The sequence below is a fragment of the Camellia sinensis genome, chromosome 12 (assembly GCF_055761805.1).
Source record: "Camellia sinensis isolate YWXY chromosome 12, ASM5576180v1, whole genome shotgun sequence".
Classification (NCBI taxonomy): Eukaryota; Viridiplantae; Streptophyta; class Magnoliopsida; order Ericales; family Theaceae; genus Camellia; species Camellia sinensis.
The window spans coordinates 26,001,330-26,073,418 of record NC_138972.1 but is presented as its reverse complement, the minus strand read 5'-3'; the positions used below and the strand labels follow the sequence as shown (position 1 = coordinate 26,073,418).

Sequence of the window (72,089 nt, the reverse complement as noted above, 5' to 3'; positions counted from 1 at the left end):
ACGGCTGTGAGGAGTGGGATGCTTATTGGATTCCATGTTTTATTTGCAATCGAGACTGGGGGCATGTGGGGTTAATCTTTGACTCGGCTTGTGGGTTGTTGTTTTGTCAGTGTGTTTGTTTTGTTTTTGCTTTGTGATGTTATTTGTGTGTATCTTTGCCCATATATCCACCTCAAGTTTCTATCTATTATCTCTGATGGTAGGGGTTACTTGAGGGCAAAAGGATATATGGGCAAAGTTGGGATTTTTTGTGTTTTCTGTTGTTCTTGTTTGTCCCCCCTTTTTAGGGGGGTCCAGTGGTTGTTTATGTTGGTTATACTTGTTTTTATTTGCTGTTGGGCGTGCCTGGGGCGTGCCAGGGTCACCTTCAAAGCCCCGTCCTCGATGCCCAGCATCTCGAACGTCTTCTCCATTTGTTCTAACCACTCGTCAGCTTTAAGTGGCTCCTTCGGATCCCCAACAAACTCGTCTGGGTTAGACCGGAAGAATTCCCTCTTCAAGAAAGAAGGCCCTGCCTCAGCAACTTGATTCTCAGCTCTGAGAATACCCAAAGCTCCCGCTATCTCTCGGGCCAAGGCGCCCATAGCCTGCTGACCCGCTGGCTCGGCCACGTTGGCCTGACCAACTCCCTCCTGCATTGCCGGAACGTCATCCGGTAAAGGCACCTCCTGCCTACCATGCCTGCCACGCCTACCACGCCTTCGTCCTGACATCCTAATAAAGGTAACCAAGACTATTAGCACATCCACAAATGTGCCGAAGCTATAACACCCTCGTCCTAATGCATGGACAACTGTAATTCACTCCACGTAAGCACATAAACACATAAGCACTTACGAATTTCATTTCCGGATAATGATAGTCCCGAGGCGTTACTAGAGTTCCGGTTAGAAACAGCATTGATCAAGTGCCTTTCCAACAAGACTCACAGAAACCCAAGGATCCAATCAACATCCTAGAAACTAAATCCCATACCCACATAGTCACATAAGCATGTTATCAATTAAGCACATAGCATATGACACTACATCTAAGTCTCTATCAAGCGAGACAAACCCATTGTGATCCTAATCACTTCCCACGTAGCCAAAGTATTCGAACCCGATACATTCTGATACCAAGTTGTAACGCCCTCAAAAAAATACATAAAATCCATCATTTTAGACATGCATTGATATAAAAGAAACCGACCATTTCTATTCATCAGAGTAATTCTTACAACTGTATTACATGTTAACAACAAAAGCAAATGCCCTACGGGCTTACAGCTTTCCAAGTTAACACTTGGTTACAAAAGGGAGTACTAACTCAATACACAAAAAGCCCTTGGCTTGAATTTACATGTAATACACCAAAAGAAAATAAGCAAAACAATCCGCCTGCCTCTAGCCTCCCAAGCTATGTCCTTGGAGGTGGCATGCTACCTGTACCTGAAAATGATGTCCCATAAAGGGTGAGCCACAGCCCAGTAGAGATATGCTAAACACAGTATGAGCAATGACTAAGACATTACCAATTGATAAATGTTCAATTTCCATAAACCGATTCATAACCCATTTCCATTCCATTCCACTTTCCATTTCTTATCAATTTCACAATTTACATCAACGGCTCAGAACCTGGCCAACCACTTATATGAGACAATGACTCATATTAAACATTTCCCATTATACAATAGATAAACACACTGGTTATATCAATATCTCAACAGATAAGCATACAAGCTATATCCACATTTCAACAGATATGCATATTAGCTATATCAACACTTCCAATGACAAGCATATGAGCTGTGTCAACACTTCCAAAGATAAGCATATAAGCTATATGAACACATCATCTGACAAGCATATGAGCTGTATCAGTGGAGTCCATCCCCTATCTCCTCCCACACAACATCCGGTTTAGAGGTCCATCCCCTATCTTCCCCTAAACTGTGGAGTACATCCCCTATGAGCTGTGTCAACACTTTCAATGTTTTCAAAAGTGAGCGATTAATAAATCGAACTCCACAATTCAACCATTTAATGAACCAATTTCATTATTTCCAACTCAATTCCATATAGCTACAATTTTTCCAAATTAATTATACCAATTAATTTATTCCACAAATTAGGGTTTTCTACCCCATTTCCCAATATTGACCCAATGGCCTATATATCCATAACTAACAACAATATCATTATTTTGGAACCCAAAATACATATTTTTGAATCAAAATAACAAAACCCCTTTTTAACATTTTCAAACCCTAACTTCCCAAAATCAACCATTTAACAAAATACCCAAATATCTAGGTCAAAACCCATAGTTGTGAGTAGGAATCCCTACCTCAAAAGATGACACCCAACGAAGAAGATGGTGAAAACAAAATTGCTCCAAACCACGAGTTTCGCGGATCAAAAGATAGCCCTCGACGATCAACAACTCTTTTGTAAAGGCCAAAGGTGAGGAAAACACCCTAGCTAGATCAATACTTAGAGAGAAGTTAAGGTTTTAGAGAGAGGAGCTCTCAAATGGCTTTTTCGGAAAAGTAAGAGAGAGAAAGAATGAGAAAAAGTGATTTAAAACTACCCACAGCCAACTGATGTACGACATTCTCGCTCGAGCAGAAAACACAATGCTCGAGCGTCAAGAACAAAAACTAGGTCCGCTCGAGCGCAAAAAGGTCCGCTCGAGCGCCAAGACACAAGAATAAAGCACATCCGCTCGAGCGCGAAAACCAGTCCGCTCGAGCATAGATTTCCCCCTCTCAGAACTTACACCGAGAAGGTACTACCCGCTCGAGCGCCACCGCTCGAGCGTAAAGAAACCCGCTCGAGCATAAAAATCACACCTGCAGAAGTTTTGTAGGGACACGAAATACTGGGGGTGTGCAATACCCGCTCGAGCGCAAGAAGACCTGTAACGCCCTCAAATAAATAGCATTAAACCCATCAATAGAGACATACATTTATATACAAAAGATCCACATTCTTCAATTCATCAGAGTACTTCATTACAAAAGTATTACATGTTAACAACAAAAGCAAATGCCCTACGGGCTTACAGCTTTCCAAGTTAACACTTGGTTACAAAATAGAGTACTAACTCAGCTACATATTAAGCCCTTGGCTTGAATTTACATGTAATACATCAAAGAAATAAGACAACACAAGTGTGCCCGCCTCTAGCCTCCCAAGCTATGTCCTTGGAGGTGGCATGCTACCTGTACCTGAAAATGATGTTCCCATATAGGGTGAGCCACAGCCCAGTAGAGATATACTAAACCAACTATGAACAATGACTAAAAGATTAGCAATTGATAGATGGCCAACACCGATACATCCACATATATCACATCGCAGTTTCATAACATACAAGTCTATGTCACTTTTCATTCTCCACCTTTATTTAATAGATAAGCATATTAGCTATATCAACGTCTCAACAGATAAGCATATTACACATCATCAGATAAGCATATTAGCTATATCCACACTTCACTAGACAAGCATATGAGCTGTATCTACACTTCTCAAAGATAAGCCTATGAGCTGTATCTTCACTTCTCTAGACAAGCATATGAGCTGTATCTACGGAGTTCATCCCCCATCTCCTCCCAACACTATCCGGTTTAGAGGTACATCCCCCATCTTCCCCTAAACCGCGAAGTACATCCCCCATCTCCTCCTCTACACACAATGCATATAAACACAAAGGTTCTATACACAACCAATCAATACATAAAATTAATGTATTCAATCCACCGTCATACTCTATGACACATTCAATCGATTAGTTTTAGTTTGCCTAATCATCATGCATTGTCTACAACAATCAAGACTATCCTCCACCGAGAGCCCAAAGTAGTTATTTCTAAATAGAAAATAAATGCACAAAATGGATATTAAATCAACATTTCAATTCGGTGAGCGATAAGTGATCCAACTACACCCTTTAATCCCTTCCCTTTCCAATTCCCAACAATTAATTGTACAAATTAATCCATCAATGTAATTAGGGCATTTTCCATAATTAACATTTCAACCCTACACGATTTCATTTTCATCAATGTTTCAACATTTACTTCATTCATTCATGCCAAACACGCATTTAGGTTTTATAGAATTAAAACCCTAACTTTTGTAAAATTACACAAAGGCCCAAACTCTCTCAAAATTACCCAACAACTCCCAACATATCAAAAAGCCAAAATTTAAAGACAAAACTCATAGAGAGGAGTAGGATATCCCTACCTCAAAGGATGACTCCCAACCAAGAAGGTGAAGAAGACGAAAATGCTCCAACCCAAGAATTTCTCGGATCAAAAGATAGCCCTCGACGATCAACAACCTTTTTGTAAAGGCCAAAGGTGAGGAAATCACTCCTACTAGATCAATACCTAGAGAGAAGTCAAGGTTTTAGAGAGAGGAGCTCTCAAAATGGGTTTTAGAAAAAGTATGAGAGAGAAAGGAAAGTAAAAAGTGATTTAAAATCACCTAGCGGATAACTCATATACGCATGACCCGCTCGAGCGGAGAACACAACGCTCGAGCGCCAAGAACAAAAATCTGGACACGCTCGAGCGCAATAAGGCCCGCTCGAGCGCCAAGACACGAGAATAAAGCACTTCCGCTCGAGCGCGAAAACCAGTCTGCTCGAGCATAGATTTCCCCCTCCCAGAACTTATACCCAGAAAGTACTACCCGTTCGAGCGCCAACAGATCCGCTAGAGCGTTACCGCTCGAGCGTAAACAAACCTGCTCGAGCGTAAAAATCACATCTGCAGAAGTTTTACAGGAACACGAAATACTGGTTTTGTGCAATCCCCGCTCGAGCGCAAGAAGACCCACTCGAGCGGAACGCCTAAAAACTGGACAACAAGGAATTGAAACCAAGGCCTAACCAACCTGTAACAACACTGCCCAAAACATCCTAAAACTCAACCAAGTGAAATTAAAGGACGGCAACAAGATAGATAGTACTACCAACTTCACGGAACCGAGTCCGGAATACAACAGAACAGCAAAGGGACAACCGGGATCACTATAAAACCCGCTCGAGCGGACCGCCTAAAAACTGGGCAACAAGGAATTGAAACCAAGGCCTAACCAACCTGTAACAACCCTGCCCAAAAAAACCTAAAATTCAATCAAGCAGAATTAAGGGACGACAACAAGATAGATACAACTACTAACTTCACGGAACCGAGTCCGGAATACAACAGAACAGTAAAGGGACGACCGGGATCGCTATAGCCTCCCCCCTTTAAGAATTTCGTCCCCGAAATTAAACACATGTTTTTCAAAAACAAGTTTTCTCCATTCTCAACAATATTACAACATAATATTAAATAACCCGACCCATTACCGGTCAATCCCATCTCTTTTCAAGATGCATTACTCATTACACGTAACAACCTGCATTATCAACATGCATTCCTTTGAAATCTACCAATTTCAACCTGTTTCTCACAATTTCTTAACACATGCAACATTAATATTATGCTTTAAAAACAAAGTTTAGGCCTGCCCAGTTAATGGGTTAGTGAGAGAAGCTCTGACGTCTCTCTAGAAAACTCTTGTTTTCTAGGGTTCAATATCTCATTGATTGCCGATGTCTGGAGTAAAGGAAAAAGGGTGAGACCTCTAAAAGTTGAGCTCTAAATGGGCATTAAATTGTCTTTTTCCTACCCATGTTTTGTCTTTTACCTTTTTTTTTTTTTTTTTTTTTAAATGGTGCCAGCTCATTAGAGCTGTTTGAGGACAGCTCTAATTAGAGCTCTTTAGCAAAACCCCTGGAGTAAATGCTACCATTAATGATAGAGAGGTGGGGGAAAATGCAAAGAGTAAGTCTGTAAAGATATCTGGTCTAGTCGATCGGAATCTAGGGTTTACTAAGAATCGTTTTACGACATTGTGTGACGATTTGATGGCTTCTGAAGCAGAACTGTCTACACCTAGTGGTGAGGGTATCTCAAGCGTAGATCTCAGTGTTGTTATTCCGATGGTAGATCTGCCAAGTGCGGAGGCTCATAACCAGGAAGTGGTAGTCAACGTTGAGGCAAATTGTTCTGAAGAGATGGGTGTTTCGGCTCCGTTCTCAGAATTAGTGGGTTTAGACCTATCTAAATCCCCAATCGATGACGGATCTAAGGATGTTGTGCAGAGCTTGGATAAAATGAAGGGTCCGATGCTCCCAGGTCTTGGTCAGGAACCATCTACGCCGATTGGTAATGAGATTGGCACGAGTTGGTCTGAAATCGTCGAGGAAGAGAATAATAGCTTCCTGAATCTGCCCGATAGTCTGGAGATCGCGCGTAACAGGGGGGGGGCCAAGCCAAATATGGTTCCTATCTCTGAAACCCAGATTCCTCTTGGAGAATCTACTCAAGGGGGAGGTGGTAGGGGGGGAAGCAGTTATCGGGGTGGGAGAGGAGGTCGCGGGGGCTCCAGTGGTAGCAGAACTGTAGAGCAAATGGATCAAGGAAACCGATCATGGGCCAATGTTACTGCCGCATCTACTCGATCAAACATCAAGCTCAGGTATGTCCCTCCAACTGCTGTAGAAGATAGTATTGTGGTAGAAATGCCAGCAAGACTTGATCCTTTGGAGAAATGGGATTCCTGCCTCGTTGGCTATTTTATTGATAAAGGAGTTGGGTATAATTATCTTCGGAACAGTGCGTTTGGGATGTGGAAGGCTAAGGGCCTTAAGGAAGTTCTTACAAATGGGGATGGTTTCATGTTCTTCATTTTTGATACCCCTGAGTGCTGTAGAGACGTTCTAGAGGGAGGCCCATGGTATATTGGGGGTTACCTCCTCATCTTGAAACAATGGAAGAGAATGATGAAGCTTGCCAAGGAGAAATCCACTAAAATCCCAGTTTGGGTGAAATTTTTTAATGTCCCCCTGGAATACTGGGACCCTGATGGCTTAAGCAGGATTGCTAGTGCAATTGGCAACCCCCTCTTTATGGATCAGCTTACGGCTCGAGGTAGTAGAGTGGCTTTTGCTAGAATCTGTGTGGAGATAGAAGCTACATCAAAGTTGCTCTCTTATTTCCAAATCAGGTGTGGTGATGATGCAGTCTTAATTAAAGCTGAATATCAGGGACTGCCTTCTGTTTGTCAACACTGTCAGATCTTTGGACATAGTACTGAGAAGTGTGTTTCCAAACAAGTGGCCCAGTTGATCTCCTTGCAGAAGGTAACCGAAGAGAATGTTAATCCTCAGGAAGAAGGTTGGACAACTGTTCAAGCTAAGGGTAAAAGGAAGGTGGGGGATCCTGAGTTAGAGACTATCCCTGAAGTGGTGGAGTCCCCTGAAATCCCTTCAGATACGGAGCCCATACCTACCTCAGCTGTAGAGCCTTTGGCTATTTCAGCTCATAATCAAGTGTTACAAGAGGATCCGGCCGAGAAGAGCTCCTCTATGGAAGAAGTAAGTTCTGACAGTAGTGATGTGGATAGATTTCAAAAGAAGATTTTCGAGATTACAAAGCTGGTGATACTTAATGCTGCTGAAATGTTAGAGTCAGCTCTGAAGGAGGTAAAGAAGACCCCTACTGTAGCTCAGGTAAACCAGAATATAACGAACAAGTCCTCTGGCAAGGGAAGCAGCAGCCAGAGGAAGAAGAAGAAGTAACCAGTTTCAGTTGGTTGTGGTTTTTGTCATCTCTCCTTTTTGTATCCCAATGACTGTTAAAATTGCTTCATGGAATGTTAGAGGATTGAATGATCCCTCTAAACAAAAAGAAGTTAAGAATTTTGTGTCTAAAGAAAATTTTCATGTCATGGGAGTTTTGGAAACTAAAATAAAGCAAACCAATGAGAGGAAAATTTGTGAAAAATGCTTTGGTAAATGGTCTATGCTCTCCAATTCACAACCAACTGAAACTGGGAGAGTCTGGGTGTGCTGGAACAATGATTTTTGTGATCTTCAACTGATTTCCATGTCAAATCAGCATATTTTGTGTAAAATCCTTGATTTGGCTACAAATGAATATTTTTTTGCTGTTTTTGTCTATGCTGCAAATAAGCACGTTTTGAGGAAAGTATTTTTTGATACAATGTTTAATATCTCCCGTGCTAAATCCAAAGTTCCTTGTATTTTTTTGGGTGATTTTAATGCTATAAGGTACCAACAGGAAAAAATTGGGGGTTCTCCTACCTGGACCTCTGAAAATGAGGAGTTTAATACTTATATTAACGCATCTGAATTGGCTGATCTATCTTATGGTGGATGCCAATTCACATGGGCTAATAAAAGGAGTGAGGGAGCTTTCATAACGACCAAGATTGACAGAGTCCTGGTTAACGAGGCCTGGCTGGATAAGTTTCCTGAGTCTACGGCTACTTTTCTCCCGGCTGGTATCTCTGATCACTCTTCTGTTGTGGTCAACATTAGTGTTAACAGTAGCTCCTTTAAGAAACCTTTCAAATACTTTGACTTCTGGTCTCAACACCCAGATTTTCTTAGCACTGTTTCTAATACCTGGTTTCAATATATTCGTGGTGTCCCTATGTTCAGAATTTGTCAGAAGCTGAGACAACTCAAAGTCAGTCTTAAGCTTCTTAATAAAAAAGATTTTAGTGATCTATCCACTCATGTCCTTATCTCTAAGGCTAGTTTGGATCTTGCTCAAATTAAGCTTGATAAAGATCCTTTGAACTGTGGGCTTCAATCTGTGGAGAGAGAGGAGTTAAAAAGATACATTGAGCTTAGCAATTTGGAAGAGTGCCTTGCTCTTCAAAAATCCAGAGTCCAATGGCTTGGTCTGGGGGATAGGAATAGCAGCTTCTTTTTTAGGTCTGTTAAGAGTAATATTAATAGAGGTAAAATCATGAGTGTGGTTATGGAGGATGGTTCTAGGTCCACTAAGTATACTGATATTCATGATACTTTTGTCCAGTTCTATACCAAGCTGTTTGGTACCCCTATCTTGGGGGAGTACAATGGTCTTGAGCGTATCAAATCGCTGGTGAATAAAAAGGTTTCTAATTCTCAATCGGCTCTTTTAGCTAAACCTGTTTCGGATGTTGAAATCAAGGAGGTTTTTTGGTCTCTTAAAGCCAATAAAGCTCCTGGCCCTGATGGGTATTTAGCTAGTTTCTTCAAAAGCTCTTGGAATATTGTTGGGAAGGAGGTTACTCTTGCCATTAAGTCATTTTTTGACTCTGGTAAACTCCTCTCGGAGTTCAATAGCACCATCATTGCTTTTATTCCTAAAATTCCTAATCCTATGAATGTTGGTGACTATAGGCCTATTTCTTGCTGTAATACCATCTATAAATGCATTGCCAAGATAATAGCTAACAGAGTCAAATTGGTGCTTCCTGATCTGATTGATCCTGTGTAATCTGCTTTTGTCCAGGGTAGAAGAATCTCGGACAACATCTTTCTGTCCCAAGAGATTATGAGGGGTTACCACCGGAGTTCTAAAACTCCGAAGTGCGCTATGAAGGTGGACATCATGAAAGCCTACGATACTGTGAGATGGGAGTTTATTATTGATATCCTCACTGCTATGGACTTTCCTCCTTGCATGATAAATTGGATTAGAGCTTGTATGACTAGTCCTTCCTTCTCCATTTGCATTAATGGTAGTCTTCATGGGTATTTTAAAGGGGCTAGGGGACTTAGGCAAGGAGACCCTATGTCCCCTTATCTTTTTGTCTTGGCTATGGAGGTCTTGGCTAGAATTCTTGCTGAAAAATCTAGAAACCCTCTTTTTAAGTTCCATTGGAGATGTGAGAAGACTAAAATTGTTAATTTGTGTTTTGCTGATGACCTTATGATCTTCTGTAGAGGGGATCCGGGGACTGTTAGTCTCATCATGCAAGGTTTGGAGGAATTCAGGAAATTGTCCGGTCTCACTCCTAATCCTAATAAGGGTAATATTTATTTTTCCGGGTGTAGTAGTGAGCTTAAAGCTAATATTTTGCACATTGCCAAATTCACTGAGGGCTCCCTCCCTGTGAAATACTTGGGTGTGCCTTTGATCACCACTAAGCTTAGAGCGTCTGATTGCCAAACTTTGGTTGATAGGATGACTAAAAGGATTAAAAGCTAGACCAATAAATTGCTATCTTATGCTGGAAGAGCCCAACTCATCCAGTCTATTCTTTTTTCGATGCAAGTTTATTGGTCCTCCATTTTTATTCTCCCTAAGAGGGTTATCCGCGACATAGAAAATCTTCTCAGATCTTTCCTTTGGTCTGGGACGGAGCTGAAAAAACATAGTGCTAAAATTGCTTGGAAGCAAATTTGCAAAAAAAAAAGATGAGGGTGGGCTTGGTTTTAAGGATATGGAGGTTTGGAATAAAGCGGCTATAGCCAAACATGTTTGGTATTTGTTTTCGGGTGGGGAATGTTCTATGTGGTGTCAATGGGTTAAGTCATACTTACTTAAGGGTAAGAGTTTTTGGGGTATTAAGGTGCCCAGTGATCCCTCCTGGGTTTGGAGGAAACTATTGTCACTTAGGGATTTAATTTTCCCCCTTATCAAATTCAAACTTGGTAATTGAGGAAATGTGTTCCTCTGGTATGATAACTGGCACCCCTTTGGTTCGCTTCTGCTTCGGTATGGTCCTAGGATTTTGTATGATACCAACCTTCCTGATAGTTCTAAGGTTAGTTCTATTATCTCAAATGATTCTTGGAATTGGCCTTTTCCTAACTCTTGGGAGATACAGGAATGGATTGCTGCCACTCCTCCTTCTCTTAAACCTTCCCTTGATTCCCCTGATATTCCTGTGTGGAGCTTGACTGCTGATGGCTCTTTTTCTATCCACTCTGCTTGGGAATGTTGGAGGGACAAGGGCCCAAAGGTTACTTGGTCTAATCTTATTTGGGGTCCTCCTGTTATCCCTAGGGTTAGTTTCATTGTGTGGCTGGCTATTCATGAGAGACTTAACACCGAGGATAGGCTCCAAATCTTTCGTCTCCTTACTAGCCCTAGCTGCCCTTTATGTTGTGCTCCTGAGGAGAACCACTCCCATTTGTTCTTTGGGTGTCTCTATTCCTCTAGGATTTGGGCTGTTATCCAAGCTAAATGTAATTCCCACTGGCCTTCTCTGCCTTGGTTGGAACTTGTTGAGTTTGCTACTAAATCCATCAATGGTAAATCTCTGAAATCTGTGATTTTGAAACTCTCTTTTCTCTGCACTATCTACCACATTTGGATGGAGAGAAATAGTAGAATCTTTAGTAAGGTTTTCAAACCTGAAGAGGTTGTCACTAACTCTATCATCCAAATGGTCAGGGGTAGACTCCTTTTTATGGAAAATGTGAAAGCTTATGCAGGTGACAACTGGTATTTGGAACAATGGAACCTGCCCTCTAAAATCCTGTTGCAGTCCCAAACTGCCGCAGTTGAAAGGAATTTGAGTGGTGTGAGTTATCCTACATTGAGGGTTGAGTGATGGTGAGCAGATATGGCGTGTTTTGTCTAACAAAGGGTGCTGTTTTGCAGATGGTTTTTTATTCTCAGATTCTATCAACTATTATGGACCCCAAATGTTTACAATATCTGGAGCCTATGAAGGGAGGGTTGAGGGATGTGAGCCAGTACAGATACTATTGTAAATGTGGGTTGAGTGGGGGGAGGAAATACATATATTTTCTAACATGTGTCATATATTATATATATATATTTTTTTTGTGCAGGTTTATGGAATTCTCAAGTACATTGTTCAGCTGGCTAGAATGAGTGAGCACGAGATTTGTGGGCCTCGTGATGGGAGATATTACATTGAGTGGAGAGCTCTCCTTTCTTGTGGGTCGAGTGAGGGGAGGTCCTATACTGAGTGCTTGTTGTTTCTTCTTCTTTATGACTCAATATATTGTTATGGCAACTCCTTTCTATTATCTGTTGAACAGGTTAAGCAGCAACTTGTAAGGTGGGATTGCTCCTGGCAGTTTCTTTCGGATTGTTGGTGGGCTTGTTATTGGGCTGTGGCTGCAAGTAGCCTGCTGTTGGTGACTGCTTTTGGGCGTTGGCAGCAATCTATGCCTGGTATTGCCTGGTGGTGTGATGGTGACGGCAACCAGCGTCCCTATTTGACGTTGTACGCTGTGTGGATATGCTCTTTGGTGATGGCTGCAAGTTGCGCCTTGCCTAGGCATCTCAGTGGGTTCAAAAGCTGTTTTCATTTCTGTCTGTACATATACCCGTATAGTGTGTTTGTAATTTTGTATACCATAATTTGTCCCCTGTGTGGGCTGTTTTGTCTTTAGTTCTGGCCTTGTTTGAGACTAAGTACTGGGCTGGTGTTTTGTTGGTCTTCATGTTGGTCCTTGTATTACCCCAGTTCGGTGCAACTGCAGGGCTGGTGTTGTATTTGTGCAAGACCCCTGTCTGTTGTGGGGACATGGGTTTTGAACAATTATTATGTTCTGCTTAGTTGTATTGGCTGCGTGTGTTCCCGGTCTAGTGGGTTGGTAGATTTTTGTTTCCTTTTCAGTTTGGGTGTCTTTGTTGTAGTTTGTGTTAGGGCCTGGGGGATGCCCCTTGTATTTGTGTAAATTTTCCTGTTTATTTATTTCTTATTCACCCCAAAAAAAAAAAATATTATGCTTGCATTTCCACAATATACTTAACAGAAACATTCTTCATGAGAGGTAGAATAGAAAGTTAGATAAAAGAAAGAGTAATAGGAAGGAAATGAAAGAGAATTCAAATTCATCATTTTGGACTTGGGAATTGAACACTTAGGCGATTCAGAATACCTTAAAAGTACCCTACTAAAAAAAAAAAAAACTAAACGAGTTGATTCAGTTTTAAACTAATATCGTTACTAAAAAAATTCTCTTTCTTAGAGGCTAAGCAAGGTTAGTCTGAGTTAAACTTGACCACTTAAGCTAAGGAAACAATTAGTGGCTAGGCTAATTAGTGCCTATATAGAGAAGAAGGGAGAAAGTTTGTGAGGAACATTTTTCTTGAGAGCTAAAAGAGGAAGTTAGAGAAAAGAAAGAGAAACGGGAAGAAAATGAAGGGGAATTCAAATTCATCCTTTTGTACTTCACAACTGAACACTTAGGTCATTTTGAAAACCTTAAATGAGTTAAGTCAAACAACTAGCGTTAAGCTACAATTACTCAGAATTTTTTTTGTTAGAGGCTAAGCAACGTTAGTTTGAGTTAAACTTGCCCACTTAAGCTAACGAAGCAATTAGGGGCCTAAGCCAATTAGTTCTCGAACAAAATAGAGAAGGATGGAGAAAGTTACAGAGAAACATTCTTCTCGAGAGGTAGAAGAGGAAGTCATACAAAAGAAAGTGATATAGGAAGAAAATCAAAGAGAATTCAAATTCATCCTTTTAGACTTGAGAATTGAACACTTATGTGACTTAGAAAACCTTAAATGAGGTGCTTACGTTAAACTAATGTCGGTAAGATACAATTACACAGAAAATTCTATTTCTTGGAGGAGGCAAGGTTAGTTTGAGTTAAACTTGGCCGCTCAAGCTAATGAAACCATTAGTGGCCTAAGCTAATTAGTTCCTAGAACAAAATAGAGAATGATAGAGAAGGACAGAGAAGGTTAGAGAGAAATATTCTTCTTGAGAGCTACAAGAGAAAGTTAGAGAATAGAAAGTGAAGTATGAAGAAAATCAAAGGGAATTAAAATTCATCTTTTTGGATTTGAGAATTGAATACTTAGGTAATTTAGAAAACCTTAAATGAGATGATTAAGCAAAACTAATATCGTTAAACTACTATTACTTAGAAAATTCTATTTCTTAGAGGCTAAGTAAGGTTAATTTGAGTTAAACTAGGCAACTTAAGCTAATGAAAACAATTGGTGGTCTAAGGAAATTAGTTCCTAGAACAAAATAGAGTAGGACGGAGAAAGTTAGACAGAAACATTCTTCTTGAGAGCGAGAAGAGAAAGTTAGAGAAAGAAAGAGAAATAGGAAGAAAATCATAGGGCATTCAAATTCACCAGTTTGGACTTGAGAATTAAACACTCAGGTGATTTAGAAAACCTTAAATGAGGTGCTTGCGTTAGACTAATATCGTTATGCAACAATTACTCTGAAAATTCTCTTTCTTAGAGGCTAAGTGATTAAGGCCGAAATGTAATTAAGGTCGAAATGTACATCATTGAGGCCGTTAATTAGAATCTCTTAATTTCACTTGTTGGTCAAATTGTATATTTTATGTGTGTTGAGTGTTAATCAGGTTGTACATCGTCGGAGCATAAAATGAGCAAAAAGACATAATTTGGGCAGAGTTGACTTTCCCGCACATGTGTTGACTTTTTCCGCACGTGCGTTGACTTTTCTGCACGTGCGTTGACCTTTTCTGGGAAAGTCAAACCGACGTTTTAAACCTGTTTGGACGAGATTGAAAGTATAGAAAGGCAAGTAAAATGCTGGATTAGGGTTCGAAAGTTGTTTTGACCTAAAGAGAGAGGCTAGGGTTTGAAAAAAAGAGGAAGAAACAAGAAGCTTCAAAGATGTCTCCCATGGTGGTTCCTTCTCCATCTACCTCCTCCCACTCCTCCAAGAGTGGCTAGTCTCCTTTTCTAGGGTTTTGAAGAAACCCTAGCCATGTAATAGGTTTTTCTTTTTTGATTTTATATTATGTAAAGGTTTGAACCATTGTATGGTGTTTTAGAAATTCTTTATATATAATTTTTTTGGGTGAATAAGACATAAAATAAAAAAAACAGAGATTACACAAATACAAGGGGCATACCCAGGGCCTAAAAGGAACTATACAAGAAAGAACAAATAAAAGGAAAACTGTGACAAAACCATAACAGAGGAGAATTCCAGCCCAAAATATGTTCATGAGCTGCATACTTTCCGAATGAGGACCATGAACACACCCAAACAACAGAGTCTTTATATATAATTTTCATTATCTTTTCAAATATTTGACTTTCTGTGATTGTTGAATATTATCCATACATGAGTTTTCTATTCCTTCACATTCAAGGTATGGGACGAACCATGCTACGAGGAACAAGTCGTATCACTACCCTAGTTTAGAGTGAACGATTCGTATTACTTGAGATGGTTCGTGCTCGTACATTGAATGTGATGATCTTCTTGTTAAATGTTTTGAGCTTGTAGTTGCGAAGCATTAATCCGTTCAAACCATAGCATAATTAATTTCAATTGGAAACCCTAATTATGTGGTTAGTGGTGAATTCTCTACCCTAGAATTTTTCCCTAATTCAGTAAACCCAATGTCATTTATTATTGATAATTTAATTCCTTAGTTTAATTTATTCATTATTAAATTAGGTTATAAACAACCAATCTTTTTATCAAAATTAATTTAGGAATTTGACAATTAAATTAGTTTAATTTCACAATAGTCCCTGTGGATCGATACCTGGACTTGCCATTATTCTGATAGAATTTGGTATAGTTTAGTATTTAATTTTGGTGTGTTCAACGACCCATCAAATTTTGGCACCGTTGCCGGGGACTTCTGGCAAAATTAGTTAATTTAAAGTTACATTCTTATTTTAATTTTTAGTTTATGATTTTATGCTTTTGGTGTTGCTAAATGTGCAGAGCATTTGAAATTTGAGCTATCACTGAAGTGCAAGCGAAGCGCAGCCGAGCTTTAAAAAAAAAAAAAAAAACCGCAGCGCTAAAGTGAGTAAGTAGAAGCAAACACTCACAAGCAAACCACCAAAGTGCTAAAACGGAAGTCAAAGCTCAAACAGAGGTTGGAGACAACGTCTACACGTCAAGCATCCGTAAGACGAGTAAAGCGTTTTCGTTAAACCATTGTGAGTATTTCTTCCTTTGGTATTTTGCTTTTATACTTAGTGCATAGAGTCGGAACTTGTGTGTGTGTTTGGGTAGTGTATGCACGGGCGTCGTTCTTGTCGCCCTGAATTGTGGAGTTTGGACCTTGAACTAGAAAGGACCCTTAGGAGACTTAGGACCTCTGCCCGTATTCCTAGGCTTGAATATTCATACATTGAGCCCTTAGAGATGGCAGATCCTAATGTCCCGAATGTGCCTAACCGGACACTTAAGGATTATTTTACACCTACCGCATATACATCACTATCATGCTCCCAACACCACTGCTGCTCATTATGAGATTAAGTCCAGCACTATACAAATGCTCCCATCATTCCATGGACTAACTCATGATGACCCTTATAAGCATTTGAATGAATTTTTGGAAATTTGCTCGACAGTGAGGATCCAGAATTTCACAAATGAGGCTTTAATGTTGCGATTGTTTCCATTCTCGTTAAAGGATAAAGCCAAACACTGGCTAAATTCTTTACCTGCTAATTCAATCACAACTTGGGACCAATTACAGCAACGGTTCTTGGAGAAGTACTTTCCCATAGGTAAAACCAACCAGCTTAGGCGAGCCATCACAAACTTTGCTCAAATGGATGGCGAGCAATTCCATGAGACGTGGGAAAGACTTAGAGACCTTCTCCAACAGTGTCCTCACCACCAAGTCCCTAATTGGCAACTTGTTCAAACATTTTATTATGGCTTAACTGAGCCGCACCGCCAAATGGTGGATTTGTCCTGTGGTGGGACATTTATGTCTAAAAATGATGCCGAGGCATGGCAATTGTTTGAGAACCTAAGTGATAATTCCCTTCACCATGCATCCGCAGCCCGGCAAGTCCAGCAACCCGTAGTTGGAGCCCCGAAAAGAGGGGGCATTTATGAGGTCGAGCAAAACCTAGAGTTAGCCCAACAAGTAGAGGCACTATCCCGCAAGATAGACCACTTATTAGCTACGAGACATAACCCTACCCAGCAAGATCAACCTCAGCAAGATCAACCTCAATTCCGTGAGGCATGTGTTATATGTGCGAGCCCTGCTCATGACTTGAGTGAGTGCCCTTCGGCATCACAATTTCCGGAGTTAGTCCAAGAGCATGCGAATGTGGCTCAAGGATTCTCCAACCCGGGTAATGACCTATACTCCAACACATATAATCCGGGATGGAGAAATCACCCTAACCGCTCATGGAGACCCCCTTCACAAGGCACTTCTTATAATCCTCCACCACCAAGGCAGAATTTCAATAATTTTGCCAACCAATCATCCTACCAACCATCGCAACCTTATCGACCCCCACAACTGTACCGGCAACCACAACCCCCGCCTGTTCCTCAGGGCAACTCTGTCTTTGAGACTCAGGTGCTGGAAGTTCTCTCAGAACTTAAGGGGTTAGCACCAATAGTTCACTCCCACACTCACTCTATTGCCAAGATAGAGACCCAATTGGGTCAAATAGCTAACTACATGAATCGGAGAGAGGAGGGAAAATTACCATGTCAAACTGTGGCCAACCCTAAGGGACAATACGAGGCAGAGAGTTCGGGTGGGAATGGTAAGCAACATGAGCAAGTGCAGGCCGTGGTTGCTTTGAGAAGTGGTAGGGAGTTAGAGCCTCAGTCGGTTGCGCCAGATGCAACTAGAGTTAAGAAGGGTGACATTGGGGGTACACCTAATGAGAGCAAGGGTGAGGGGGAAACACTTAAGAGGGATAAGTTAGTCCTTAGCACTCCATATGTGCCTAAGGCACCCTTTCCCCAATGCCTCGATACACCGTCCCCTTTTAATAAGAAGGCGGCATCTATGGAGGCAATGATGGATGTTTTTAAACAGGTAAAAATCAACTTCCCCCTGTTGGAGGCGATTAAGCAAGTACCATCATATGCCAAATTTCTGAAGGACCTTTGTGCGCAAAAGCGTAAATCTAGGACACATGTGTCCCAAAAGGTCCTACTCACGGAGCAAGTAAGCTCCATCTTGTTGAATAACACACCTCCTAAGCTTAAGGACCCGGGTGCCCCAACCATTGCATGCATTATAGGGGACCATTTCATTGATAGGGCCTTATTAGATTTAGGGGCTAGTGTCAATTTATTGCCGTACTCTGTGTACGAGGAATTTGGGCTTGGCGAGTTGAAGCCCACTACTGTCACTCTTCAATTGGCTGACCGGTCCCTCAGAGTGCCACGTGGCATGATTGAGGATGTGCTAGTTAAGGTTGATAGGTTCTACTTCCATGTTGACTTTTTGGTGTTAGATATGGAATCGGTAACCAATTCTAAGAAACAAATCCCGGTGATCTTAGGTCGACCTTTCTTGGCTACAGCCAATGCATGCATAAATTGTCGGACCGGGGTTATGGAAGTTTCATTTGGCAACATGCAAGTGAAACTTAATGTTTTCCAAGCATCCCAACAACCTCATGAGAGAGAGGAGTGCTTATTAGTGGATGTTGTGGATGAGATTGTGGAGGAGGCTTTGCCCTCCATTCTTGTAGAGGACCCTTTAGAGGCTTGTCTAGGTCATTTTGGGTTTGAAAATTTTGATATTGACGGGTCAGTTAAGGAGGTTTTGAAATTGTTGGATGCGGGTATCATATACCCCATCTCAGAGAGCAAGTGGGTGAGTCCCACACAAGTGGTGCCCAAGAAATCGGCATCACTATTGTTGAGAATGAGGAAGGAGAGTTAGTCCCCACACGAACCACTACTGGGTGGCGAGGCTGCATTGATTATAGGAGACTAAATTCATCGACTAGGAAGGATCATTTTCCTTTACCTAGGGGTTTGATGGACCCATTTTATTACGATTGATAGATTAATTCCTTATTCTCTTTTCTTTCCCTTCTATGTTATTTTGTTTTTCTTTGTTCTCGTCATGCTTTATTTGCGTCTAGGAGACTTTAAATCCTCTAAAGGTGTAATTCCTTTGGTGTTAGCCGTGCCTGAACGACATCTGACGGTCTGGTATAGCCACCTAACCGTGTTTGTAGTGAGTTCCTAGGAGACCAACTGAGACGGTGGAAACTAGAGTTCGAATGGCAAAGCCTAGAACACAAAGGTTTGGGATTTCCGAGACTAGAGTCTGGTTTAAATACCCAGGGGTGTGGAGATTGCTTCAAAACTACCTCGGCTTGAACTCTATATGGCAGCCCCATAGGTTGAGGTAGCTTTATGCGCCTCGATTCTGGATACCGAATCAACCTAGTCTGTCACCCTGTTGGAAAATAGGGAAAGTTACAAACACAGTTAGGGAGAAAAGTAGTACCCGTGGTTTTCACGTGAAGATTATACCTTTAGTAGGCATTCCGTTATTTTCTTATGTGCTATATTTATTTTGGATGTCAATTGAAGGTAGAAATGCGTAGTTTTGATTTAAAAAAATAAAATAAAATAAAAAAGAAGGGTTATACTTGTTCAATTTAAAAATATAAAAAAAATAAATAAATAAACAATAATAATAGTTTTCATACTTGTTCAATTTTACAAAGTAAAAAAAAATAAAAATACAAAAATAAAAAAAAAATTGTGTTATACTTCAAAAAAAAAATAAAATAAAATAAAAAATAAAAACAAAAAGATGGCCCGCATGTGCGGCACTGAGCACGCATATGGGGAAAAAAATTTCACCAAAACATAGTTGCACTCTGCTTAATAAGCAGGTGCGGAGGGCAGTTGCGTTGACCAAGCTGGCCCAGCACGTACGGGACGCCGATTTAATAAAAAAAAAAAAAATTCACGAGTTGCAAATCGCCACATGTGCGGCCATGTGCGAAAAAGTTGTGCATCTGGTTTTGTTTTTCTTATTTTTATTATTATTTTTTTTTCTTTTCTTTCATTTTTAATTTGTTGAAGTAAATAAATACATAAATAAATTTTAAAAATAAATAAATAAATATACAATTATTTTATTTATAATTTTTTATATAAAAAAAAAATTCGACTTTTATTTATTTTTATTTTCTATTTTCGAAAGAAAAAAAAAACTCAGAAAGCATGGTGCTAACAATAATCTTAATTTTGTTTTTTTTTATTTGCTATATTTGTTTAGTTTAAATTACTTCGTAGTAATTCTGGTTAGTTTAATTAGTTAGTCAATTTTGGTTTTATTTTTATTTTTATTATTATACTTGTGTAGTTAGTAATGTTATTTTTATTTTTCTTCTATACTGTAATTGTTCATTTAATGAATAAGCAGTTTAGTTTTTATTTTATTTTCTTTTCTTCTCTTCTTTTAAGTAGTTTAGTTTATCATTTAATGAATAAGTCGTTTCGCTTAGTTTAGTTTACAATTTATTTAATTTATTTTAAGGTCATTTTCATTCATTTTTTTAAATTATTTTCGTTTTTATTAACAAAAAAAAAAAGACAAAGAAAAGTGTGAGTGTATATATGTTACTCTCTGCCTACCTGGATGTGCACCTACAATTCTGGTAATTTTCTCTCATTTCTCTTTACTTTTCCATTGAGGACAATGTCATATTCAAGATGAGGGATGAGGGTTATATTTTATTTTGTGCATTCCTATTTGGCTCATAATTCATGCTTATACCTGTTTCACTTGACTGCATTACTTCACCTGATGTGACTTTTTGCTAGTAGGGTGATGATATTTGCATATGTTATTTGGAGAGCATAGTAGACTTGTATGAAAAGGATTTATTGGGTAGATACTTGCATGCCATGTTTGCACGAGGAGAGTTGTCTATGTTTGTGGTATTAGTACACTTGTCATGAGTATGCCTTAATTCACATGAGCACACTATCGTAGCAGTGATCTTTTTATTATAATCCCTGGTGTACTTTTTTTTTTTTTGGGTGAATAAGAGATAAAATAAAACAAGAAAATTTACACAGCTACAAGGGGCATACCCCAGGACCTAACACAGCTATACAGAGGACAGAACAAAAGCCAACAACCTGTTCACCATTCCTATAATCTAGCAATAGGAAGAGTGAACAAGAAATATAAACAATTATAACAACCTAGGCGAAGAGAGCAAACTGAAGCATAGATCCAGGAGGCTATGATCTTGAAGAGAACCTCCTGCTACTGTAGCACCAAGCAAGAGAATCTGGACACTGTATCCACAAAAGGCACGAGCCAAAACAAAAAACAACATTCCCTACACATCCCGTAGGGCTAGGAATGAGAAACAAAAATAAAACTAAACTGTTAAAATGTGTGCAAGCCGAAACATGGTTACTAGGACAGCTATTAGGAATACAAAGAAGCACAAAAATACTCCTACACAGCCCGTAGGAATAAGCTAAACACACTGCAAAATTATGCAAAAAAAGCAATGAAGAACAACTGATTTTCTCCCTCCTGTAGCACAGCAAGGCGCTAGCAGCAGCCATCACCATGGTACAGACACACCCTTCATACTGCCACCCGAATCTGTGTAGCATGTATCCAGCACCCTTCCACGCCAAAAGCCAAGGATGCCAGCAGCACTTCCCTGCAACTGCACTGTACGCAGCACCACACCTCCTCACCAACAAGTGAACCTGTCGTAAATCATAAAGGAGAAGAAATAACAGACACACAATATAGGAGCTCTCCTCACTCGACCCACAACACATTATGTCTCTCCACTCCATATATGATCTCACAACACTAGGCCCACAACTCACATGATACCTCGAAAGGATCAGAAGGGCATTATACTTGAAAGCTCCAAGAACCTGCACAAACCATATATAAGATATAATAAAAGTTAGCATAAAGTATGTGTATTGTCTCTCATCACTCAACCCACAATGTCTGGAAATATATAGGTAGCTCACAGCACTCAACCCTCCATACGGACCCATCAATGTAGGAGAAGATTTAGTATTCATGATAACCTGCAAAGGAGCACCCAGTTAGTAAACCCCACAGTAGTTGCTCACCATCACTCAACCCTCAATGTATGTAACCTCACATCACTCATTCTCCGGCCAGCTGCAATAGTATGGTGCTGCTGCAAGAGTTTGAGAGGAAGACTCCATTCCTCCAAAAGCCAATTATCACCTGCAGAAATTTTAACATTTTCCAAAGAAAGAAGCCTACCCCTAACCATTTGGATAATAGAGTTAGTAACAACCTCTTCAGGCTTTTGGACCTTATTGAAGATCCTACTATTCCTCTCTATCCAGATGTGGTAGACAGTGCACAGAAATGATAGCTTAAGAATCACCATTTTCAAGAAGGTGCCACTGATAGATCTAACAGCAAAATCAACAGTTTCCAACCAAGGCAAAGAAGGCCAGTTAGATTTACTCTTGGCAAGGATACCACCCCAAATCCTAGAAGAAAATATGCATCTAAAGAAAAGATGAGAATGTGTCTCCTCAGGATCTTGACAGAAAGGGCAGCAAGGATTAGTAACAAGACCACAGGTTTTGAGTCTATCACCAGTATTAAGTCTCTCATTGATGGCTAACCAAACAATAAAACTAACCCTAGGGATTGAAGGGGGGCCCCAGATAAGTTTGGACCAAGTGACTTTGGGGCCCTTATCCCTCCAACAATCCCAAGCTGACTGGATAGAGAAGTCACCATCAGCAGCCAAATTCCAAAACGGAGTATCAGAAGAGCCAAGGGAAGGTAGGAAGGATAAAGGGGTAGAAGAGATCCACTCCTTTATCTCCCAAGAATTAGAGATAGGCCACTTCCAAGAACCATTAGAGACTATAGAGCTAACCTTGGTGCTGTCAGGAAGATTAGTGTCATAAAGAATTCTAGGACCAAACCTATGCCACAACGAACCAAGCGGATGCCAATTGTCATACCACAGGAACACATTTTCCCCATTACCAATTTTAAACTTGATGTGAGGATAGATTAAATGCCTAAGAGACAGGATTTTCCTCCAAACCCATGAGGGATCACTAGGAGTTCTAACAGCCCAAAAGCTCCTCCCTTTAAGCAAGTAAGCCTTGACCCATTGGCACCACATGGAACAATCACCCCCAGAAAACAAGTACCAAACATGTTTGGCTATAGCAGCCTTGTTCCAGGTAGCTAAGTCTTTCAAACCAAGGCCACCCTCACTTTTTTCCCTGCAGATATATCTCCAAGCAATCTTAGCACTATGTTTCTTCAACTCAACCCCAGACCAAAGAAAAGATCTAAGGAGGCTCTCAATGTCACCAATGATTTTCTTAGGGAGGATAAAAAGAGAGGACCAGTACACTTGCATAGAAAATAGAATAGACTGGATGAGTTGAGCTCTACCAGCATAAGAAAGCAGTTTATTGGTCCAACTTTTAATCCTCTTAGTAATTCTCTCAACCAGAGTATGACAATCAGATGCTTTAAGCTTGGTAGTGATAAGAGGCACACCAAGGTATTTCACTGGGAGGGAGCCCTCAGTAAAATTGGCTATCCGAAGAATATTCTCTTTAAGCTACTACACCCCGAGAAAAAAATGTTACTCTTACTAGAATTAGGGGTAAGACCAGACAGATTCCTAAATTCATCCAATCCCTGCATGATAAGAGAAACAGTACCAGGGTCCCCTTTACTGAAAATCATCAAATCATCAGCAAAGCAAAGGTTAACAATTTTAGTTTTCTCACACCTCCAGTGGAATTTGAACAAAGGGCTCCTAGATTTCTCAGCAAGAATTCTGGCAAGAATTTCCATAGCCAACACAAAGAGATACGGGGACATAGGGTCCCCTTGTCTTAAACCCCTCGCCCCTTTAAAATACCCCTGAAGGCTCCCATTAATACAAATCGAGAAAGAAGGACTCGTAATGCAAGCCTTTATCCAGGTAATCATACAAGGAGGGAAAGCCATAGCTTTAAGGATATCAATGATAAAGTCCCATCTCACAGTATCATAAGCTTTCATGATATCAACTTTCATGGCACACTTAGGGGAGTGGGAACTCCTATGGTAACCTCTCATAATCTCTTGGGACAAGAAAATGTTGTCCGAGATCCTTCTACCTTGAACAAACGCAGACTGCACAGGATCAATCAAATCAGGGAGGGCCAATTTAATTCTATTAGCTATGATCTTGGCAATGCATTTGTAGATGGTATTACAACAAGAGATGGGTCTATAGTCACCAACATGAGTAGGATTGGGAACCTTAGGAATAAGAGCTATAATGGTACTGTTAACCTCAGAAAGAAGTTTACCAGAGTCAAAGAAAGACTTAATAGCTAGAATGACATCCTTACCAACAATATCCCAAGAGCTCTTAAAAAAACCAGCGGAATACCCATCCGGGCCAGGGGCTTTATTGGACTTTAAAGACCAAAAAACCTCCTTGATTTCATTTTCAGACACAGGCTTGGACATTGAAACAGATTGAGAGAGAGAGACTTTCTTATCCACCAAAGATTGAATCCTCTCAAGGCCCTGGTACTGATCCACAGAAGGGGTACCAAACAAGTTGGTATAAAAATTAATAAAGGAGGTGTGAACATCAGTACTGTGAGTAGACCTAGAACCATCACTCATGACAACACTCAAAATCTTCCCTCTATTGATATTACTTTTCACAGACCTAAAGAAGAATTTGCTATTTCTATCCCCAAGACCAAGCCACTGCACTCTGGATTTTTGAAGAGCAAGGCTCTCTTCTACTTTGCTAAGCTCAATATACTTATTCAGATCCTCTCTCTCTTGGGCTTGCAAAACACTATTCAAAGGGTCTTTGTCAAGTTTATATTGAATAAGATCCAGATTAGTTTTTGCAATTTGGACACGAGTAGATATGTCACTAAAGTCTTTCTTATTCAGAAGCTTGAGACTAGCTTTAAGCTTTCTGAGTTTTTGACAGACCCTGAACATAGGAACCCCTTGAATGTACTGCCCCCAGGTGTTAGAAACAGTACCCAGAAAATCTGGATGTTGAGACCAGAAATCAAAGTATTTGAAAGGTTTTTTGAAAGAGCACTTGGTGGCACTGATATTGACCACTGCAGGGGAGTGGTCAGAAATACCAGAGGGGAGAAACTGGGCAGTGGCCTCAGGAAATTTGTCCAACCAAGCCTCATTAACCAGAACTCTATCAATTTTGGTAGCTATATAGGTCCCCTCCCTCCTATTGTTAGCCCAGGTAAATTGGCAACCACCGTAAGACAAATCAGCCAGCTCAGAAGCATTAATATAAGAATTAAATTCCTCATTATCATTAGTCCAATTTGAGGTCCCCCCAATTTTTTCCTGCTGGTATCTAATAGCATTAAAATCACCCAGAAAAACACAAGGAACTTTGGATTTAACACAGGAGATATCAAGCATAGATTCAAAAAAAACCTTTCTCAATGTGTGCTTATTTTCAGCATAAACAAAAGTTGCATAAAAGATTTCATTGGAAGCCAATTCAATAATTTTACACAAAATATGCTGATTAGACATAGAAATCATTTGAACATCACAAAAAACATTGTTCCAGCACACCCAGACTCTACCAGTTTCAGTTGGTTGTGAGTTAGAGAGCATAGACCATTGATCAAAACATTTAACGCAGATACTACTCTCTTTAGACTGTTTTATTTTGGTTTCCAAAATCCCCATGACATGAATATTCTCTTGAAGCACGAACTTTTTAACTTCTTTATGTTTAGAGGGATCATTCAAACCTCTAACATTCCATGAAGCAATTTTTACATTCATAGGGACACAAAAAGGAGGTAAAGACAAAACCCACAAAAAAGACAAAACCCACAACCAACTGAAACTTTGATTACCTCTTTTTCTTCCTCTGGCTGCTGCTGCCTTTGCCAGAGGGTCTGTTCTTCACCTGCTGGGATGGGGTAGCAGAACTATGGATCGCCTTTTCAGCCTTAACTTCTTTAATCGCAGTGTCCAACATTTCAGCAGCATTGGGGACCACCAGCTTTGCAATCTCGAACACCTTCTTTTGGAACCTATCCACATCACTGCTTTCAGAGCTTTGCTCCTCCCCGGATAAGCTCTTGGTCACAGAAGTCTCCTGAGTGTCAAAGGATTGATCAGATGAGTCCACCTCAGTGGGAGCAGTTTCAGGAGCTGGAGCTGGAACTGGGTCTGCTGTAGAAGCTGGAGCTGGGAGTTCCACCACTTCTGGGATAGTTTCCAGCACAGGATCACCCACCTTCCTCTTCCCCTTAGCTGCGACAGTGGTCCAACCCTCGTCTAGAGCACTTACATTTTCCTCAGATGTCTTCTGCATAGAAATCAACTTAGCCACCTGTTGAGACGCACACTTTTGAGTACTATGTCCAAATATTTGGCAATGTTGACACCTTGACGGCAGCCCCTGATATTCAACTCGGATTAGAACAGCTTCATCATCATGTCTAATTTGAAAATAAGTGGGCAGTTTTGAGGTAGCCTCAATTTCCACACAGATTCTAGCAAAAGCCACCCTACTACCCCGAGCCGTAAGCTGGTCCATAAAGAGGGGATGTCCAATTGCACTTACAACCCTACTTAATCCATCAGGATCCCAATATTCCAAGGGGATGTTAAAGAACTTCACCCATACTGGAATTTTTGTGGATTTATCTTTAGATAGCTTCATCATCCTTTTCCATTGTTTTAGAATAAGAAGATAACCTCCTATGTACCATGGACCTCCTTCAAGAACTTCTCTGCAACTATCAGGGGTGTCAAATATAAAGAACATAAACCCATCCCCATTAGTAAGAACCTCCTTGAGCCCCTGAGTTTTCCACATCCCAAAAGCACTGTTACGCAAATAATTGTATCCCACTCCCTTATCCACAAAATAGCCCACTAGGCAGGAGTCCCATTTCTCTAGCGGATCAGTCCTTGGGGGCATATTGACCACAACACTATCCTCAAAAGAAGAAGGAGGGATATACCTGAGTTTGATGTTTGACCGGGTTGATGCAGCAGTGATGTTTGCCCACGAGCGATGTTCTTGGCCCTCAGACTCGTTAGATCTCCTACCACCTGCATCCCCTCGACCTCCTCTTCCCCCACGATAACTTCCACCCCCCCTGACGCCTCCTCGTTGGAAGGATGGAGCATCCCTAATCGGAATCTGTATATCAGAATTAGAAGCCCTAACTGGAACTGAGGCTTCAACGATATTCTTGTGTTCCCCTCTATTACGCGCTAAAACTACACTATCTGGTAGATTTAGGAAGCTATTGTACTCTTCCTCCACCATATCAGACCAACTCGTACTGATAGCATTCTCAGTCGGTGTCGATGGCTCGTCAATCGTAGCTGGAAACATCGGACCTTTGAGTTTCTCCGATGTTGACTCAGATCTCTTGCCCAGAACGTTGCTTGAATCTCTTGGAGGATCTGAATCAAAACCCTCTGTTACCGAAACAACCTCGATTCCCAAACCCTCTGCCTCATAATCGGCAACCTGCGGTTGAAACTCCACACCAGAAGGATCCACGATCTGAATATCCACACCTCGGTTACCCTCCATGATGGAAGGATTAGCCATAGAGAGACTCTCGCCATTAGGGTTTGTAGCATCTGCTTCAGAAGCCATCGATCTTCCAGTCAGAATCGCAAAACTATTTTTGGTGAACCCTAAGTCACCACCTGATGACTTTACTTTCTCGACCGTAGCATTTACTCCCACAATACGCTCAGTAATGGTAGCATTAACTCCAGACATCGGCAATCAATGAGATATTGAACCCTAGAAAACTAAGTTTTCTAGAGAGATGTCAGAGCTTCTCTCACTAACCCATCTTCTTCATTCCGCTTCTCCATAATCCCTGGTGTACATCATTGATAATAGCTAGAGTTGCAGAAAAGAATAAATGAGGAGCCAAGATTCTTAAAAAAAAATAAAAAATAAAAAAAAATGCTTGACTAGTTTGGGTCCGTAGCTTTTTTAACTCGAGTTATTAAGCCCGTAGGGGTGTCTCTACAACTAATGCCCTAAAACCGTCTGGTTTGGGAGTCATTGGCCCAATGCTTGTTACATGGGTTAATTAGAAAGCTTAAGGGATATGGACATTGCACAGTTAAGGAAAAATAAGAAGAATGACTTGTTCGAATTCGTAGCCTTTTCAACTCGAGTTATTAAGCCCATAAGGGTGTCTTTACACCTAGTGCCCTAAAACCGTCTGGTTTGGGAGTCATTGGCCCAATGCTTGTTATATGGGTTGATTAGAAAGCTTAATGGATCAGGACATTGCACAGTCATTTAAAAAATAATAATAATAATAAATAAATAAATAAATAAAATAAAAAATAAAAACAACTTTTGAAAATCTTGGCTGCAACAGGTTAGTTTTTCTGTATATGATAGGTGTTATTATGACTTACACTGGGCTATTATAGTGGATAGTTAACTAATATGGAGATTGCACTTTACACCGAGGGTACTCATGACTTGTCTACTAGCATGCACAAGTATAGGGAACTTTACTTTTGTATTAACTGAATTGTGATTTTGACTCAATAGGTTCCTTCATGCTTGTCCACTGTGTCTTTAATGACTCATGATGTCTAAATATCACACTGTAGTGGCACATAAGTTGATTGTTAGGTGGAGTAGTGTGGTCATTTGTTATTGAGTATATATGAATATGTTAATGTTTGTGGGTATCATTTCTGGAAACCCCCACGAGACTTTACTCGTCCACCTGGGATAACCTTGTAGTTTAAAGGCTTGTTGCATATGCTAAATGCAACCGTTTTCCCACGAAAGAGGAAATAGATAGATTTTGTTTAATTTTATTTTATTTTATTTTACTTGCTTGAGGACTAGCAAGTGGTAAGTTGGAGGATGTGATTAAGGCCGAAATGTACATCATTGAGGCCGTTAATTAAAATCTCTTAATTTCACTTGCTGGTCAAATTGTATATTTTATGTGTATTGAGTGTCAATCAGGTTGTACATCGTCGGAGCATAAAATGAGCAAAAAAGACAGAATTTGGGCAGAGTTGACTTTTCCGCACGTGCGTTAACTTTTTCCGCACGCGCGTTGACTTTCCCGCACGTGCGTTGACTTTTTCTGGAAAAGTCAAACCGACGTTTTAAACCTATTTGGACGAGATTGAAAGTATAAAAAGGCAAGTAAAAGGCTGGATTAGGGTTCGGAAGTTGTTTTGACCTAAAGAGAGAGGCTAGGGTTTGAAAAAAAGATGAAGAAACAAGAAGCTTCAAAGATGTCTCCCATGGTGGTTCCTTCTCCATCTACCTCCTCCCACTCCTCCAAGAGTGGCTAGTCTCCTTTTCTAGGGTTTTGAAGAAACCCTAGCCATGTAATAGGTTTTACTTTTTTGATTTTATATTATATAAAGGTTTGAACCATTGTATAGTGTTTTAAAAATTCTTTATATATAATTTTCATTATCTTTTCAAATATTTGACTTTCTGTGATTGTTGAATATTATCCATACATGAGTTTTCTATTCCTTCACATTTAAGGTATGGGACGAACCATGCTACGAGGAACGAGTCGTATCACTACCCTAGTTTAGAGTGAACGATTCGTATTACTTGAGATGGTTCGTGCTCGTACATTGAATGTGATGATCTTCTTGTTAAATGTTTTGAGCTTGTAGTTGCGAAGCATTAATCCGTTCAAACCATAGCATAATTAATTTCAATTGGAAACCCTAATTATGTGGTTAGTGGTGAATTCTCTACCCTAGAATTTTTCCCTAATTCAGTAAACCCAATTTCACTTATTATTGATAATTTAATTCCTTAGTTTAATTTATTCGTTATTAAATTAGGTTATAAACAACCAATCTTTTTATCAAAATTAATTTAGGAATTTGACAATTAAATTAGTTTAATTTCACAATAGTCCCTGTGGATCGATACTTGGACATGCCATTATTCTAATAGAATTTGGTATAGTTTACTATTTAATTTTGGTGTGTTCAACGGAATGCCGTCTTAGGAATATCCTCCTCCCTGACCCTCAACTGGTGGTAACCCGATCTCAAGTCTATCTTAGAGAAACAACGGGAACCCTTCAACTGGTCAAACAGATCATCTATACGGGGCATAGGGTATTTATTCTTGACCGTAGCCCGATTCAACTTCCGGTAGTCTATACACAATCTCAAGGCACCATCTTTCTTTTCAGCAAAGAGGGCCGGTGCTCCCCACAGCGAAACACTAGGGCGAACAAAACCCTTATCTAGCAATTCCTGGAGCAGAATCTTCAACTCACTCAACTCGGCTGGGGCAAAACGATAAGGTGCCATAGAAATCGGCGCTGTGCCGGGCACTAAATCAATAGAGAACTCTATCTCTCGATGAGGTGGTAAACTAACGAGATCCTCGGGAAAAACATCCGAATACTCACAAACCACCCTTGGTAATACAATCTGGGTCTCATCACACTCACCACTCATAAAGCTAGCAAGTAGACCACTAAGCTCATTCCGCCCTCGCGGATTATACATCGGTGGCAACACACTACCAACCCGATCGCCCAAGAAATGGAAACACTCCCCGCTCAGGGTATAAACCGTGACCCTCTGGCGGTAGCAATCAATAACGGCCCGGTATGACGATAGCCAGTCCATACCCAAAATAACATCAAAACCCTTCATGGGCATGACAACAAAAGGAAAAGGAAGCCTATGGTCGGCGACCTCTATATCACAACCTCTAACACCTTGTTTCAAGATCAACTCACCTCCAACAGGCAATACTACACATATAGGAGATGCTAACTGTGCCAACTCCAATTCCAAAACAGATGCAAATGCAGCAGACACAAAAGAATGAGATGCACCCGTATCAATCAATACACTAGCAACCGAGTTGCAAAACAGAAAAGTACCTCTCACTACTGATGGAGCCGGTACTAGGTCTTGCGCGGTAACAGCATACACGCGCCCTGAAGGCCCCTGATCTACTTGCTCACCTCTAGGAGCAAAGGACTGCTGTACTGACTGGGACGACGAAGCTCCCGGATTTGCCCTCGAGGCCTGCACAGACTGAGCTGGCTGATAACTCTGCGTCTGCCCAGAACCAGACGCTCCTGAAGTAGCACTCAACTGCGGGCAATACCTCTTCAGGTGCCCAGGTTGACCACACTGATAGCAAGACAAAGACTGGCCCCTGCCTTGACTCTGGGCCTGAGGTCTAGCTGAAGAAGAAGCAGCTCGCTGACCCCCTCCCTTCTGCGGGCAAACCGAAGACTTGTGACCCAACTGGCCACACGCAAAACAAGTCAAGCCTCCCTGACTACCTCTCCCAGAGCCCGCACTCGGCACTGGAAAGGTCGATCTAGCCACACCACCCTGAGACTGCTGAGGGTTAGAACCCCTCTGTCTCCTGCCATCACCCTGACCATCTTGGCTCCTCTTGGAGCCTCTCTGCCCCTCATCCTCCTCCTGCATCATGAGCTCCATATGAGCTGACGCATCCATCAAACATCGGCCTTTCCCGGGTAATAGTGCAACTCAAAATCATAGTCCTCAATGAACTCCATCCACCTTCTCTGCCTCAAATTCAAGTCTCTCTGTGTAAACAGATACTTCAAACTCTTGTGGTCCGAGAACACCTCGAACCTCTCACCATAAAGGTAGTGCCTCCAAATCTTCAAGGCAAAGATCACTACTGCTAACTCTAGGTCGTGTGTAGGGTAGTTCTTCTCGTGTATTTTCAACTGACGTGAGCCATAAGCTACCACTTTCCCCTCTTGCATCAACACACAACCCAAACCCTCTCGTGAGGCATCACAATAAACCGCATAGCCCAACCCTCTCTCCGGAATAATCAAAACCGGAGCGGTAGTCAATCTAACCTTCAACTCTTGGAACGACTTTTCGCAAGTCTCACTCCACACAAACTTAACCCCTTTTTGCATCAATCTAGTCAATGGCGAAGCTAGCCTGGAGAAATCTTTCACAAACCGACGGTAATACCCAGCTAATCCCAGAAAACTGCGGATCTCGAACACACTCTTAGGCTGTGCCCAATCTTGCACTGCCTCGACCTTGGATGTATCAACAGACACCCCTTCCCCGGATACCACATGGCTTAAGAAGTTCACCTCTCCTAGCCAGAACTCACACTTACCAAACTTGGCATACAGCCTATGGGCTCTAACCAACTCAAGCACTACTCTCAAGTGTTCTTCGTGCTCCTCCTCAGAAGGTGAATAGATAAGAATGTCGTCCACGAAAACGACTACAAATCGATCCAAGAATTCCCGGAAGATCCGGTTCGTCAAGTCCATAAAGACTGCCGGTGCATTGGTAAGCCCAATGGCATCACCAAAAACTCATAATGGCCATACCGCGTACGGAATGCCGTCTTAGGAATATCCTCCTCCCTGACCCTCAACTGGTGGTAACCCGATCTCAAGTCTATCTTAGAGAAACAACGGGAACCCTTCAACTGGTCAAACAGATCATCTATACGGGACATAGGCAACTTATTCTTGACCGTAGCCCGATTCAACTTCCAGTAGTCTATACACAATCTCAAGGCACCATCTTTCTTTTTAGCAAAGAGGGCCGGTGCTCCCCACGGCGAAACACTAGGGCGAATAAAACCCTTATCTAGCAATTCCTGGAGTTGAATCTTCAACTCACTCAACTCGGCTGGGGCAAAACGATAAGGTGCCATAGAAATCGGCGCTGTGCCGGGCACTAAATCAATAGAGAACTCTATCTCTCGATGAGGTGGTAAACTAACGAGATCCTCGGGAAAAACATCTGAATACTCACAAACCACCCTTGGTAATACAATCTGGGTCTCATCACACTCACCACTCATAAAGCTAGCAAGTAGACCACTAAGCTCATTCCGCCCTCGCTGATTATACAACGGTGGCAACACAATACCAACCCGATCCCCCAAGAAAATGGAAACACTCCCCGCTCAAGGTACAAACCGTGACCCTCTGGCGGTAGAAATCAATAACGGCCTCGTATGACGATAGCCAGTCCATACCCAAAATAACATCAAAACCCTTCATGGGCATGACAACAAAAGGAAAAGGAAGCCAATGGTCGGTGACCTCTATATCACAATCTCTAACACCTTGTTTCATGATCAACTCACCTGCAACAGGCGATACTACACGTATAGGAGATGCTAACTGTGCCAACTCCAATTCCAAAACAGATGCAAATGCAGCAGACACAAAAGAATGAGATGCACCCGTATCAATCAATACACTAGCAACCGAGTTGCAAAACAGAAAAGTGCATCTCACTACTGATGGAGACGGTACTAGGTCCTGCGCGGTAACAGCATACACGCGCCCTGAAGGCCCCTGATCTACCTGCTCACCTCTTGGAGCAAAGGACTGCTGTACTGACTGGGACGACGAAGCTCCCGGATTTGCCCTCGAAGCCTGCACAGACTGAGCTGGCTGATAACTCTGCGTCTGCCTAGAACCAGACGCTCCTGAAGTAGCACTCAACAGCGGGCAATACCTCTTCAGGTGCCCAGGCTGACCACACTAATAGCCAGACAAAGACTGGCCCCTGTCCTTACTCTGGCCCTGAGGTCTAGTTGAAGAAGAAGCAGCTCGCTGACCCCCTCCCATCTGCGGGCAAACCGAAGACTTGTGACCCAGCTGGCCACACGCAAAACAAGTCAAGCCTCCCTCACAACCTCTTCCAGGGCCCGCACTCGGCACTGGAATGGTCGATCTAGCCACACCACCCTGAGACTGCTGAGGGTTAGAACCCCTCTGTCTCCTGCCATCACCCTAACCATCTTGGCTCCTCTTGGAGTCTCTTTGCCCCTCATCCTCCTCCTGCATCATGAGCTCCATATGAGCTGCCGCATCCACCAAACATTGGCCTTTCCCGGGTGATAATGCTACTCAAAATCATAGTCTTCAATGAACTCCATCCACCTTCTCTGCCTCAAATTCAAGTCTCTCTGTGTAAACAGATACTTCAAACTCTTGTGGTCCGAGAACACCTCGAACCTCTCACCATAAAGGTAGTGCCTCCAAATCTTCAATGCAAAGGTCACTGCTGCTAACTCTAGGTCGTGTGTAGGGTAGTTTTTCTCATGTATTTTCAACTGACGTGAGCCATAAGCTACCACTTTCCCCTCTTGCATCAACACACAACCCAAACCCTCTCGTGAGGCATCACAATAAACCGCATAGCCCAACCCACTCTCCGGAATAATCAAAACCAGAGCGGTGGTCAATCTAACCTTCAACCCTTGGAACGACTTTTCGCAAGTCTCACTCCACACAAACTTAACCCTTTTTGCGTCAATCTAGTCAATGGCGAAGCTAGCCTGGAGAAATCTTTCACAAACTGACGGTAATACCCAGCTAATCCCAGAAAACTGCGGATCTCGAACACGCTCTTAGGCTGTGCCCAATCTTGCACTGCCTCGACCTTGGATGTATCAACAGACACCCCTTCCCCGGATACCACATGGCCTAAGAAGTTCACCTCTCCTAGCCAGAACTCACACTTCCCAAACTTGGCATACAGCCTATGGGCTCTAACCAACTCAAGCACCACTCACAAGTGTTCCTCGTGCTCCTCCTCAGAAGGCGAATAGATAAGAATGTCGTCCATGAAAACGACTACAAATCGATCCAAGAATTCCCGGAAGATCTGGTTCATCAAGTCCATAAAGACTGCCGGTGCATTGGTAAGCCCGAATGGCATCACCAAAAACTCATAATGGCCATACCGCGTACGGAATGCCGTCTTAGGAATATCCTCCTCCCTGACCCTCAACTGGTGGTAACCCGATCTCAAGTCTATCTTAGAGAAACAACGGGAACCCTTCAACTGGTCAAACAGATCATCTATACGGGGCATAGGATACTTATTCTTGACCGTAGCTCGATTCAACTTCCGGCAGTCTATACACAATCTCAAGGCACCATCTTTCTTTTTAGCAAAGAGGGCCGGTGCTCCCCACGGCGAAACACTAGGGCGAACAAAACCCTTATCTAGCAATTCCTGGAGCTGAATCTTCAACTCACTCAACTTGGCTGGGGCAAAACGATAAGGTGCCATAGAAATCGGTGTTGTGCCGGGCACTAAATCAATAGAGAACTCTATCTCTCGATGAGGTGGTAAACTAACGAGATCCTCGGAAAAAACATCCGATTACTCACAAACCACCCTTGGTAATACAATCTGGGTCTCATCACACTCACCACTCATAAAGCTAGCAAGTAGACCACTAAGCTCATTCCGCCCTCGCGGATTATACATCGGTGGCAACACACTACCAACCCGATCCCCCCAAGAAATGGAAACACTCCCCGCTCAAGGCACAAACCGTGACCCTCTGGCGGTAGCAATCAATCACGGCCCGGTATGGCGATAGCCAGTCCATACCCAAAATAACATCAAAACCCTTCATGGGCATGACAACAACAGGAAAAGGAAGCCTATGGTCGGCGACCTCCATATCACAACCTCTAACACCTTGTTTCAAAATCAACTCACCTCCAACAGGCGATACTACACATATAGGAGATGCTAACTGTGCCAACTCCAATTCCAAAACAGATGCAAATGTAGCAGACACAAAAGAATGAGATGCACCGGTATCAATCAATACACTAGCAACCGAGTGGCAAAACAGAAAAGTACCTCTCACTACAGTTGGAGCCGGTACTAGGTCCTGCGCGGTAACAGCATACACGCGCCCTGAAGGCCCCTGATCTACTTGCTCACCTCTAGGAGCAAAGGACTGCTGTACTGACTGGGACGACGAAGCTCCCGGATTTGCCCTCGAGGCCTGCACAGACTGAGCTGGCTGACAACTCTGCGTCTGCCTAGAACCAGACGCTCCTGAAGTAGCACTCAACTGCGGGCAATACCTCTTCAGGTGCCCAGGCTGACCACACTGATAACAAGACAAAGACTGGCCCCTGCCCTGACTCTGGCCCTGAGGTCTAGCTGAAGAAGAAGAAGCTCGCTGACCCCCTCCCTTCTGCGGGCAAACCGAAGACTTGTGACCCAGCTGGCCACACGCAAAACAAGTCAAGCCTCCCTGACTACCTCTCCCAGAGCCCGCACTCGGCACTGGAAAGGTCGATCTAGCCACACCACCCTGAGACTGCTGAGGGTTAGAACCCCTCTGTCTCCTGCCATCACCCTGACCAACTTGGCTCCTCTTGGAGCCTTTCAGCCCCTCATCCTCCTCTTGCATCATGGGCTCCACATGAGCTGCCGCATCCACCAAACATTGGCCTTTTCCGGGTGATAGTGCAACTCAAAATCATAGTCCTCAATGAACTCCATCCACCTTCTCTGCCTCAAATTCGAGTCTCTCTGTGTAAACAGATACTTCAAACTCTTGTGGTCCGAGAACACCTCGAACCTCTCACCATAAAGGTAGTGCCTCCAAATCTTCAAGGCAAAGATCACTGCGGCTAACTCTAGGTCGTGTGTAGCGTAGTTCTTCTCGTGTATTTTCAACTGACGTGAGCCATAAGCTACCACTTTCCCCTCTTGCATCAACACACAACCCAAACCCTCTCGTGAGGCATCACAATAAACCGCATAGCCCAACCCTCTCTCCGGAATAATCAAAACCGGAGCGGTGGTCAATCTAACCTTCAACTCTTCGAACGACTTTTCGCAAGTCTCACTCCACACAAACTTAACCCCTTTTTGCGTCAATCTAGTCAATGGCGAAGCTAGCCTGGAGAAATCTTTCACAAACCGACGGTAATACCCAGCTAATCCCAGAAAACTGTGGATCTCGAACACACTCTTAGGCTGTGCCCAATCTTGCACTGTCTCGACCTTGGATGTATCAACAGACACCCCTTCCCCGGATACCACATGGCCTAAGAAGTTCACCTCTCCTAGCCAGAACTCACACTTCCCAAACTTGGCATACGGCCTATGGGCTCTAAGCAACTCAAGCACCACTCTCAAGTGTTCCTCGTGCTCCTCCTCAGATGGCGAATAGATAAGAATGTCGTCCACGAAAACGACTACAAATCGATCCAAGAATTCCCGGAAGATTCGGTTCATCAAGTCCATAAAGACTGCCGGTGCATTGGTAAGCCCGAATGGCATCACCAAAAACTCATAATGGCCATACCGCGAACGGAATGCCGTCTTAGGAATATCCTCCTCCCTGACCCTCAACTGGTGGTAACCAGATCTCAAGTCTATCTTAGAGAAACAACGAGAACCCTTCAACTGGTCAAACAGATAATCTATACGGGGCGTAGGGTACTTATTCTTGACCGTAGCCCGATTCAACTTCCGGTAGTCTATACACAATCTCAAGGCACCATCTTTCTTTTTAGCAAAGAGGGCCGGTGCACCCTGTGAGAACCCGAATATAAAAATTAAGTAAATAATTAAATAATAGCAATAATAATATTACAATCTCAAATATTTTGATGGTGAATCTTAAAGTGCAAATTAAATATTTGGAGGGTCTTTTAATTAATTTTAAAACCTAAAATAAATTTATGGTGAAAGTCTTTAATTTAGAGACAAGGTTTATTATATAAAAAATAAAATAAAATAAAGATAGAGAGAGAGAGAGGAGGGTGTGACTTGAACTCTAGACCACAAGGTTAATATATTAGACTCCTACCATTTGAGTTGCATATAACTTATATATATGTTTTGTATATTTATCTATTTATTTGACCTATGTATGCCCACCACTAGTATACAATAAAATAAACACAAACCCTACTCTATTATTTGTTCACCACATAGGGCAACAACACAGCAGCCACGGGAGAGGGTTTGAGAGAAGGAAAAAAAGAAGAAGATGTTGCAATCAAAGAACTTTTGGGTGTGTTGTGTTGTGTGTGATCATCAAAGGTTAGCCCTCCTAGGTTTTCTTCTCTTCTTTCTTTGTTTTTCATCCTTGTTCTATAATTATTTTATTCATTCATGGAGAGGTTGTAGGTTTATGTATTGTGTATATAGATATCCTATTAAGAAACTTGAGGAGCTAAATTTATGTGTAAAGATTGGGTGTAATTTTCAGTCCAAAAATTCTGTGCAAAGTCACAAATTTTAAAAATCAAGAAACCATATCAAACGGATGAATTTTAATCTGAAATTTTTCCAGTAGATCAATTACATATTGAATTGCATATCTGAATTTTTTCATAATTTTTGGGAGTCAAAATCCATATAAATTGAGGTATTCAAATCTGTCCAGGAAACCAGTCCGAAACAGTAAATTCGGGAGTGTTGTTCTCTTTGGGTATAAATCCAAAAATTATCAAATTAGTGTCATTAGAACCGGTTACGAGTCTAGTTTCATACGTTTTTGGCCTTGCATTGATTGCTCGTGTATATTAAGAGAACCGTCAATTTCTTTAAAGTGCTGCAGAAAACAACCTATTTGGATATAATAAATTGTAGATAATTATTTTGATAAGCAAATCAAGTGAAACCAATTGGGTTTGAAACTTAGGATATATTAGATCATATCTGGAGGTTATTGGAATTTTTCGAATAGCGTGGAGTGGGTTTTGTAATTTTCAAAGTTAGCAAATAGGTTGGGAAGGCTTGTTTGAAATTCTGTTTTATCTTAAAGTCACAATTAATTAAGTTTTGACCGGAACCTATGTCTTGGGTGATTTTAGACCTTGAAGAACATGAACTTAGATAATATTTAAGAGTAACGGTGAGTTGGGTTGAGCCGTGTTAATGCGCTTTAGTTTGGGGTTACTTAGTTCGTATTCTTTAGTATTTTTAAATTAGTAGTGACGTGTAGTTTTCATATTGGTTCAGGGCACTAGTTAGACTTTAATACTCTATTCGAGGATTATATTATTTCGGTTTCAGGTGAGTAGTTTCATGCTACGTATTTTTATAAATGTTCCCCTGCCCTGAACTGTTGGAAAATTAAATTGTTGTTTTAAGACTAAACTGTTTTGATAAATTATTATATTATCAATGGAATAAAATTATTTCTGAAACATGTGTGAACTTGGCATACTGTAAACTATTTGTTTTGGTCTCATGTTTATAATGATGAACCACCATGTTTTGCAAAACTGATGTGTATTGATTATTGGGACCATGTGTGTATTTAGTCCAGGGAAATTATTCCACTGTGTGTGGTGACTCTGGCCACTAGGGAACAGATCCGGGTTGGGCCGTGATGACTCTAGTGCTCAACGATTGTAAGGAAAAGACCTTTAAAAACAACTAGGTGACCTTCAATCGGATCGTCTTTGAGAAAAGGCCCAGGTGCCACCCTGAGGATGACTCTTAGCTCGGTATTGGATCCAACGGGGCTTATAGCCTTGAGAACTGTGTGGCAGATTATTTGTTTTTATTGGTACCCAGAAAATTATTGGTGTTCATGTTATAATCTGTTTTAAGTGGAAAATGTCGTTTATCATGTTCTTGTGAGACATGAGTATTTTAAGTGTTGAATTGTGGAACATTCTTTTTGAAACAGATTGTATTTACCAAACTGTATGCCAATCTAGTTTCTGTGATATATATATCTTATTTTGGAATTTATCCCTGTTTTCAAAACTGTATTTACTATCCATGTTGCTACTCACTGAGCTATCAGCTGACTTAGTTTTTATCACTTCCAGGTGTTAGAAGGACTCAAAGTGGACTCATGGCGTAGCGGGGACTCAATTGCATGGACCTCTAGGGCATTTATTTAATTTGTTTTAGGTTGCTTTGTCGGGTTTTGTACATACATTGTGGTTGGGTTTGATTTAGAATTATTTTATTTTGTGGGCGATTTATGTGCGATTTAGTATATATTTTTGGAAGTTGGTTATGGCTGGTTTTACCATTTATACTTGTGGCATGTCACTGGATTGAGTGTTGATTTATTTATTTTTGGGCTATCATCACATTTATTCTTTATGGTTTTGGGTTCATGTTTAGGCTTACGTGTGCCTTGGGCTAAGTCCCTGTGGGCCATGGCCGGTCATGCCCGGATTTGGGGCGTGACACTCCCCACGGCGAAACACTAGGGCGAACAAAACCCTTATCTAGCAATTCCTGGAGCTGAATCTTCAACTCACTCAACTCGACTGAGGCAAAATGATAAGGTGCCATAGAAATCGGCGTTGTGCCGGGCACTAAATCAATAGAGAACTCTATCTCTCGATGAGGTGGTAAACTAACTAGATCCTCGGGAAAAACATCCGAATACAAACCACCCTTGGTAATACAATCTGGGTCTCATCACACTCACCACTCATAAAGCTAGCAAGTAGACCACTAAGCTCATTCCGCCCTCGCAGATTATACATCGGTGGCAACACACTACCAACCCGATCCCCCAAGAAATGGAAACACTTCCCGCTCCAGGTACAAACCGTGACCCTCTGGCGGTAGCAATCAATAACGGCCCGGTATGACGATAGCTAGTCCATACCCAAAATAACATCAAAACCCTTCATGGGCATGACAACAAAAGGAAAAGGAAGCCTATGGTCGGCGACCTCTATATCACAACCTCTAACACCTTGTTTCAAGATCAACTCACCTCCAACAGGCGATACTACACATATAGGAGATGCTAACTGTGCCAACTCCAATTCCAAAACAGATGCAAATGCAGCAGACACAAAAGAATGAGATGCACCCGTATCAATCAATACACTAGCAACCGAGTTGCAAAACAGAAAAGTACCTCTCACTACTGATGGAGCCGGTACTAGGTCCTGCGCGGTAACAGCATACACGCGCCCTGAAGGCCCCTGATCTACCTGCTCAACTCTAGGAGCAAAGGACTGCTGTACTGACTGGGACGACGAAGCTCCCGGATTTGCCCTCGAGGCCTGCACAGACTCAGCTGGCTGATAACTCTGCGTCTGCCTAGAACCAGATGCTCCTGAAGTAGCACTCAACTGCGGGCAATACCTCTTCAGGTGCCAAGGCTGACCACACTGATAGCAAGACAAAGACTGGCTCCTGCCCTGACTCTGGCCCTGAGGTCTAGCTGAAGAAGAAGCAGCTCGATGACCCCTTCCCTTCTGCGGGCAAACCGAAGACTTGTGACCCAGCTGGCCACACGCAAAACAAGTCAAGCCTCCCTGACTACCTCTCCCACGGCTCGCACTCGGCACTGGAAAGGTCGATCTAGCCACACCACCCTGAGACTGCTGAGGGTTAGAACCCCTCTGTCTCCAGCCATCACCCTAACCATCTTGGCTCCTCTTGGAGCCTCTCTGCCCCTCATCCTCCTCCTACATCATGAGCTCCATATGAGCTGCCGCATCCACCAAACATTGGCCTTTCCCAGGTGATAGTGCAACTCAAAATCATAGTCCTCAATGAACTCCATCCACCTTCTCTGCCTCAAATTCAAGTCTCTCTGTGTCAACAGATACTTCAAACTCTTGTGGTCCGAGAACACCTCGAATCTCTCACCATAAAGGTAGTGCCTCCAAATCTTCAAGGCAAAGATCACTACTGCTAACTCTAGGTCGTGTGTAGGGTAGTTCTTCTCGTGTATTTTCAACTGACGTGAGCCATAAGCTACCACTTTCCCCTCTTGCATCAACACACAACCCAAACCCTCTCGTGAGGCATCACAATAAACCGCATAGCCCAACCCTCTCTCCGGAATAATCAAAACCGGAGCGGTGGTCAATCTAACCTTCAACCCTTGGAACGACTTTTTGCAAGTCTCACTCCACACAAACTTAACCCCTTTTTGCGTCAATCCAGTCAATGGCGAAGCTAGCCTGGAGAAATCTTTCACAAACTGCCGGTAATACCCAGCTATTCCTAGAAAACTGCGGATCTCGAACACGCTCTTAGGCTGTGCCCAATCTTGCACTGCCTCGACCTTGGATGTATCAACAGACACCCCTTCCCCGGATACCACATGGCCTAAGAAGTTCACCTCTCCTAGCCAGAACTCACACTTCCCAAACTTGGCATACAGCCTATGGGCTCTAAGCAACTCAAGCACCACTCTCAAGTGTTCCTCATGCTCCTCCTAAGAAGGCGAATAGATAAGAATGTCGTCCACGAAAACGACTACAAATCGATCCAAGAATTCCCGGAAGATCCAGTTCATCAAGTCCATAAAGACTGCCGGTGCATTGGTAAGCCCGAATGGCATCACCAAAAACTCATAATGGCCATATCGCGTACGGAATGCCGTCTTTGGAATATCCTCCTCCCTGACCCTCAACTGGTGGTAACCCGATCTCAAGTCTATCTTAGAGAAACAACGGGAACCCTTCAACTGGTCAAACAGATCATCTATACGGGGCATAGGGTACTTATTCTTGACCGTAGCCCAATTCAACTTCCGGTAGTCTATACACAATCTCAAGGCACCATCTTTCTTTTTAGCGAAGAGGGCCAGTACTCCCCACGGCGAAACACTAGGGCGAACAAAACCCTTATCTAGCAATTCCTGGAGCTGAATCTTCAACTCACTCAACTCGGCTGGGGCAAAACGATAAGGTGCCATAGAAATCGGCGCTGTACCGGGCACTAAATCAATAGAGAACTCTATCTCTCGATGAGGTGGTAAACTAACGAGATCCTCGGGAAAAACAACCGAATACTCACAAACCACCCTTGGTAATACAATCTGGGTCTCATCACACTCACCACTCATAAACCTAGCAAGTAGACCACTAAGCTCATTCCGCCCTCGCGGATTATACATCGGTGGCAACACACTACCAACCCGATCCCCCATGAAATGGAAACACTCCCCGCTCCAGGTACAAACCGTGACCCTCTGGCGGTAGCAATCAATAACGGCCCGGTATGACGATAGCCAGTCCATATCCAAAATAACATCAAAACCCTTCATGGGCATGACAACAAAAGGAAAAGGAAGCCTATGGTCGGCGACCTCTATATCACAACCTCTAACACCTTGTTTCAAGATCAACTCACCTCCAACAGGCGATACTACACATATAGGAGATGCTAACTGTGCCAACTCCAATTCCAAAACAGATGTAAATGCAGCAGACACAAAAGAATGAGATGCACCCGTATCAATCAATATACTAGCAACCGAGTTGCAAAACAGAAAAGTACCTCTCACTACTGATGGAGCCGGTACTAGGTCCTGCGTGGTAACAGCATACACGCGCCCTGAAGGCCCCTGATCCACCTGCTCACCTCTAGGAGCAAAGGACTGCTGTACTGACTGGGACGACGAAGCTCCCGGATTTGCCCTCGAGGCCTGCACAGACTGAGCTGGCTGATAACTCTGCGTCTGCCTAGAACCAGACGCTCCTGAAATAGCACTCAACTGCGGGCAATACCTCTTCAGGTGCCCAGGCTGACCACACTGATAGCAAGACAAAGACTGGCCCCTGCCCTGACTCTGGCCCTGAGGTCTAGCTGAAGAAGAAGCAGCTCGCTGACCCCCTCCCTTCTGCGGGCAAACCGAAGACTTGTGACCCAGCTGGCCACACGCAAAACAAGTCAAGTGTGACATCCCTGTTCTGTATTATGCTAATTGGTCCTTAAGTTGTTTATGGTTATGTGTTTAGCATGGTTTTGTATGCCATTATGTGAAAATATGTGGTTTTGATCTGGGGCCCCCCATTAATTCCTAGGGTTAGTTTTGTTGTTTGGTTGGCCATTAACGAGAGACTTAATACTAGTGATAGGCTTCAATCTTTTGGTCTTGTCTCTAATCCTTGCTGCCCTTTCTGTCAAGCTCCTGAGGAGGATCACTCCCATCTCTTTTTCAGGTGTATTTTTTCCTCTAGGGTTTGGGGTGGCATGATGGCCAAATGTAATGCTAACTGGCCTTCTCTGTCTTGGATGGGCACTGTTGAGTTTGTTACTAAATCTACCTGTGGTAATTCTTTGAAAATGCTGGTCCTGAGGTTGTCTTTTCTCTGCACTGTCTACCACATTTGGATGGAGAGGAATAGTAGAATCTTTAGTAAGGTCCACAAACCTGAAGAGGTTGTTACTAACTCTATTATCCAAATGGTTAGGGGTAGGCTCCTTTCTTTGGATAACATTAAATTTTCTGCAGGTGATCACTGGTTTTTGGAGAAATGGAACCTTCCCTACAAAATTATGCAGCCGACCAATGCTACTGCAGATGGTAGGAGAATGAGTGGTGTGAGTTCACCTACAATTAGGGTTGAGTGATGGTGAGCATATACTGTGGGGTTTTACTAATTGGATGTTCTTTTGTAGGTTCTCTTCTTTCTTATCAGGTTATGATGAATCCTATATCATTGAAGTGGCTGATTGGAGGGTTGAGTGATGTGAGCAAGCAAAGTATTCTATGCCACTGTGGGTTGAGTGAAGAGAGACAGTATACATGTTTTGCTCTAACATTTATTATATATTATATATGTTTTATGCAGGTTTATGGAGCTTTCAAGTATACTACCTATCTTGTTCTATTGAGGAATCTGGTGAGATGTGGGCCTAGTGATGTGAGGTTCTATATGGAGTGTAAGGATGTTTTTTACTGTGGGCCGAGTGTGGGGAGGTCTTATACAGTGTGTTTGTTATTTCTGCTGCTTTATGATCTTCATTATGGAGGTGGTGATTTCTATCCATGGCAGGTTGTGGCTTATGTCGTGGTTCGGTGGTGTGGTAGCTCCTTATTTCGTAGTTACCTGAGGCTGTTAACAGTTTATTTCTCTCCTGCTGTGGAGGAATGGTGGCTGATTGCTGTTCAGATTTGGGTGGCAGTTGGCAGCGTGCGTATGTACCATGGTGATGGCTGCTTCCAGCGCCTTGCTATGCTACAAGTGGGAGATAATCAGTGGTTATTATTTTTATTTTATTTTTATCTGTTCACAGGTGTTGTTTGCAGTTTGCCTACTCCTACGGGTTGTGTAGGAGGCTTCATGTGTACTTTGGTGTCTCGTGTAACAGGTTTCCTGAGCAATTCGGTAGATGGGCCCCTCTTGGCTCATTTCTTCGGTTTGCTTGGACTTCTATTTTTTTGTATTATATTTATTTTGTTACAGGTGCCTATCCCTACGGGCTGTGTAGGGAGGTTTTGTGGGTGTGATGGTGCCCATCCCTACGGGTTGTGTAGGGAGTTTTCTAACTGTGTTGTGGTGCTTGTTGGCTGCGGGTTTTGTCTTTTGTACAAGGTCCCTATTCATCATAGGATATGGCCTTTGTACAATTTGATTGGCTAAGTTTATTTTGGCTCTCCAAATTTCGGATGTAGCTCCTAGGTTTGGTCTAGTTCTTTGTTGTGTTTTTTGGGCTTCGGTGTCTGTGGGCTGAGGCTCGTGTTGTTTTCTGTTGTTAGGGCCTGGGGTATGCCCCTTGTATTTTTGTAAATCTTTCTGTTTTATATTATTTCTTATTCACCCAAAAAAAAAATGTGGTTTTGAATTTCTATCTATTCACCGTAGGAATATCTGTTTGATTTTACCGCTTCGAAAATTAAATTGGAGGCCTTATCGGCCACAGAACCCGAAATTGATTACGCCGTTGTGATTGGCATAATTTTTAGAGCCTACGGTGAAATTTAATTGAAAAATTGATTCGGGTTAGATTAAACCGATTAAATTGATGAATTAGAGCCCAACTACTTTATTATTATAATCTTGGCTTTAGTGGATTTTGTTGTCAAGCTTTAAACACTCAATCTCTCCCTCCCTAGCCTCATTTTGACTGATATTAAACTCAAAGAAGAGAAGAGAGGGCCGGTTGTAGAGAGAGAAAGGGAGAGACTTGTGTAATTTGGGCTCAAGACTTGGGAATTTGAAGATCTAGCTCAAGATTTGGCTAGAGCTTGAGGGTTGAAGCTCTTAAGTAAGTTTATTCATGGACTCTTGTTTGTAATTTGTAAGTTCAAAGTTGATAGAATGTTAAAGAGCATGTAATAAGTTGATTTTTGTTGAGTTTGAAGTCTTGGAACTCATGCATGTAAGAAATTACTTTGAATCTACATGTTTGAGCTTGAAACACATGATTCATGTAGAGTTTTGGTTGAAACTCATGTTGTAATCGCCATTTGTACCATCTAAATTGAGAATGATGAGCATCTCCCACATGCATGTACAAATCATGGGAGTATAAGTCTTGAATGCTTGAATTTGAGCATGTTGTTGATGGGTTTGAGATATTTTGGGACATGCATGTAGATAAATCATGAAATTGAGCTTCTTGGTGTTGTAATCTTGTATTAGTAGCATGTTAGCATGTGTAAATGTGAAATTTGAGCCATTGCATGCAAGTATTGTAGCTGGAAAACCGATTTGGAGCTCAAGAACACAATCTGGGAAACCCAGAATTTTGATGTCCGCTCGAGCGGGGTAATTGACGCTCGAGCGGGAAAATCGTGCTCCCAGCACTTTTGCAGAGTTGGATGTCCGCTCGAGCGGGATACCTCACGCTCGAGCGTGGAGTTTGTAAGATGGGCCTTCAGCTCGAGCGCTCTATTCCACGCTCGAGCGCATTTTTCATGCAACCAGTACTTTTGCAGGCCTTAAGGGTCCGCTCGAGCGGGTAAGTACACGCTCGAGCGGGGACCCTAATTTCTGGAATTTTGTTCATGCGTTCTGTGTTTCGTTTTCCGTTCTCTTTCACTTGTAATCACTCTTAGGCGTGTGTTAAACATTATAAATGAGTTAATGAGATAAGAATAAAGCCTAAAGAGGAATATGTGAATTAAGGGACGGATTGAATTGTTAATGACCCTTTTGTGTGCATGGAATGTGTAGGGTCAAGCTCCAGGGCGAATCCACAAGCCGATCACTGTGAGTAATATCAATATTTGAAAGCTTGTCAATGTCCAATTGTTTATTCCCTTATAAACTTTATGAGTTGTTAATTGGGATCGTGGACAAAAGTCTGACAGGAATGAATGAATGGACCAAAGGTCGTTTAGATATAAATGAATGGATTGAAGGTCGTTTTGATGTGAATGAATGGACCAAAGGTCGTTTAGATATAAATGAATGAACCGAAGGTCGTTTTGATGTGAATGAATGGGCCAAAGGTCGTTTAGATATAAATGAATGGACCAAAGGTCGTCCTGATGTAAATGAATGGACCAAAGGTCGTTTTGACACATGTGAGTGGTCCGAAGGCCGTTTTGACATGAATGAGTAGGCCGAAGGCCGTTTTGACATGAACGAGTGGGCCACAGGCCGTTTGACATGAATGAATGGGCCGAAGGCCATTTTGACAAAAATGAATGAGCCGAAGGCCGTTTCGACTTAAGTGAATGGGCCGAAGGCCGTTTTGCCATGAATGGAAACCCAAATTGGCCAAAGGCCAGAATGTTGGAACTACAGTTACTTGATTTGCATTTCGTATAGTCATATATATTTGCTCATTAGAAGTATGAATTGGGCCCAAGGCCGTTTGGAGCATGTTGTTCCACATATTGTCATATAGCTGTCATGTTTGATATTATTCACTGGGCTATCGCTCACGCTCATTCATGTGTTTGTAGGTGAGCCAAGGGAAGTCCAAACCCAGCCCCAGTGAAGTCTGCTAGGAAAACATCCGAGTTTTGCGGAAGTCAGCCTTGCGTCTCACTCTTGAGACCTACCCTTGCCTTTTGCTATGTAATTATGTTTTGTCTTGCCGGTAAGGACTTTATGTATATCTGTAAATAGTCTGTCATAGGTTGACTCGTTTTGGATGATCCTGTCTGTAATGAATTTTGTGGAACTGTACTTTTGATGTGGCTTATTAACGTAACTGAATATGGTTTGTTTGATGTGCATATAAGCACGGCTCTATGGACAAAGTTTTTAATTTTTGCTTCCGTTTGGCCCCTCTACTCTGACAAGTCTTCTTCTTGTTTCGGTCTGAGGCCGTAGGTAATCACAGGATTACTGGCCGGTCATGTCCTTAACCCATAGGGGCGGGTTCGGGTCGTGACAGAGTGGTATCAGAGCACGAGTTAATAACTCACACACTTGTCCAAAAGAGCAATAAGCGTCTAGATAAGATCTAGGATGCATTCATGTGATAAGTACGGGTTTGGAAGCATTGATTATATGCTTAAATGTTTTGTTATGAATAATTATATGTGTAAGTTGTGAACTACTGGCATTGCAAATTATCTTGAAATATGTGCCCCTTAGTGTATGCGTGCTTGTGTACCTTTTGTATGAAATATAATGCAAGTTTAATCAGATGGTGAGAACCAGAGGTGATGAGTTAGAGGAATCCTCTACTGCCAGACTGGACAGAATGGAAAGACTGATCCAAGAAATGGCAGAAGCTTTGAGACAGCAACAGGAGTGGCAACAACAGTGGCAGCAACCACATCCGCCACCTCCACCTCCGGCACCACCTGTGCCAGATAATCAAAATGATGATCGGATAATCGCCCTCACCAAGGAGTTTAAGAAGATGAAACCACCACAGTTCCATGGCAGCTTGGGATCGAAAAACTGTTTGAAGTATTTCCGTGCTCGGATACACAGAAAGTGCTTCTAGCCACCTTTATGCTAGAAGACGAAGCGAGAAGATGGTGGATGTTGATGAGGGAAAACCACAGGGATGTTGATTGGGCGAAATTTTTAGAGATATTCTATGACAAGTACTTCCCGCAGTGTGTCCGGGACAGGAAAGTGGCAGAGTTCATGGAACTCAAGCAAGACAGCATGACTGTAGCTGAGTATGAGGCCAAATTTACCGAGTTGGCCAGGTTCGCACCACACGTAATTGACACTGATTATAAGAAGGCAAGGCATTTTGAAGGTGGGCTCCGAAGTGACATCCTAGAGAGAGTGAATGTCCTGACGTTGGAGACCTACATCGGGGTGCTTGATCGGGCCATTATATCAGAGGCTAACATAGCTAGACAAGCTAGGCCAACAACCGAATGGAAAGGTAACAAAAGACAAGGCTTCCTTTCGAAGAAGAAATTTTTGAAAAAGCAAAACACGGGCTCCTCGACTACTTCAAGTTCTTCCCGAGACACAGCTCCCATGTGCAACATTTGTAGCAAAAGGCACCGTGGAGTCTGTTACCATGCATCGGGAGCCTGTTTTAAGTGTGGAAAACAAGGGCATATAGCCCGAGATTGTAATCAGAATAGTGGGAAGATAGCTGCTAGCTCCACTGCATCGATCCCAAAGCCAGGAAACACTTTGAGATCTGCTACTACTGGGGATACAGTGAGACAGGGGAGAGTGTTTGCACTCGTTCCGGGCGATACACGGAACGCCAATGCCGTTGTCTCAGGTACTATTTCAATATGTAATCAGGATGCCTTTGTATTAATTGATTCTGGATCGACGCACTCATTTGTGACATATGCATTTGCATCTAGACTGAAAAGACCCCTAGAATTGTTGCCATATTTGCTATGTGTGTCTGCTCCATCGGGGGAATCTGTGTTATGTGACTATATATATCGGTTGTGTGACATGCATATTGAGGATGCTACCCTATATGTAGATTTGTTGCCCTTAAACTTTAGACACTTCGATGTAATTTTGGGCATGGATTGGTTGACCAAATATTGTGCCACAATAGATTGTGTGACTAAGAGGGGTTGTGTTTAAACCACCAGAACAGAAAGAGATTGTGTTTGTGGGAAATGGGGTAGTGCCTCCACCATATTTGATATCTGCAATGAAAGCATGTAAATTGATCAGGAAGGGGTGCCAGGGTTATTTGTGTTATGTATTGACTGAACAATCCGTGAATGTTGAATTGAATAATATTCCTATTGTTAGAGAATTTCCGGACGTGTTTCCGAATGAATTACCAGGGGAATTGGTAGATAGGGAGATAGAGTTTACTATTGAGACCGTGCCAGGCACCCAGCCTATTTCTAAAACCCCCTATAGAATGGCTACTACCGAAATGAAAGAATTGAAGGAACAGTTGCAAGACCTTCTTGATAAAGGGTTTATCCGGCCTAGCACTTCGCCTTGGGGTGCACCAGTGTTATTTGTAAAGAAGAAGGATGGTACTTTGCGCCTGTGTATTGATTACCGGGAATTGAACAAGGTAACGATAAAGAACAAATATCCCTTACCCCGTATTGATGACTTATTTGATCAGTTGCAGGGATCACAGGTGTTTTCTAAGGTTGATTTGAGATCCGGGTATCATCAGCTGAAGGTTAAAGCAGAGGATGTTGAGAAAACCGCATTCAGAACGAGGTATGGTCATTTTGAGTTTCTTGTTATGCCATTTGGAGTGACTAATGCCCCGGCAGCATTTATGGACTTAATGAATAGAATTTTTAAAACCTACCTTGATGAGTTTGTTGTTGTCTTCATCGATGATATTTTAATATACTCTAAAGATAGATTTGAACATGAACATCATTTGAGGACTGTTCTACAAATACTTCGGGAAAGAAAACTATTTGCTAAATTAAAGAAATGTGAATTTTGGTTGGATGAGGTTGTTTTCTTAGGGCATGTGATTAACAAGGAAGGAGTTTCGGTGGACCCGCAGAAAATAGAAGCAATTGTGAATTGGCCTACACCAACTAATGTGACAGAAGTTCGCAGTTTTATGGGTTTGGCTGGGTACTACAGGAGGTTTGTAAAGGACTTTTCGAAATTAGCTGTGCCTCTTACCCAATTGACACGTAAAGGACAACCATTTGAGTGGAATAGTGAAAGAGAATCAGCCTTTCAGGAATTGAAGACAAGATTGACCACTGCACCAATTTTGACACTGCCTTCAGGTACGGAAAATTTTGTGATTTTCAGTGACGCATCTTATAAGGGTTTGGGTTGTGTGTTAATGCAGAACGGAAAGGTTATTGCTTACGCCTCCCGACAGTTGAGGCCACATGAAAAGAACTATCCAACACATGACTTAGAATTGGCCGCAGTTGTTTTTGCCTTGAAAATTTGGCGGCATTATCTGTATGGGGCAAAGTGTGAAGTCTACATGGATCATAAGAGCCTGAAATACTTCTTCACGCAGAAGGAGTTGAATATGCGTCAGAGAAGATGGCTAGAACTGATAAAAGACTACGACCTAGAGATTCAGTACCACCCCGGGAAAGCTAATACAGTGGCTGATGCCTTGAGCAGAAAATCAACAGGGAGTATGGCTTGTTTGCTTACTGAACAAAGGGAGATTTTGCAAGACTTTGAAAAGTCTGAAATTGAAGTGGTGGTATGTGAACAGGGCGGATTGATAGCCGCCATTACAGCCGAACCGGCAATTGTTGATGAAATCAAGCAGAAACAGAAAGAAGATGAGTTCCTCAGAAAGGCAATTGATGAATTTGAAGTAAGCCCAAAAGCAGAGTTCAGTGTCGAGAATGGAATGTTGAAATTTCGAAACCGAATATGTGTCCCAGATATTCCGGAGCTAAGGAAGAGGGTTTTAGATGAAGCCCACAGATCCGTATTTGCTATGCATCCGGGTAACAATAAAATGTATCGGGATTTGAAACAAACCTATTGGTGGCCTAAAATAAAGAAAGAGATTGCAGAATACGTGTCCAAGTGCCTCCAGTGTCAGCAAGTTAAGGCTGAACATTAGAAACCAGGCGGTCTACTTCAACCTTTCCCTATTCTTGAGTGGAAGTGGGAACATGTGACTATGGATTTTGTCGTTGGCCTACCTCGGACTTCTCGAGGTATGGATTCTGTTTGGGTTATAGTTGATAGACTGACTAAATCTGCACATTTTCTGCCTGTCAAAACTACATTTACTGCTTATAGATTGGCTACTATTTATGTTGATGAAATTGTCCGTTTACACGGGGTTCCGGTGTCCATTGTGTCAGATAGGGATCCGAAATTTGTATCTAGATTGTGGAAAAGTTTGCAGGAAGCTATGGGAACAGAACTAAGGTTCAGTACTGCATTCCACCCACAGACAGATGGCCAGTCAGAACGAACGATACAAACTTTGGAAGATATGCTTCGCATGTGTGCTTTGGATTTCCAGGGGAGTTGGGAAGATTACTTGCCACGTGCAGAATTTGCTTATAATAATAGCTTCCACTCCAGCATTGGTATGGCACCATACGAGGCTTTGTATGGTAGGAGGTGTAGATCACCTATTTGTTGGACAGAGGTCGGAGACAGAGCTTTGCTTGGGCCTGAAATTGTACAAGACACCTCTGAAAAGATCAAAACTATTCGGCAAAGGCTCAAAACAGCTCAAGACCGACAGAAGAATTATGCAGACGTTCGGAGAAGACCTCTTGAATATGAGGTCGGCGACCATGTGTTCATCCGTGTTTTTCCGATGAAAGGCCAAGTCAGGTTTGGGAAAAAGGGCAAGTTGTCGCCTCGTTACATTGGGCCGTTTCAAATTTTGGAGAGACTTGGTCCAGTTGCTTATAGAGTTGCTTTGCCACTGGGATTCGAGCAAATCCATAACGTTTTCACGTGTCGATGTTGAGGGGTTACCTCCGAAACCCGTTACATGTGATTGATTATCATCGGGTAGCTATTGATGAGAATATGGAATACGCTGAATGGCCAGAAAGAATCGTTGACCGACAAGTGAAAGAATTGAGAAACAAGTCCATTCCAATGGTGAAAGTAGAATGGAAGGAACACTATGGGACGGATGCTACGTGGGAAAAAGAGGAGGAAATGCGACTACGCTATCCACATTTGTTTCCCGACGAAGGTAAATTAAGTTTGGAGGACCAAACTTCCTAAAGGGGGGAAGACTGTGACATCCCTGTTCTGTATTATGCTAAATGGTCCTTAAGTTGTTTATGGTTATGTGTTTAGCATGGTTTTGTATGCCATTATGTGAAAATATGTGGTTTTGAATTTCTATCTGTTCACCGTAGGAATATCTGTTTGATTTTACCGCTTCGAAAATTAAATTGGAGGCCTTATTGGCCACAGAACCCGAAATTGATTACGCCGTTGTGATTGGCATAATTTTTAGAGCCTACGGTGAAATTTAATTGAAAAATTGATTCGGGTTAGATTAAACCGATTACATTGATGAATTAGAGCCCAACTACTTTATTATTATAATCTTGGCTTTAGTGGATTTTGTTGTCAAGCTTTAAACACTCAATCTCTCCCTCCCTAGCCTCATTTTGACTGATATTAAACTCAAAGAAGAGAAGAGAGGGCCGGTTGTAGAGAGAGAAAGGGAGAGACTTGTGTAATTTGGGCTCAAGACTTGGGAATTTGAAGATCTAGCTCAAGATTTGGCTAGAGCTTGAGGGTTGAAGCTCTTAAGTAAGTGAATTCATGGACTCTTGTTTGTAATTTGTAAGTTCAAAGTTGATAGAATGTTAAAGAGCATGTAATAAGTTGATTTTTGTTGAGTTTGAAGTCTTGGAACTCATGCATGTAAGAAATTACTTTGAATCTGCATGTTTGAGCTTGAAACACATGATTTATGTAGAGTTTTGGTTGAAACTCATGTTGTAATCGCCATTTGTACCATCTAAGTTGAGAATGATGAGCATCTCCCACATGCATGTACAAATCATGGGAGTATAAGTCTTGAATGCTTGAATTTGAGCATGTTGTTGATGGGTTTGAGATATTTTGGGACATGCATGTAGATAAATCATGAAATTGAGCTTCCTGGTGTTGTAATCTTGTATTAGTAGCATGTTAGCATGTGTAAATGTGAAATTTGAGCCATTGCATGCAAGTATTGTAGCTGGAAAACCGATTTGGAGCTCAAGAACACAATCTGGGAAACCCAGAATTTTGATGTCCGCTCGAGCGGGGTAATTGACGCTCGAGCGGGAAAATCGTGCTCCCAGCACTTTTGCAGAGTTGGATGTCCGCTCGAGCGGGATACCTCACGCTCGAGCGTGGAGTTTGTAAGATGGGCCTTCAGCTCGAGCGCTCTATTCCACGCTCGAGCGCATTTTTCATGCAACCAGTACTTTTGCAGGCCTTAAGGGTCCGCTCGAGCGGGTAAGTACACGCTCGAGCGGGGACCCTAATTTCTGGAATTTTGTTCATGCGTTCTGTGTTTCGTTTTCCGTTCTCTTTCACTTGTAATCACTCTTAGGCGTGTGTTAAACATTATAAATGAGTTAATGAGATAAGAATAAAGCCTAAAGAGGAATATGTGAATTAAGGGACGGATTGAATTGTTAATGACCCTTTTGAAGGTGGCCTTGGCTTTAAGGATCTGGAAGTCTGGAACAAGGCTGCTATAGCCAAACATGTTTGGTATCTGTTTTCGGGCGGGGATTGTTCTATGTGGTGCCAATGGGTCAAGACCTACTTGCTCAAAGGTAGGAGTTTCTGGTCCGTTAAGACCCCTAGTGATCCGTCTTGGGTTTGGAGGAAAATGTTGTCTCTCAGGAACTTAATTTATCCTCTCATAAAATTTAGGATTGGTAATGGTGACACTGTGTTTCTTTGGTATGACAACTGGCACCCTCTAGGTTCTCTTTGGCAGAGGTTTGGGCCTAGGATCCTTTATGATACTAACCTTCCTGACAGCTCCAAGGTTAGTTCTATTGTCTCTAATTGCTCTTGGAAGTGGCCTGTTTCTAATTCTTGGGAGATTAAAGAGTGGATTTCCTCCACTCCTTCATCTCTCTTACCTTCTCCGGGCTCTTCTGACACTCCGGTTTGGAGCTTGACTGCTGATGGTACATTTTCTATCCAATCTGTTTGGGATTGGTGGAGGAAAAAAGGGCCTAAAGTCCCTTGGTCTAAACTTATCTGGGGCCCCCCTCTTATTCCTAGGGTTAGTTTTATTGTTTGGCTGGCCATTAATGAGAGACTTAATACTGGTGATAGGCTTCAATCTTTTGGCCTTGTCTCTAATCCTTGCTGCCCTTTCTGTCAAGCTCCTGAGGAGGATCATTCCCATCTCTTTTTCAGGTGTATTTTTTCCTCCAGGGTTTGGGGTGGCATGATGGCCAAATGTAATACTAACTGGCCTTCTCTGTCTTGGCTGGGTACTGTTGAGTTTGCTACTAAATCCACTAGGGGTAATTCTTTGAAAATGCTGGTTCTGAGGTTGTCTTTTCTATGCACTGTCTACCACATTTGGATGGAGAGGAATAGTAGAATCTTTAGTAAGGTCCACAAACCTGAAGAGGTTGTTACTAACTCTATTATCCAAATGGTTAGGGGTAGGCTCCTTTCTTTGGATAACATTAAATTTTCTGCAGGTGATCACTGGTTTTTGGAGAAATGGAACCTTCCCTACAAGATTATGCAGCCGACCAATGCTGCTGCAGTTGGTAGGAGTATGAGTGATGTGAGTTCACCTACAATTAGGGTTGAGTGATGGTGAGCATATACTGTGGGGTTTTACTAATTGGTTGTTATTTTGTAGGTTCTCTTCTTTCTTATCAGATTATGATGCACTCTATATCATTGAAGAGGCTGATTGGAGGGTTGAGTGATGTGAGCAAGCAAAGTTCTCTATGCCACTGTGGGTTGAGTGAAGAGAGACAGTATACTTGTTTTGCTCTAACATTTATTATATATTATATATTTTTTTTGCAGGTTTATGGAGCTTTCAAGTATACTACCTATCTTGTTCTATTGAGGAATCTGGTGAGATGTGGGCCAAGTGATGTGAGGTTCTATATGGAGTGTAAGAATGTTGGTTACTGTGGGCCGAGTGTGGGGAGGTCTTATACTGTGTGGTTATTATTTCTGCTGCTTTATGATCTTCCTTACGGAGGTGGTAATTCCTACTCATGGCAGGTTGTGGTTTATGGCGTGGTTCGGTGGTATGGTAGCTCCTTACTCCGTAGTTACCTGAGGCTGTTAACAGCTTATTTCTCTCTTGCTGTGGAGAAGTGGTGGCTGACTGCTGTTCAAATTTGGGTGGCAGTTGGCAGTGTGTGTATGTACCATGGTGATGGCTGCTCCAAGCGCCTTGCTATGCTACAAGTGGGAGTTAATCAGTGGTTGTTCTTTTTATTTTTTATTTTATTTTATTTGTTCACAGGTGGAGTGTGCAGTCTTCCTACTCCTACGGGTTGTGTAGGAGGCTTCATGTGTACCTTGGTGTCTCGGGTTACAGGTTTTCTGAGCAATTCGGTAGATGGGCCCCTCTTGGTTCCTTTCTTCGGTTTTGTTTGGATTCCTATTCTGTATATTATTTTTGTTTTGTTACAGGTGCCTATCCCTACGGGCTGTGTAGGGAGATTTTGTGGGTGTGATGATGCCCTTCCCTACGGGTTGTGTAGGGAGTTTTCTATCTGTGTAATGGTGATTGTTGGTTGCTGGGTTTGTCTTTTGTACAAGGTCCCTATTCATCATAGGATATGGCCTTTGTACAATTTGATTGGCTAAGCTTCTTTTTTGGCTCTCCCTTTTTCGGATGTAGTTCCTAGGTTTGGTCTAGATCTTTGTTATATTTTCGGGCTTCGGTGTTTTGTGTGCTGAGGCTCGTGTTGTTTTCTGTTGTTAGGGCCTGGGGTATGCCCCTTGTATCTTTGTAAATTTTCTGTTTTATATTATTTCTTATTCACCCAAAAAAAAAAAAAATGACCCTTTTGTGTGCATGGAATGTGTAGGGTCAAGCTCCAGGGCGAATCCACAAGCCGATCACTGTGAGTAATATCAATATTTGAAAGCTTGTCAATGTCCAATTGTTTATTCCCTTATAAACTTTATGAGTTGTTAATTGGGATCGTGGACAAAAGTCTGACAGGAATGAATGAATGGACCAAAGGTCGTTTAGATATAAATGAATGGACCGAAGGTCGTTTTGATGTGAATGAATGGACCAAAGGTCGTTTAGATATAAATGAATGGACCAAAGGTCGTCCTGATGTAAATGAATGGACCAAAGGTCGTTTTGACACATGTGAGTGGGCCGAAGGCCGTTTTGACATGAATAAGTAGGCCGAAGGCCGTTTTGACATGAACGAGTGGGCCACAGGCCGTTTGACATGAATGAATGGGCCGAAGGCCATTTTGACAAAAATGAATGGGCCGAAGGCCGTTTCGACTTAAGTGAATGGGCCGAAGGCCGTTTTGCCATGAATGGAAACCGAAATGGGCCAAAGGCCAGAATGTTGGAACTACAGTTACTTGATTTGCATTTCGTATAGTCATATATATTTGCTCATTAGAAGTATGAATTGGGCCCAAGGCCGTTTGGAGCATGTTGTTCCACATATTGTCATATAGCTGTCATGTTTGATATTATTCACTGGGCTATCGCTCACGCTCATTCATGTGTTTGTAGGTGAGCCAAGGGAAGTCCAAACCCAGCCCCAGTGAAGTCTGCTAGGAAAACATCCGAGTTTTGCGGAAGTCAGCCTTGCGTCTCACTCTTGAGACCTACCCTTGCCTTTTGCTATGTAATTATGTTTTGTCTTGCCGGTAAGGACTTTATGTATATCTGTAAATAGTCTGTCATAGGTTGACTCGTTTTGGATGATCCTGTCTGTAATGAATTTTGTGGAACTGTACTTTTGATGTGGCTTATTAACGTAACTGAATATGGTTTGTTTGATGTGCATATAAGCACGGCTCTATGGACAAAGTTTTTAATTTTTGCTTCCGTTTGGCCCCTCTACTCTGACAAGTCTTCTTCTTGTTTCGGTCTGAGGCCGTAGGTAATCACAGGATTACTAGCCGGTCATGTCCTTAACCCATAGGGGCGGGTTCGGGTCGTGACATCAAGCCTCCCTGACTACCTCTCCCAGAGCCCGCACTCGGCACTGGAAAGGTCGATCTAGCCACACCACCCTGAGACTGCTGAGGGTTAGAACCCCTCTGTCTCCAGCCATCACCCTAACCATCTTGGCTCCTCTTGGAGCCTCTCTGCCCCTCATCCTCCTCCTACATCATGAGCTCCATATGAGCTGCCGCATCCACCAAACATTGGCCTTTCCCAGGTGATAGTGCAACTCAAAATCATAGTCCTCAATGAACTCCATCCACCTTCTCTGCTTCAAATTCAAGTCTCTCTGTGTCAACAGATACTTCAAACTCTTGTGGTCCGAGAACACCTCGAACCTCTCACCATAAAGGTAGTGCCTCCAAATCTTCAAGGCAAAGATCACTGCGGCTAACTCTAGGTCGTGTGTAGGGTAGTTCTTCTCGTGTATTTTCAACTGACGTGAGCCATAAGCTACCACTTTCCCCTCTTGCATCAACACACAACCCAAACCCTCTCGTGAGGCATCACAATAAACCGCATAGCCCAACCCTCTCTCCGGAATAATCAAAACCGGAGCGGTGGTCAATCTAACCTTCAACCCTTGGAACGACTTTTCGCAAGTCTCACTCCACACAAACTTAACCCCTTTTTGCGTCAATCCAGTCAATGGCGAAGCAAGCTTGGAGAAATCTTTCACAAACTGACGGTAATACCCAGCTAATCCCAGAAAACTACGGATCTCGAACACGCTCTTAGGCCGTGCCCAATCTTGCATTGCCTCGACCTTGGATGTATCAACAGACACCCCTTCCCCGGATACCACATGGCCTAAGAAGTTCACCACTCCTAGCCAGAACTCACACTTCCCAAACTTGGCTTACAGCCTATGGGCTCTAAGCAACTCAAGCACCACTCTCAAGTGTTCCTCGTGCTCCTCCTCAGAAGGCGAATAGATAAGAATGTCGTCCACGAAAACGACTACAAATCGATCCAAGAATTCCCGGAAGATCCGGTTCATCAAGTCCATAAAGACTGCCGGTGCATTGGTAAGCCCGAATGGCATCACCAAAAACTCATAATGGCCATACCGCGAACGGAATGCCGTCTTAGGAATATCCTCCTCCCTGACCCTCAACTGGTGGTAACTAGATCTCAAGTCTATCTTAGAGAAACAACGGGAACCCTTCAACTGGTCAAACAGATCATCTATACGGGGCATAGGGTACTTATTCTTGACCGTAGCCCGATTCAACTTCCGGTAGTCTATACACAATCTCAAGGCACCATCTTTCTTTTTAGCAAAGAGGGCCGGTGCTCCCTGCGAGAACCCGAATATAAAAATTAAGTAAATAATTAAATAATAGCAATAATAATATTACAATCTCAAATATTTTGATGGTGAATCTTAAAGTGCAAATTAAATATTTGGAGGGTCTTTTAATTAATTTTAAAACCTAAAATAAATTTATGGTGAAAGTTTTTAATTTAGAGACAAGGTTTATTATATAAAAAAAAAAAAAAGAGAGAGAGAGAGAGGAGGGTTTGACTTGAACTCTGGACCACAAGGTTAATATATTAGACTCCTACCATTTGAGTTGCATATAACTTATATATATGTTTTGTATATTTATCTATTTATTTGACCTATGTATGCCCACCACTAGTATACAATAAAATAAACACAAACCCTACTCTATTATTTGTTCACCACATAGGGCAACAACACAGCAGCCACGGGAGAGGGTTTGAGAGAAGGAAAAAAAGAAGAAGATGTTGCAATCAAAGAACTTTTGGGTGTGTTGTGTTGTGTGTGATCATCAAAGGTTAGCCCTCCTAGGTTTTCTTCTCTTCTTTCTTTGTTCTTCATCCTTATTCTATAATTATTTTATTCATTCATGGAGAGGTTGTAGGTTTATGTATTGTGTATATAGATATCCTATTAAGAAACTTGAGGAGCTAAATTTATGTGTAAAGATTGGGTGTAATTTTCAGTCCAAAAATTCTGTGCAAAGTCACAAATTTTAAAAATCAAGAAACCATATCAAACGGATGAATTTTAATCTAAAATTTTTCCAGTAGATCAATTACATATTGAATTGCATATCTGAATTTTTTCTTATTTTTGGGAGTCAAAATCCATATAAATTGAGGTATTCAAATCTGTCCAGGAAACCAGTCCGAAACAGTAAATTCGGGAGTGTTGTTCTCTTTGGGTATAAATCCAAAAATTATCAAATTAGTGTCATTAGAACCGGTTACGAGTCTAGTTTCGTACGTTTTTGGCCTTGTATTGATTGCTCGTGTATATTAAGAGAACCGTCAATTTCTTTAAAGTGCTGCAGAAAAGAACCTGTTTGGATATAATAAATTGTAGATAATTATTTTGATAAGCAAATCAAGTGAAACCAATTGGGTTTGAAACTTAGGATATATTAGATCATATCTGGAGGTTATTGGAATTTTTCGAATAGCGTGGAGTGGGTTTTGTAATTTTCAAAGTTAGCGAATAGGTTGGGAAGGCTTGTTTGAAATTCTGTTTTATCTTAAAGTCACAATTAATTAAGTTTTGACCGGAACCTATGTCTTGGGTGATTTTAGACCTTGAAGAACATGAACTTAGATAATATTTAAGAGTAACGGTGAGTTGGGTTGAGCCGTGTTAATGCGCTTTAGTTTGGGGTTACTTAGTTCGTATTCTTTAGTATTTTTAAATTAGTAGTGACGTGTAGTTTTCATATTGGTTCAGGGCACTAGTTGGACTTTCATACTCTATTCGAGGATTATATTATTTCGGTTTCAGGTGAGTAGTTTCATGCTACGTATTTTTATAAATGTTCCCCTGCCCTGAACTGTTGGAAAATTAAATTGTTGTTTTAAGACTAAACTGTTTTGATAAATTATTATATTATCAATGGAATCAAATTATTTCTGAAACATGTGTGAACTTGGCATACTGTAAACTATTTGTTTTGGTCTCATGTTTATAATGATGAACCACCATGTTTTGCAAACCTGATGTGTATTGATTATTGGGACCATGTGTGTATTTAGTCTAGGGAAATTATTCCACTGTGTGTGGTGACTCTGGCCACTAGGGAACAGATCCGGGTTGGGCTGTGATGACTCTAGTGCTCAACGATTGTAAGGAAAAGACCTTTAAAAACAACTAGGTGACCTTCAATCGGATCGTCTTTGAGAAAAGGCCCAGGTGCCACCCTGAGGATGACTCTTAGCTCGGTATTGGATCCAACGGGGCTAATAGCCTTGAGAACTGTGTGGCAGATTATTTGTTTTTATTGGTACCCAGAAAATTATTGGTGTTCATGTTATAATCTGTTTTAAGTGGAAAATGTCGTTTATCATGTTCTTGCGAGACATGAGTATTTTAAGTGTTGAATTGTGGAACATTCTTTTTGAAACAGATTGTATTTACCAAACTGTATGCCAATCTAGTTTCTGTGATATATATATCTTATTTTGGAATTTATCCCTGTTTTCAAAACTGTATTTACTATCCATGTTGCTACTCACTGAGCTATCAGCTGACTTAGTTTTTATCACTTCCAGGTGTTAGAAGGACTTAAAGTGGACTCATGGAGTAGCGGGGACTCAATTGCATGGACCTCTAGGGCATTTATTTAATTTGTTTTAGGTTGCTTTGTCGGGTTTTGTACATACATTGTGGTTGGGTTTGATTTAGAATTATTTTATTTTGTGGGCGATTTATGTGCCATTTAGTATATATTTTTGGAAGTTGGTTATGGCTGGTTTTACCATTTATACTTGTGGCATGTCACTGGATTGAGTGTTGATTTATTTATTTTTGGGCTATCATCACATTTATTCTTTATGGTTTTGGGTTCATGTTTAGGCTTACGTGTGCCTTGGGCTAAGTCCTTGTGGGCCACGGCCGGTCATGCCCGGATTTGGGGCATGACACTCCCCACGGCGAAACACTAGGGCGAACAAAACCCTTATCTAGCAATTCCTGGAGCTAAATATTCAACTCACTCAACTCGGCTGGGGCAAAATGATAAGGTGCCATAGAAATCGGCGTTGCGCCGGGCACTAAATCAATAGAGAACTCTATCTCTCGATGAGGTGGTAAACTAACTAGATCCTCGGGAAAAACATCCGAATACAAACCACCCTTGGTAATACAATCTGGGTCTCATCACACTCACCACTCATAAAGCTAGCAAGTAGACCACTAAGCTCATTCCGCCCTCGCAGATTATACATCGGTGGCAACACACTACCAACCCGATCCCCCAAGAAATGGAAACACTTCCCGCTCCAGGTACAAACCGTGACCCTCTGGCGGTAGCAATCAATAACGGCCCCGTATGACGATAGCCAGTCCATACCCAAAATAACATCAAAACCCTTCATGGGCATGACAACAAAAGGAAAAGGAAGCCTATGGTCGGCGACCTCTATATCACAACCTCTAACACCTTGTTTCAAGATCAACTCACCTCCAACAGGCAATACTACACATATAGGAGATGCTAACTGTGCCAACTCCAATTCCAAAACAGATGCAAATGCAGCAGACACAAAAGAATGAGATGCACCCGTATCAATCAATACACTACTGATGGAGCAGGTACTAGGTCCTGCGCGGTAACAGCATACATGCGCCCTGAAGGCCCTTGATCTACCTGCTCACCTCTAGGAGCAAAGGACTGCTGTATGACTGGGACGACGAAGCTCCCGGATTTGCCCTCGAGGCCTGCACAGACTGAGCTGGCTGATAACTCTGCGTCTGCCTAGAACCAGACGCTCCTGAAGTAGCACTCAACTGCGGGCAATACCTCTTCGGGTGCCCAGGCTGACCACACTGATAGCAAGACAAAGACTGGCCCCTGCCCTGACTCTGGCCCTGAGGTCTAGCTGAAGAAGAAGAAGCTCGTTGACCCCCTCCCTTCTGCGGGCAAACCGAAGACTTGTGACCCAGCTGGCCACACGCAAAACAAGTCAAGCCTCCCTGACTACCTCTCCCAGAGCTCGCACTCGGTACTGGAAAGGTCGATCTAGCCATACCACCCTGAGACTGCTGAAGGTTAGAACCCCTCTGTCTCCAGCCATTACCCTAACCATTTTGGCTCCTCTTGGAGCCTCTCTGCCCCTCATCCTCCTCCTACATCATGAGCTCCATATGAGCTGCCGCATCCACCAAACATTGGCCTTTCCCAGGTGATAGTGCAACTCAAAATCCTAGTCCTCAATGAACTCCATCCACCTTCTCTGCCTCAAATTCAAGTCTCTCTGTGTCAACAGATACTTCAAACTCTTGTGGTCCGAGAACACCTCGAACCTCTCACCATAAAGGTAGTGCCTCCAAATCTTCAAGGCAATGGTTTTGGATTTGGCAGTCCACAGGTTATATTTTGTTTTGCTATTATGGGGCTGTTTACCCCTCGGCTTTGGGCTATTCTCTAGCAGGGTTTTTTGTTCACCGTTCCTGTTTCTCGGTTTTGGTGCCGTTGTTTTGTGTTGCTATGGGTTTGTTTTGGTCTCGGTTTTTAGTAGTCCTTCGCAGTGTTCATTATCCCTATCTCTCTTGATATGGCTGCTGAACAGTGTATGTTTCTTTTGGGTTTTGTTTTCGCTTTGCGTTAGCTTTTTGGTTTTTCTGGGTTTCTGTTTCTCCTGTATAGTTGCTGTAGGGCCTGGGGTATTCCCCTTGTAATCTTGTATATCTTTTGTCTTTAATTTATGTCTTATTCACCCAAAAAAAAGATCACTGCTGCTAACTCTAGGTCGTGTGTAGGGTAGTTCTTCTCGTGTATTTTCAACTGACGTGAGCCATAAGCTACCACTTTCCCCTCTTGCATCAACACACAACCCAAATCCACTCATGAGGCATCACAATAAACCGCATAGCCCAACCCTCTCTCCGGAATAATCAAAATCGGCGCGGTGGTCAATCTAACCTTCAACCCTTGGAACGACTTTTCGCAAGTCTCACTCCACACAAACTTAACCCCTTTTTGCGTCAATCTAGTCAATGGTGTAGCTAGCCTGGAGAAATCTTTCACAAACTGAAGGTAATACCCAGCTATTCCCAGAAAACTACGGATCTCGAACACGCTCTTAGGCTGTGCCCAATCTTGCACTGCCTCGACCTTGGATGTATCAACAGACACCCATTCCCCGGATACCACATGGCCTAAGAAGTTCACCTCTCCTAGCCAGAACTCACACTTCCCAAACTTGGCTTACAGCCTATGGGCTCTAAGCAACTCAAGCACCACTCTCAAGTGTTCCTCGTGCTCCTCCTCAGAAGGAGAATAGATAAGAATGTCGTCCACGAAAACGACTACAAATCGATCCAAGAATTCCCGGAAGATCCGGTTCATCAAGTCCATAAAGACTGCCGGTGCATTGGTAAGCCCGAATGGCATCACCAAAAACTCATAATGGCCATATCGCGTACGGAATGCCGTCTTAGGAATATCCTCCTCCCTGACCCTCAACTGGTGGTAACCCGATCTCAAGTCTATCTTAGAGAAACAACGGGAACCCTTCAACTGGTCAAACAGATCATCTATACGGGGCATAGGGTATTTATTCTTGACCGTAGCCCGATTCAACTTCCGGTAGTCTATACACAATCTCAAGGCACCATCTTTCTTTTTAGCGAAGAGGGCCGGTGCTCCCCACGGCGAAACACTAGGGCGAACAAAACCCTTATCTAGCAATTCCTGGAGCTGAATCTTCAACTCACTCAACTTGGCTGGGGCAAAACGATAAGGTGCCATAGAAATCGGCGCTGTACCGGGCACTAAATCAATAGAGAACTCTATCTCTCGATGAGGTGGTAAACTAACGAGATCCTCGGGAAAAACATCTGAATACTCACAAACCACCCTTGGTAATACAATCTGGGTCTCATCACACTCACCACTCATAAAGCTAGCAAGTAGACCACTAAGCTCATTCCGCCCTCGCGGATTATACGTCGGTGGCAACACACTACCAACCCGATCCCCCAAGAAATGGAAACACTCCCCGCTCCAGGTACAAACCGTGGCCCTCTGGCAGTAGCAATCAATAACGGCCCGGTATGACGATAGCCAGTCCATACCCAAAATAACATCAAAACCCTTCATAGGCATGACAACAAAAGGAAAAGGAAGCCTATGGTCGGCGACCTCTATATCACAACCTCTAACACCTTGTTTCAAGATCAACTCACCTCCAACAGGCGATACTACACATATAGGAGATGCTAACTGTGCCAACTCCAATTCCAAAACAGATGCAAATGCAGCAAACACAAAAGAATGAGATGCACCCGTATCAATCAATACACTAGCAACCGAGTTGCAAAACAGAAAAGTACCTCTCACTACTGATGGAGCCGGTACTAGGTCCTGCACGGTAACAGCATGCACGCGCCCAGAAGGCCCCTGATCTACCTGCTCACCTCTAGGAGCAAAGGACTGCTGTACTGACTGGGACGACGAAGCTCCCGGATTTGCCCTCGAGGCCTGCACAGACTGAGCTAGCTGATAACTCTGCGTCTGCCTAGAACCAGACGCTCCTGAAGTAGCACTCAACTGCGGGCAATACCTCTTCAGGTGCCCAGGCTGACCACACTGATCATCTATACGGGGCATAGGGTACTTATTCTTGACCGTAGCCCGATTCAACTTCCGGTAGTCTATACACAATCTCAAGGCACCATCTTTCTTTTTAGCGAAGAGGGCCGGTGCTCCCCACGGCGAAACACTAGGGCGAACAAAACCCTTATCTAGCAATTCCTGGAGCTGAATCTTCAACTCACTCAACTCGGCTGGGGCAAAACGATAAGGTGCCATAGAAATTGGCGCTGTACCGGGCACTAAATCAATAGAGAACTCTATCTCTCGATGAGGTGGTAAACTAACGAGATCCTCGGGAAAAACATCTGAATACTCACAAACCACCCTTGGTAATACAATCTGGGTCTCATCACACTCACCACTCATAAAGCTAGCAAGTAGACCACCAAGCTCATTCCGCCCTCGCGGATTATACGTCGGTGGCAACACACTACCAACTCGATCCCCCAAGAAATGGAAACACTCCCCGCTCCAGGTACAAACCGTGACCCTCTGGCAGTAGCAATCAATAACGGCCCGGTATGACGATAGCCAGTCCATACCCAAAATAACATCAAAACCCTTCATAGGCATGACAACAAAAGGAAAAGGAAGCCTATGGTCGGCGACCTCTATATCACAACCTCTAACACCTTGTTTCAAGATCAACTCACCTCCAACAGGCGATACTACACATATAGGAGATGCTAACTGTGCCAACTCCAATTCCAAAACAGATGCAAACGCAGCAAACACAAAAGAATGAGATGCACCCGTATCAATCAATACACTAGCAACCGAGTTGCAAAACAGAAAAGTACCTCTCACTACTGATGGAGCCGGTACTAGGTCCTGCACGGTAACAGCATGCACGCGCCCTGAAGGCCCCTGATCTACCTGCTCACCTCTAGGAGCAAAGGACTGCTGTACTGACTGGGACGACGAAGCTCCCGGATTTGCCCTCGAGGCCTGCACAGACTGGGCTAGCTGATAACTCTGCGTCTGCCTAGAACCAGACGCTCCTGAAGTAGCACTCAACTGCGGGCAATACCTCTTCAGGTGCCCAGGCTGACCACACTGATCATCTATACGGGGCATAGGGTACTTATTCTTGACCGTAGCCCGATTCAACTTCCGGTAGTCTATACACAATCTCAAGGCACCATCTTTCTTTTTAGCGAAGAGGGCCGGTGCTCCCCACGGCGAAACGCTAGGGCGAACAAAACCCTTATCTAGCAATTCCTGGAGCTGAATCTTCAACTCACTCAACTCGGCTGGGGCAAAACGATAAGGTGCCATAGAAATCGGCGCTGTACCGGGCACTAAATCAATAGAGAACTCTATCTCTCGATGAGGTGGTAAACTAACGAGATCCTCGGGAAAAACATCTGAATACTCACAAACCACCCTTGGTAATACAATCTGGGTCTCATCACACTCACCACTCATAAAGCTAGCAAGTAGACCACCAAGCTCATTCCGCCCTCGCGGATTATACGTCGGTGGCAACACACTACCAACCCGATCCCCCAAGAAATGGAAACACTCCCCGCTCCAGGTACAAACCGTGACCCTCTGGCAGTAGCAATCAATAACGGCCCGGTATGACGATAGCCAGTCCATACCCAAAATAACATCAAAACCCTTCATAGGCATGACAACAAAAGGAAAGGGAAGCCTATGGTCGGCGACCTCTATATCACAACCTCTAACACCTTGTTTCAAGATCAACTCACCTCCAACAGGCGATACTACACATATAGGAGATGCTAACTGTACCAACTCCAATTCCAAAACAGATGCAAATGCAGCAAACACAAAAGAATGAGATGCACCCGTATCAATCAATACACTAGCAACCGAGTTGCAAAACAGAAAAGTAACTCTCACTACTGATGGAGCCGGTACTAGGTCCTGCACGGTAACAGCATGCACGCGCCCTGAAGGCCCCTGATCTACCTGCTCACCTCTAGGAGCAAAGGACTGCTGTACTGACTGGGACGACGAAGCTCCCGGATTTGCCCTCGAGGCCTACACAGACTGAGCTAGCTGATAACTCTGCGTCTGCCTAGAACCAGACGCTCCTGAAGTAGCACTCAACTGCGGGCAATACCTCTTCAGGTGCCCAGGCTGACCACACTGATAGCAAGACAAAGACTGGCCCCTGCCCTGACTCTGGCCCTGAGGTCTAGCTGAAGAAGAAGCAGCTCGCTGACCCCCTCCCTTCTGCGGGCAAACCGAAGACTTGTGACCCAGCTGGCCACACACAAAACAAGTCAAGCCTCCCTGACTACCTCTCCCAGAGCCCGCACTCGGCACTGGAAAGGTCGACCTAGCCACACCACCCTGAGACTGCTGAGGGTTAGAACCTCTCTGTCTCCTGCCATCACCCTGACCATCTTGGCTTCTCTTGGAGCCTCTCTGCCCTTCATCCTCCTCCTGCATCATGAGCTCCATATACTGCCGCATCCACCAAATGTCTATACTCCCGGATGAAAGATCCACCAACCCTCAACTTGAGACCTCGCCTCAACTTCCGCTCAAACTCAAAGCAACGGCGTTCCTCGGATGCCACCAGTTCAGGTGCAAACCTGGACAGACTGGTAAAAGTAGCCTCAAACTCGGCCACTGACAAGCCCTGCTGTCTAAGCTGGCAAAACTGCTCTCTCAGCTTCTCCCTTGCAGCTGAAGATAAAAATTTTCTCTTCTAACTCTCAAGAAGAAGGGAAAGAAAGTAGAGCCTCTCTCTCTAGAATCTAGAGAGAGAAAGCTCCCCCCGGAGTGAAAATGGTGCACTGTCTGATTGTCTTTCTCACCCTGTGAGGGAGAATGTGTACTGTGTGAGTTATCAGTCCGATGAACTCTTTTCGGCTGGTTTGTTATCCATATAGTGAGTTATGTGAGTCTGGGTTATGGTGCTTTTTCAGTGCCTCATTTGTTACAGCCATATTCCATTTATTGGCTGGAGTGATATTCTATTCATGTCATTTCTGTCCAGCTTGGGTTTTCAAGATGGGTAGTTCTGATCATGTTGTGAAGTTGGTGCAACCGGTCTTCTCCATAGTCGGTGTGTGTTCTTGGCTGGAGTCCATCCATGGCAGCGTTTTGGCATTTCATTTCCGGCTCTGGTCTATTCTCCGATGCTGGTTTTGGGCTGTCCGAAGTTTTTTAGTCAATGATGGGCGCCGTTGGTGGTGTGGTGTTATCGGCGGAGTTGGGTTTTGGTGTTTATAGCTTAAGCTTCATTAAGTTTTGATGTTGCTGCTGTAATGGGCCCTTCGGCGTTAGCTACATATTTTTCTGGTTGCGTCGCTGGGTTTCTGAGATTCTTGGGTTGTGTCGCTTGGCTGCTAGAGTTTTTTTTTGCTCCGGTGCTAGCGTGGAATTTTTGCTTCGGTGCCGGTGTAACCAAGCCGTGAGCTGTGTGTATGGAAGAAGAAGTAGTGTGCAGACGCGCCTAGTTGCGGTTGGGTGTAATTACGTGAGTGGAGTGTGTTTTGGGGCAGAGGGACGCACGAGCAGTGTGCTGATGTTGCCGTGTGCAGACATTTGGTGGGCAAGAGTGTAAGTGGTATATATAAATATATTATATATACTTTTTGTATTGTTGGGAGTACCACGTGGGGCCAACCTATATTATTTTCAAAAACCAGGTTCCATGGCCCATGGTTTTCAATTAGCAGGTTGTGGTATTGCCATCACATGCAATTTCTTATTGTGGGCCCACGTTGCTTAAGGTGTACCATGTGCGTGAAGATCAAAAAGGCTGTGCTATGTTCATGCCGTGTGGGTTATAAATAAATGGTGGGCCCAGGGATTGGTTTTCTTTTGGGCTACCCGTGGGTCATTATTTTGGGGGAAGATGGGCTCTATTTGGTCAATATATGTGATTGTCTATTAGTGGCCATTGTTTATTGGTTTTATTTGTAAACTTCTCTTGTTTAGACTCTTTGCAGCGGAACTTATATAGTCAATGATTTTATGATGATTGATTGTGTGATCCTCATGTGACTCGATATGAGGGCGGTTTTGAGTCATCTCTGTCAAGAGTGATTGGGGAGTCACTGCTTTAGGGAATAGTGGTTCGATAGCCAACCGAGTTAGAGATTGGGAGATGAGCGGGAGGATAGCTACCGGTTTTTTGGTCGCTTCTTATCTTCATGTGACCCGTCCTTATTGATCATATTGCCACGCCTGACATGGATTGAAGGGCACACTGCCGTGGGGTTTGAGGCTTTTGATCTACCAAGGAAGGGACTGGGGGATGTGATGATTGATCTAAGGATTTTGTTGGCTGTGTTTTGGTTTGTTGCTAAGGGGCTATTGTAGTTTCACTTCAACTCCCTAGACCGTGGCTTATGGTTTTTGACCGTGCTAGTTTCATGTGACTCTGCTGGGACTTCTCATGGGGTATATTTTATCCTCCGTCATGGCTTTGGTTAAGTGGCTTGGATGTCACGGCTGTGAGGAGTGGGATGCGTATTGGATTCCATGTTTTATTTGCAATCGAGACTGGGGGCATGTGGGGTTGACTATCATCTTTGACTCGGCTTGTGGGTTGTTGTTTTGTCAGTGTGTTTGTTTTGTTTTTGCTTTGTGATGTTATTTGTGTGTATCTTTGCCCATATATCCACCTCAAGTTTCTATCTATTATCTCTGATGGTAGGGGTTACTTGAGGGCAAAAGAATATATGGGCAAAGTTGGGATTTTTTGTGTTTTCTGTTGTTCTTGTTTGTCCCCCCTTTTTAGGGGGGTCCAGTGGTTGTTTATGTTGGTTATACTTGTTTTTATTTGCTGTTGGGCGTGCCTGGGGTATGCCCCTTGTAAACTTGTATATTTCATTGTCTTTATTTTATGACTTACTTACCCAAAAAAAAAGATAAAAATTTCTCCTGGAAAGCATTCACAAACGCCACCCATGCACCACCAACACTGCCCTTCTCGTACTTCCACCATTGACCCGCATCTCCCTTCAGCTGGAAGGATGCCAGGGTCACCTTCAAAGCCCCGTCCTCGATGCCCAGCATCTCGAACGTCTTCTCCATTTGTTCTAACCACTCGTCAGCTTTAAGTGGCTCCTTCGGATCCCCAACAAACTCGTCTGGGTTAGATCGGAAGAATTCCCTCTTCAAGAAAGAAGGCCCTGCCTCAGCAACTTGATTCTCAGCTCTGAGAATACCCAAAGCTCCCGCTATCTCTCGGGCCAAGGCGCCCATAGCCTGCTGACCCGCTGGCTCGACCACGTTGGCCTGACCAACTCCCTCCTGCATTGCCGGAACGTCATCCGGTAAAGGCACCTCCTGCCTACCATGCCTGCCACACCTACCACTCATTCGTCCTGACATCCTAATAAAGGTAACCAAGACTATTAGCACATCCACAAATGTGCCGAAGCTATAACACCCTCGTCCTAATGCATGGACAACTGTAATTCACTCCACGTAAGCACATAAACACATAAGCACTTACGCATTTCATTTCCGGATAATGATAGTCCCGAGGCGTTACTAGAGTTCCGGTTAGAAACAACATTGATCAAGTGCCTTTCCAACAAGACTCACAGAAACCCAAGGATCCAATCAACATCCTAGAAACTAAATCCCATACCCACATAGTCACATAAGCATGTTATCAATTAAGCACATAGCATATGACACTACATCTAAGTCTCTATCAAGCGAGACAAACCCATTGTGATCCTAATCACTTCCCACGTACCCAAAGTATTCGAACCCGATACGTTCTGATACCAAGTTGTAACGCCCTCAAAAAAATACATAAAATCCATCATTTTAGACATGCATTGATATAAAAGAAACCGACCATTTTTATTCATCAGAGTAATTCTTACAACTGTATTACATGTTTTTTTTTTGGGTGAATAAGACATAAATAAAACAGCAAAATATACAAAGATACAAGGGGCATGCCCCAGGACCTACAGAGCTATACAAATAGGCAAAAACCACGAAGAACAAGACAAAAGGAACCATACACACAATGTTCAAAACCTATCTCAAAGAGAAATAGAAGACGAACAAAAGTGAAGGAGCTAAAAGACAAAACAACCTGGAACAGCCATACATCAACAAAGGCTGCCAAAAATCAAAATAGTCAACAAAGACATCAAATCCGCAGAGCAGACCGAAAGGGTAACAGCCAAATGCCTAAGATGTGCAGAGAAGTTATCTGCTGTATGTACCCAACATCTAAAACTATAGTAAATCCAACTATATTCTCTAGTACATCCCACTAGAGTAGGCCAAAATGATTTAAATAGCTACAAACAGTAAATTAAAAACAGCTTCTGAAATTCAGCAGTTTTGGAAGGCGCTTATAGCAGCCATACCCATTGATTTGGAGTTTCACACGACAGCTTTTAGATGACTAATCCCGAGAGTTTCCACTGCAGCTTTAAATGACAAATCCCTAAATTGCAGAGATTGAGTATTCGAGTTAACCAAGGTAGAACGACCCATAGATTTGGAGGTTCTCACGACAGCTTTAGATAACAGGCCCCGAGATTTTCCACTGCAATTGAGTGTGCAGTCTAAACATAATAGAATGACCTGCCAATGAGTAACAGAAAATAGAAACCATGAGAATTAAGTAACCAAGTCAGAAGTAGATTCTCTCAATTTTGATCTCACTACACTCGACCCACAATATTGAGTCTCACCACACTTGTAAAACACATAGATTCTAACGTCACTCAACCCACAGTGAATTAAGTAACCAAGTCAGAAGTAAATTCTCTCAATTTTGATCTCACTTCACTCGACCCACAGTATTGAAACTCACCACACTCGGATAAAGCTTCCTTAATCTGCAGTAAAGATACAATATATATAGTGGTTAGCTTGTAAAACATATAGATTCTAAATTCACTCAACCCACAGATTTCGAGGAACTAGTGACTATATGTCTCACCACACTCGACCCACAAATAGTATTCATCTTCAAGTGATCTCACCTACACATTTAACAGCTAGTTAGATAAACACTCCATGTTAGACTCACATCCACTCAACCCACAATATACTGAACTCACATCACTCCGTGGTCCTCCCACCATTGTAAAGATGGGTCTTCAGAATGGATCTAGGGAGGTTCCATTGATCAAGAAACCAATCATCACCTGTTGCAATAGGAATGTTGCTGACAGATAACATTCTATTTCTTACCATAAGTACAATAGATTTGATGATAACCTCTACAGGTTTATATTCTTTGTTAAAAACTCTATTGTTTCTTTCAAAAAGTTTAACACTTGGTTACAAAAGGGAGTACTAACTCAATACACAAAAAGCCCTTGGCTTGAATTTACATGTAATACACCAAAAGAAAATAAGCAAAACAATCCGCCTGCCTCTAGCCTCCCAAGCTATGTCCTTGGAGGT

The 72,089-nt window shown here is 42.6% G+C and overlaps 1 protein-coding gene across 1 annotated transcript; it reads right to left on the bottom strand.

Moving 5' to 3' along the window:
• Nucleotides 1-21,040: 21,040 nt before the first annotated feature.
• Nucleotides 21,041-27,364, bottom strand: LOC145803456 (uncharacterized). Its single transcript, XM_082896727.1, has 7 exons — nt 25,467-27,364; nt 23,263-25,360; nt 21,698-23,164; nt 21,561-21,620; nt 21,408-21,458; nt 21,135-21,281; nt 21,041-21,049 (listed from the first exon to the last, which is right to left on the bottom strand). Exons 1-7 carry the CDS (start codon nt 27,362-27,364, stop codon nt 21,041-21,043), a joined length of 5,730 nt encoding a protein of 1,909 aa, XP_082752853.1.
• Nucleotides 27,365-72,089: the final 44,725 nt, after the last annotated feature.

Bases quoted from the DNA above. Each gene is read 5' to 3' on its own strand.
- LOC145803456 (XM_082896727.1), bottom strand. From the start codon at position 27,364: ATGTCTGGAGTTAATGCTACCATTACTGAGCGTATTGTGGGAGTAAAT. The intron at 25,361-25,466 runs GTAATCAAAGTT...ATGGAATGTTAG, and splicing joins AGCCAGAGGAAGAAAAAGAG to AGGTTTGAATGATCCCTCTA. The intron at 21,459-21,560 runs GTGAGCTACCTA...TGGTTTGTGCAG, and splicing joins CGTATGGAGGGTTGAGTGCT to GTTCTTGGAGCTTTCAAGTA.